The following is a 70095-nucleotide window of genomic DNA, read 5'->3' as shown; positions in this document are numbered from 1 at the left end:
ATTATAAGCTTTATATTAACAATTTATTTATTTTTAATTTCTACATGTACCTCTTTTTTACTAGGCTCACATTATTCTTTACTTTTTTAATTATATCATATTAAAAAAAATTAACAAATAATTTTAAAAGAAAAAAGAAAAAAATATACAGTACCCACTCGACTATAATTATATCATATTATAGATATAAATATAGATATAGATTATATATTAGTGTTTCATCTTAGAAGAATATTATGACCAAAAAATAATATTGTACTCATCTCGAGAGTAATTTTAAGCCCAGAAAAATTAAGAGTAAAAATAGAAAATTTATTTTGTAGAGCAAAATGGTACCATATAATCTATAGCTGATTTTACCTAGTGGACAGTCATTTATTATGGAGACAGTCATTAACTAACTCAAAAACACACTTAAATGAAAAGATATTTGAAACATGAAAACGTTTTAACTTTTATTATATATGTGCGCGCGCGCATATGCAGAGTTTCATTTTCAGATTCAATAGTGCATCAAGAAGTTTTACCTGATAATTTGCAGATACTTAATTCAGTAACTTGTAGTATCTTTCTTGATCACCGGTTTTATTTTCAAATTCAACTACACGTAGTTATTCACTTATATTTTCACGACCAACTGGCACATGAATATATGTATTCCATTTTCTTCCATCAAGTGACGCATGAAACAAGAATTCGACGTAACTCTCACTTTCAAATGGAGTTAGGAACAGGTCCCCCATGCATGTGAAAGTTAACCAATCAAATAAACCTTAATCTGGACTCATTCAAATGATAGCTAACCAACCAAATAAAAAGCCTTGAAAGTGATTAATTCTCTTTAAAGATAACCTCACGAATATTATATAAATTATTCAAACATTTTCAGTTATATCAAAATCAATTTTAAAAAAATAATATTCAAAATGATCACGTTATCATTAATATAATTAATTATATCTAATTAAAATTTAAATACATCCTAATATAATGTAATATTTGGGCCCGGAGTCTTAGTTGAATAACATCTCATATCCCCCAAAACCAAAAAGATTGTAAGTTCTATAAGGTGCTGAGGTTGTGTACATGAATGTGATGGGCTTGTGTTGTCCTTTTCAATGATAAATCGTGTATAGTTGATCTATTTTAAATATATCTAATATATCACAATTTAATACAAAACATAAAATTATGGCGGATTGTTAAATGACTACTAATTATTTGCCACCTTAATTTGGATTTTATCTTATAATTTTCAAATATATTTATTGAATTAAATGACTACAGTATTTGGAAGCCAGACATGACATGACCAATAATTCATTTTTTCCCCCAATCCTCTAGCCCCTTTAGGGATTATTACTACCTTACTAGCTCAATGCATGTACTTTTTACCTAGTTATGCTTATGCATTCATAGCGCACAAGTTGCGTTTTATATTAATTATCAACACATCACAAGATTCTTCGTGATCCGAGCTTTTGCTTATGGAGCTCTTCCCTTATTAGAGTTTATGATCCAAAACAGAATGAGTGGAATTTATTGGCAAGAATATTAGACCATAAAGAAGCTATTTTATCCGACTCAAGTTGGGTCAGTCTTTTTTTATGAGATTCTATAATTTGGGACTTTACGTACATAGTGGTGTCATGAATTGCTCCATAACCATAAGGCGATCAAAATGCAACAGCTACGCTGTTATAGTAGACAACGAACAATAATTCATTCATTGAAGAAAATGAGAAAATAAATGGATTTTTTTTTTTTTTGGTTAAAGAGATAAAAGGGTCGTGGGATGCTAATAGAAATTAAGAAGAGCTCATCTGATGGGCTGGTATTGATCAGATATTCTTTTCGGAGGCAGCTTTCTCAGAATGAAGAGCACCAAACCGGATGGAATAATTTCTACTGTCTGCAGCTCAGAAAAACAAAATAAAAATAAGAAACCACTGCAATGACTACGAAAAACCTGATCAAGTCTTGAGTTTTTCTTTTTTAAATTTTTTTTACATGGACATTTGAAATTTGAGGTTCAAAGCTAAAAAACAAAGAGGACGTTTAATGAGGCTGATTTATAAAGAAAGAGGCATTTTTCATCTTTGCAATATTTATCGTATATTTATAATTGATCTGTAATAGTTCTTAGTAGTTTTTGATCATGTAGAGATAGATAGCTTTTCGTTTGAAAATGATTTTTTTTTCATTGTTCATCAATTTTAATTGGATAACAAATATTCCCTCCAGTCTTATATACTCTATAAACAATAACTACCTAAATTTTTTGTCTTAAATATAAACAATATAAACAAATTCTACCCACATTTGGATGCATTTAAAAGATGTTTTGATTTCTACCTTTTAAATGAGAACGCACATACATTTAATGGTTCATTTAATCAATTGTATTAAATAAATATTAATAAAATGAGTATTTCAGGAAAAAAAATCAATCTCAAATATAATTAAGAGAAATAACTTCTTCCAAACATTGTGAAGTACATGAGACCAGTAAGTTCTAAGAACTTGAGTTGGATGGTTTGGGAGCAGGATAAAGTGAGATAAAATGAAGTGAGCACCTAACCATTGATTGAATGTTTAGAAACTGATGGGGGTAAATTAAGGACATTTTAGAATCAATGATTACCCATTTACACTCTCTTCAATAACAAACATTACATGATACATCCCAGAAATTTTAGGATGCAGGGGCAACAAACATATGCATATATTTTATGAAAGCAATAGAACTGATATTGTTAAATTTGGGAATTATATATTTACATTATACATTATACATATAGATTTGAGCAAAATGATTTTTTTTTTTTTTGTAGGGGCATTTGCCCCCTCTATGTTGTGTGTAGGTACGACCCTGATTACATCCATAAATTATAGTATTTTAGTTATAGTGTTTAAATTATTATATAATTAATAACTGTATCCATACTATTTTTTTTTCATGATAAATATATCCATACGATGATCGCATCTTTGTTTTAATCACATGATCAAGCTACTTGGATAAGAAAAAGAAATAGCTATAAGGTCAATTTAGAAGAAATGCTTACATATTTTCTTAACTTAGCTAGAGAAATACTATTCAAACAGACATTTTTCTCTATTTCAAGTTATAAATTTCTCTACTCCCTCTAAAAACTAAACTCCATTCACTAATTTTACAAAATCCCTTTTATGATACGGAACTGAAAAAAATACTCCCAATGTTTCTCAATCAAAATGTCCAATCAATAGAATAAATTGTTTCTCTCAGCCCCTCCTACCTCGTTTCATATACATTTATGACAACTCGCCTCATTCTCTTAAAAAAACTCTCAATAAATCCCTAGAAATTGACAAAAGTCACCCACAACTTCTTAAAAATTGATAAGCCTCGACAACTTGCCCCATGCAAGATTGTCTATAGAAAAAATGCCTTCACCAGACACGGATAAGCCAATAAGAAATGATATCTTCTTGACCAGCTTAGAAAGTAGGCTTATTTTTTATAATTACATAACCTCTACAGAAACTTCAGGGTGTACATGGCACAGTCCTATGCATGACGTAAGATTTAACATGTAACAACCTCTTGAGTAAATGGCTGATGAGTTTGCTTATGATTGTTTATTTTTTTTCCCCTAATATTAAATCAAACACATACATCTCATTCACGACTTAAGCCCAAAGAATTTTTATGCAAAAGATTGAGTTCAAGATTAAAAAAAAAAAACATTTGATAATCTTCATTAAAACAAGAACACTGAGTTTCCTTCACATTCGTCATTTTCACAGCCTATCAAATCAAAACTAAAGCAACGTTGACCAGTTCAAAGATGGTTGGCTACAACAACTAGCAAAAATATGTCACTCATTTCTTTTATTTTTTTAAGTTAATTCAATAATTCATTTTTGTAATTTTGAAAACTTGATAGTCTCTAGTGGACATCCTTCGTGGTCATTATCCTATCAGAACTTTTATGTTTATCCTTGCATTCAAAATTTCGGAGAAGTATATGTAGTTTACTCAAAGCAATAAATGAGAATATTGCAAGGTCTTATACCACACAGAAAAATTGGTCGTCTTCTTCGTAGTTGTTCTTTACTATTTTTTCTTGTCATGCCAAAACATGGCTTATAGGCGTAGTCATATCATTGCAGTAGTTGGAACTTGGAATATATCCAAATATGATCCCAATTCTAACCGAGGATGAGAAGAAACACATAAAAATAGCAATAGGATGACTTGCAATTATTCTATTGTTGGCCCACAATATCTTTCCATCATGGGGCTAAACTTTCAAGTATTCCATTTTACTTTTTCCAGTGACGTTTTATCTTATTACTTAACCACCATGTGATTCATTTGTTCCAAGTTTTAATGAAATGATCACACAAAAATAAAACAATTTACATTTTATTTTGAAGGCTATATATTTCACATGTCTTGGGTTAATTGTTCGATTAATTAATCAAACTAATAAATTCATTTATCAAATATTTATTCTAAGGTAATGATCATCATTTCTACATTAATGTAACTTAAAGCACTTGAGACTCTGTAACATAATTTAAAGCACAATAAGATAATGTAATATAAACAACAAAGTGTATCAGAGGTTTTAACTTACCAAGTAATACAGTAGGTTCAGAATGGGATGATCCAAAACATCAAGATCTGCTTTCTTATCAAATGCAGAGATTGCAAGCTACAATAAGGGCCAAGCATGTTCTTGTCAAGATAAAAAATAAAAAAAAAAAACCTCAAATGAGAATGTGCAATAAATCCAAACTTAAAGTAACCCACCAAAACACATCTGATCATGAAACAAGCACAGCATATACTTGTGACAGAGCTAACCTGCCAAGTAGAAAAGTTAGGCTTCAAAAACTTCTAGTAATATCAGATTTTCTCAAAACTGATAGCCTCGTGTCCAACTTCAGAGTTATTACCATTAGTAATTTCCAGACTTACTTTTTCTTCTTATTTATATTGCCTGCAGATCCTATTTTGTAGGTTTTGGGCATGCTATTTTAAAGCTATAATATTTCAGTAAGTGGATCAGAGACACAGAATGAAATTTCTTTCCAATGTATTTTAAAAATTAAATTTCAATAAAAAAAATTGACTGCTCAGTGCTCACCATTACATCTCCATCCGTATATTAATGTAATCATGCTTTACAGTTTACATATAACAGCAAACAAGACATAAAGGAGGAACAATAATGAGATTATAAACTTTGTCTCGCCCTATTTCAATAAATTTGCATATCATAGGAAGGATATACTTTTCTTCCAAGATTTGAAGTTATAATATGACCCATAGATACAAACCTCATAAAGCTTCTTCTGACGACCTCTGGATTCAATGGGGAAGCGTCTCAGCAAGAAAAACAGCCTACATAAGAAGTTTAAGTGTTTAGTGACCATGAACGACAATGGTGCTTTTCAGGTAGACAATAGCTTACCTCCCACCATACAACAAGAATCCAAAAGCAGCACAGAATGAAATAACTGCAAGATTAAAAAAAAAAAAAATCAGTTCAAGTTTGTACCATCATACAATTACACATTTGAAGTTTCTAAGAAGCACCTGACTATAAATTCATTCTAGTGTGCTTTTGAAAGAAATCAACGAGTTTATTGTCCTTTTTTTTTTTTTTTGAAAAGTTGTCATTAAATGAAATCAATATATAAGTAATCAACCAAAATGATGTTGACATAAATAACCTGAAAGGAAGAGCTGAGCAGCTTCCATTGAAGCAGAAGTTCTACTTATGCTAATGGAAATCCAGATGCAAACCTATAATTATCCGGATGAGAAGATAAAAAAGAAAAGCTCACGTTAATTCAAACAATAACAGTGCTAGTTCTTCCAAGACTTGGGAATTAGGATGACTAAAAAGGAAACAAAACATGTTTTCTTTTTTTTTTTTTTAACCTGCGTGAAGTAAATGATTCCATTTATAATAAAATAAGCAGGCCTAAGTCGATCAGCTGGCGTCCTTCTCGCCTGAAATAATTTTGAGACAAGTGAACCAAATATGACTTTCAGAAAAGTTATCAAAGATGACTTTCATTGCAGTGATTTTCCAAAAGATATACCTGATGATATATCTCTGCCCAGAACAAGACAAGCAATGTATAAGTAGAGAAAAACAGAACACCTGGAAGATCCATTAACACCTGTTCCAGTGCCTGACTCATGATATCATTGTATGAAATAGGTCAGAATATGATCATGAACTAAGAGATCCAGTAGCCTAATTGAGGTAGAATGAATTGCATCATCCAAGTTGAATGAAATAAGAGAAATGAAACAAAACCTGGTTTGGATGTTACGCTGCTACGCTTAAGTGAGAGGATTAGAGGAAAAGTACTCTCAAATGTAACTTTAATTTTGTATCTTTCTATATGAACTGCATAGATAAATAGAGTTGAGTATAGGAAGAAACCTTTGGTCTAATGAGGAGAACAGATTGGTACAGACCGAGAAGGAGAGCCCTTGCTGCAAATTCAATATGGTTTCAGCAAGCTAGGCAAATATATTCTAAGAGCCATTCATATATGATTGACGACTCTTACATCCATTGACTACAAAATTCATCAAGTGGAAAACCTTCTGTGTGGTCCATCCATATTCAGGTACTCTCAACTGAATGCGCACAAGTTGCACCTGAAGATAAACATGTTTAGCATCCAAAGAACCAAAAAGCACATAGTTCTCTAAACGTAGTTCATCAGAAAATTCACATCTCTGGCTGAGAAAACCAACGCATATCAAGAAAAAATTTTGTTTACTTCAGCTAATCAAACTCACATGGGTGAAAAGAATACAGTGTCCGGTTCAATGACAGTGGGATTTGAGGGTTATTCATTGTGTATCTCGATTTCAGATAGCAAAAAGATGTTTTTCTTGGCCCCGTGCAAACCCCCCCCCCCGGGGGGGGGGTGTGGGACCATAATGCAATCACTGAAAGTCAGTATCTCGCTCAATTTTCTCAATGCTATATTCTCAAATTAGTCTCCCGGAAAATGAGAGAAAATCACTTAACGGAGCAGCTAGGAAAAGCAAGGCAAAGTGCTGCAAGAGGAATGGTAAAATGACTCGGAATAATTTATCAGTAAACTCAAAAGTCATACAGCGCAATCGCTTTCAGCGGATACCCTGCTCAGTTCTCTTCAACCAAACATCAATACTTCAAAAGCATAGAGTTATCAACTTATCATGCCCAAGTTATCGGATACAGAATGACGCTACATATTAAATTTAAACAGTACATTTCTCAGTGCTATGGTATTTTGTCCTATATCATCTCAGTGCTTCCCAGATTTCGCAATTCTTGGCTCTTGGATGACTAGTAAGAAGTTGATATGAAACGGAATTTTTTTTCCCGGAGAAAGAAAGAAAAATCACTTGCCAGAGCAGCAACGGAGAGCAAGGCATAAGCGGCACAAAGGGCAAAGTAAATGCCTCCCTGCAATTGATCCGATTCATTAATGCTGTTCCACCAGTCCATTACGCCCTCAACCTGAACGATCCTTCCTCCTCCAAGATGAAAGATCTTTGTCCATAGCATTCGCGCCATTTGAGAGCTTTCCAAAACAAGAAGCCGAAAAAACTGAAGAAGACGATGATTGATGAAACACAGTCGAGAGGGCTCTCTCTCTCCCTCTCTGCGTTCAGCTAACAGAACAGAGAGAGATGGGAACACCTGGCGACACTCTACTCGTACACGTAGGCTGGCCAGATTCTACACATGCGATTCTGTAACGGCCGGATCGACTTCATGCGTTTACATTTTGCATATTAATTTATTTGGCAGTTATTTATTTCTCTTTTTTTTTACAACTAACATTTTAATTATAAAGGCCAAAGTAAAAGAAACAGAGCATCATTTACCATCGTCACTAAAAAAAATATTAAAAATCATCCGGTTATTGAATTAATCAAAGTACTTGTTTAAGAGTTAATTATTAAAATCATAGTTAAACTATAATCAAATCAATCATAAAGTATTTTATTAAACCAATTAAGATACTAGTTTAACATGTTAAAGTTCAACAGGGAGATTGACCCAAATTTTCATAATATGCCTAAAACTACTATCTTAATGTACTACTCAACTCTTTATTATTGGGCACTTCTATCTAACTCACTGAAATTAAGTAGAAATAGTTAAACAAGTAATTAATTTTGTATAGAAATAAAGTATTTATTTTGCCCATATCCAAATGAAATTTTTTATATATATTTATATTACATTATCTCTCACTATTAATGATTCTATGCTTTCTTGTAAATAAGAAGTTTTCTCTAGGTGAGAGAGTTTTCCATCTCTTTCATGACGGTGGTGATAGGATCCTCCGTCCTGAGGGTACTTTATCACCCACTATATTAGAGAGAGTAAAGTTTTCCTTAAGTCTTTAAAGTGCTTTTTTCTTCTTTCATAGTTTCTTTACTTTTTTCCTTTTGTGTTGGTTTTCTTATGTTTTATGAAGGTATTCTGGGGGTTTGGTGGAATAGGAATGAGCATGACGGAAGGTGAGGAAGAGGGCTCTAAGAGCTCTAACAGGCCGATGAATTTATTGGAATGTGGTCCTTGATATGATTAAGAATGCTTGGGGATTAAATGAGGGCCAAGATGTTGTTGCTATAGATTTTTTTTCCTCATCAATTAGGCTAGCTAATGCCAGAGGTAAAGACACCTAGTTCAAGTAAGTTAGATATCATCAAGACATATTGTAATATTTTAGATTTTAATTTTGGGAAGGTGTTTAGAAGGTATGATGGTAAAATTAAGTGATTTTTTTTATTAATAATGTTTTTAAAAAACTAATGTAGTTAATAGATTATTGAAGCCTCAAAAGAAGGCTAGATCAAAGTTTGAGCGGGTTGTAACACAGAGAGAGGCCCAAAACGTGTCTGAGCATCTTTGTCCTATGTGCCACGGCGGACGTATCAATGTGCTACCATGCCGCATATTAGAACCGAAAAAACGGGCCGAGCCCGTCGGGCTAGCCCATTTAAGCCCGTATAAGAGTAGGGCCAGGCTTGTAAATAGAACTGCAAAATGATAAATCGGGCTTAAACAGACAGGCCCGTTTAAGCCCGTTTAATCTAGGGCTTAAAAGAGCCGGTCCTACAGGGCCGAGAGCCAGCCTATTTAAGCCCGCATATGCATTTTTTTAATTAATTTTCATAATTTTCACTCTTTTTGAATTTGAAAAAAAAAATTAAACTAAATCTTACTCTACATCACATATTAGCCCATATTTACTGAGGATGGAAGGCAAAAAAAAAAAGAAGAAAAAATAGCAATGAAGAATCACTGATTAAAAATTATATCCATTAATGATCACTTGTTATTAAAATTCGAGTAGATACTTGTGAATTCGAGTTAGCCTTTATCAATAAATATTCATTTAAATTTTAATAATAACTCATTTTAAATTAACAATAGTTCATTGTAGCTTGTTTTTTATTCAGGTTTTGACAACAATTGATTCTTAATTGATATAAATTTCATATAGAAATCCTTGGCTACTATTTTCTAAAAAAAATACAACTTAAATCCCCTAATTCATCTAGATCCATGATAATGATTCATTTAGTTCAATATTTACTCTTCTAATTTTGATTGGGTGTTTGTCGGCTTAGCCGATCCATTGCTTATTACATTGCTATTATTTTATTTGTATTTTTAGTTCATTTAGATGTTATTTAGTTAGTTTTTTTGTACCTTTCTTTATTGAGTATTATATTAAAATGAAGTAATTTTTTATTTGATTAAAAAATTTTAAAAAAATAAAAATAATTAAAAGGGCCTAAAGCCCGCAGGGCCGGCCCTGAGCCGCTATGTTAAGGGTCGAGCTTCAAATATCAGGGTCCTAAAGGGAACTCGGCTTAAAAGGGCCAGTCCTTTTAAGCCCGAGCCTTTCAAGAGCCGGCCTTACAGGGCCGGGCCGGCCCTTTTTACCAGCTCTAGTGCATATACAAAATCTACACTTATCAATTTTGGGAATCAAACTAAAATTGAAAAGAGGGAAAGAGAGAATGCAAGAAGGCGACGAGCAACAATTGGTTGGTGTTAGGGCTCAACTTTAGGATCAATTTAGAAGCATTTAAAGCAATATTTATCTTTGGGTAACCTTCCTACTAATCTCTTTCCTCCCATATTCAAATTTTCTGAAAGTTTGGGGTATTATGGGACTTGATTTCGGTTGTTCTTAGGTAATGGCCGAACATATTGCCTTAGTTAAGGTTTTTGAGAATTAAATCAAGCCTCTAATCATAGGTTTATGAGTTTATGTGGATTTAGAATTGTTGGCTATGGGTTGGACGAAACCTAAGTAGAAATGGGAAGATTGAGAACAATGTGGGTAGAGATTTAAGGTTTTTAGTGTGTTTGGGTGTATTAATAGAGTGTGTTGGGAGAATTATTGAGGCTAAATTAAGGTTTTGGGTATAATGGGTACCTAAAATTGTGTTATAAATAGGATAATTAATGTGTGGATTGATGATTAAAAGTTTAATCTTGTAGATTAGCAATTGATCAAGCATCATGGTGACAGTGGATATATATGGAGTCGTTGTTTGACCACAGTAACCTTTTTAGTGACAAAAGGGTTGAGATAATATCTAAACCTTTTATTTGCATGTTTGAATGGTTATGTGATTACTTTTAAAGCTAATAATCTTGTTTTATACTAATATAGTGATATTACAAAATAATTATAGTTTAGAAACCCTATGTGAAGTGGAATGGAACGTTGTTCTTAATGTTGTAGTATTTGATAGCTAAATATTATTTTAAGTATAATTACTTAAGAAGTTCTATGGTTTTAGGAGAAATGAATACTTTAATAGAAATCATCTATTATGGCTATGTATTTAAAACATTGAGCATATATTTGGCATGATCATTATGAGAGGGTGGGAGGATATAATATGGTGTGTGGATCATGCATATCATACTATACCCTTATATGTGGATATATGACTTGTGATGTGTTTTAATACCACTTCACATACGCACTATTTGTTTTCACACACAAGTAGTTTGGTTGGACTATTTAGGTACTAAGTCATCGACTTACCCTATAGTTACATTTTACAAGTAAAGACTCCGATTAGGGTAAGGGGAAGGAAGGTGTGCTCGAGCATCAAAGGGACTAGGCAATAATTGTATAGTCCTTTTCATTTATTTTGATTTTGTAATGAATCATGCATGCATATGCCAACTTAGGAAATCACATGTTATTTTCAAAAGCACTTGCATGAATTCTGTGGTATTGTACAGTATCTCGGCCTAAGATATTGTATCGGTGTCGTAATGGCTTTAAGAGGTTAAGATACTAGTGGAAGTGTTAGTTTTGAGTTGATTTACATGTTAGATTGGCCATAGAATGATTATTGCATGTTTAGCACCCCTTGTGGAATTTATTCTAAATTTGGGGTTTTGGTAGTCAAATCTTGTCAAGAATGTTGTTTTGCAATTTGAATGCATGTATAGGTTGTTTGTGGTCCATTGGAGCTAGGCCAAGTAGTTCCACAATTATTGGCACTTAATATGTGAGTTTAGACACCTTGTTACTAGTTTTGAAAAGAAAATATACCATTTTGAGTTTAGGTATCCAAATCTCATTTGGCTTAGTGTTAGGTTGTGTAACCAATGCCAACAGCTAGGTGGATCTAAAAGCTACGTGTGGATAATTGAATCACTCGAAACAGACATCGAAAGGCAAAATGGCAGGCTTCAGAAGTTGGCTCGAAGTGTTACGCCATAGCGTGTGGCATAGAGAGGGACATTTCCCTCTATGCAACATGTCACGGCAGATGGAGCCTTGCGCTGCGGCGCACTATACCACTTTCTAGAAAATTTTCCAAAATTGTTCCTTTTGCATTTCTTGAAGGTTATTGATAAGTGCATATTTTATAATTACTCTTGTTTTTCATATTAATTTAATGACTGACCACCATTTAATCAAATTAAATCTATGGGTAATCTTGATGGACTGGGAGGTGAAGAGAGAACCTAGATCTAGAGAAATAAATATAAATAACTATGCTAGAGATAGTTTCAAAAATTTATGGTGACTTAAACTATAACTTCACAGTTTAATTAGTTGCTTGGGTATTGTGGGAACAAATTCAATACTAATTAAAAAGAATTATTAGGACACTTTTAGAATAGTTGTCACTATAATTGATCCGAGTCAATTCAAAAGGTAGAAGCTAATAACCTATAGGATAAATCCTAAATCCCAACTCTTCAAGTGATTGTATTTTCATCATCATTATTTTCTTTATTTAATTTTATTCTTTATATTTTCATCAAAATTATCCATTTTGTTTATTTTTCTTGAATTATTAATTATTTAAATTAGTAAAAGTGTAACTTTCTTATGGGTTTGACACTTAGAATACTCCAAGTAATTTATTACTGTGATCTCGTACACTTGCAAGAGCGATCAATTATAAGCTCTTATGCTTTTATTATTTTATTTAAATGGTCTTAAACTATAATTTAAGCTCAAACAAATTGTTAAAAGGGTTTTTTTAGGATCCCAATTTTTTATATTTTACTTAATCTTCTTTATAACTCTTGAGTAATGATAACCACTTTAAGGGATCTAAATATCCTGGTTATCATAATATTGTTCCGTGTCTAGTATTCTGTGTGTTTGATAAAGTTAGGGATTGTGTTACACATACTCCTACTATAGTTAGACAAAATAAGAGCATCACAACCTTTAGGAATATCCTTAAGGAAAATAAATTCCTTATTAGAGTCCTAGGCTATCTTAGCCAAAAAAAATCCACACAAGACACCTACTCACAAGGAGCATATAAGAGTTTATACCCTTTGTGAGAAAATAATGTCGTATGTACTTCAAGAATGCCCTCAAAGAACGAATGAGTTCGATTAATGCCTTTGTAAATGTAATTCACATCATCCATGGAATTTAAGAAAACATCTACCTTTTCTAAGTTTATATCCGCACAAAGTTTCAAGCCATATTTGATGGCTTTAATTTCAGCAATTGTGATTAGTTGATTGATGAAATTGCATGTAAAACTACCAAGCCACTCACCTTTGTGATTTCTAGCTAATCCCCCACATGCTACACTGCAAAATTGAGAGAGTGATGCCTCCACATCCACACAAGCTTTATCTTGTGTTGGAGCAGTCTAATGGTGGTCATAGTTGGTTCTATTATTGTGTTGAATTATAAGAGAACCCAAATCTCCTTCCTTAACTAGTCTCCTTATACACATGTTGAGACTGTCACTTGGAATGTTTTTTGTTCCTTTAAACACATCTTGACATCTTGCACCTACAATAACTAACATATGTTTTTCAAATACTTTGATCTAAGGCCAATTTTGAAACATGCCCCCACCAAGATAATGGGTTATACTCCACCTTATCCATTCCTACAAGCTGCATGAGAAAAAGTGGTTATAAGAAATAGGATTAATGATTTCCTTTCATGTATTTTTTTCTCTTAGGTATTCCCTCAATACATGAAGAGTATCTTCATCAAGGTCACATTGAAAAAGATATCAAGTGTTATTAGAAAAATCTATCCTCGCTCTCAATTAGTTACTAAGGATTCTCTCATATAGGACTTACCAAAAGAAGAATTTGATTTTCTCTGAGATAGGCCATTTCCACAAGCTTTTTCCATATCAAGTTCCTATCTGTAGGCACAATGTGAGTAAGAAACTTGCAAGCGAAATTGACCAAGAACCCTTCATCACTTCCCGCTATAAGGAATCCCTCTACTGGTTAATAGGGATTTGAACGTGGAGGATTCAATTAACAACATTCTAGAAAAAGTAGCATGACAACAACTCCCTATTCTAGACACTCAAAAGAAGAATAAAATCACAAACATTCGCTTGGGGATTTAAGGGGTGATTATAGTTGATCACGTGTTCAATCAAGGGCTATTCTAACGAAGCCTATCTATCCTACCAAAAACTAGTTGAGGCAACATTATTAACCTTTTTACTCACTCCCTGGTAGAACTCCTCCTAGATTTTAGATATACTATGCCAAACATGGGACATAGATCTCTTGGTGGCCACTAAGAGGAGATTTCCCTCACCACAATTATATTTGGTCCTTAAACACTAGACCCAAAAGCTATCAATTCTACTAATAAGACCCCAATAAAGTTTCATAATGAAAGCTTTGTTTTGCAATTCTAAATCTTTAATACCTAGGCCTCCTATTATTTAGCCTATTTAATTGTACTCTAAGAAATTAGATGAAGTTTTCTTTGGTTATCACTATTGTTCTGAAAAAACTTTCTACTATATTTGTCAATGTCCTTCACAATGCTCTTACGAAGAAGCATAATCAAAATTAGGTAGGAGGGTAGGGAGGAAATCACAAATTTTATCAAAATCATTCTACCTATCATAATAAGGAAGTTGCCTTTCCAAGAAGAAAGTCTTAGCTGTAGTTTTTGAATAAGGAGAGAAAGAGGCCTTTATGCACTCGTTTGTACAAGAAAGGCAGCCCTAAGTATTTACTAAAATTAGCAATCGACCCTAGTCCCATGTAATCACTTAATTGGGAGGCATATTGGAAGCAAACACTACTAGAACAAAAGAGATTAGTCTTTTGATTTAGAACAAATATGTTCACTTTTTGTTTTGCTTCATCTTCTTTTAGAGATAGAATCCTTCAAGGAAGACCCTAGATGGACACAACCACATTCTTAATCTACAAGTTTTTCATCTTATATCATTATGGATTCAATTTCATAATTTACCTAATATTGTTATATGTTGACAATGTAGTAAACATGTCTTCTCTGATTGATGATGTTCAAACATCTCAAGATAGATAGTGTAATATTCTCCTCCTTCTAATCCCATAATTAAAATCAAGTCCCAAGTAATTAGGGAATGAGATTGTAGTAATTAACAAATACTAACTTTTTAATGATTAGCAAAATGAGGACTCCAAGTTTACAAAACTAAAATCATTTTCAAAGTCTTGCAACTATACAAATCAGAGTTCATAAATATGCGGAAGCATGGGATCATTATATAAGTGAGTGCATTTGTTTAAAAATTTAAAACAAGAGAATTTTTGAAAAAATTTGAGGCGTGCGCCGCGACTTATTGAACAAGCATCACGGCATGTTCACCTCTGTGACACGCCCCGCAACTCGTGGCACCATGCACCGTGGCGCAATTGCACAAATTTTGACAGTAAATTCTGCTATCAATTTGACAGCATTAGGGCCAATTTTTGATGCATCTCAAATCTCCGCCCGACATCCAAATGACACGAACTAGGTGTCTACAGAAAGCTCTTTCCAAGCTCCGTTTAGGCCTATTTCTCTTTGTAATTTAGTTTTTAAAGTTAAATAAAAATACTTATAAGAATATTAGAACGGGTGCTTGATGACTATATCCCTCCTTTTTGGAGAGCTTTTGTTCATGGAAGCTTATACGTGATAACATTATAGTGAATCATAAGATTTTTTACTATCCAAAGTTAAAAACGTCAGGTTATAATAAAGAATTTTCTTTTAAAATAGAAATAAATAAGGCTTTTGATAGACTTGGATGGAATTTTATTAAGAAAGTGTTGAGAAAAATGGGTTTCTATGATTTGTAGATCTGTTGGACCGAAAATTAGTCATAAATCTGATCTGGTTATAGGTGAAAATTTCCTTGCCAAAGAACTAGTTAAACCAATCTCGAATTGGTCAAAACTAATAGAATCAATGAGTAAACTAGTTGAATTGGTTTTGTTCATTTTTTTTTAATTTTTAAATTTCAATTCATATTGATAAACTACAATATGTGCATACTTATGCCTATTAAGAATTAATAGATGTCAAAGATGAACAGATATGCAAGAAATATGTATAGAATATGTATATATATACATATTTTAAAGTTATAAATTATAAATTATAAAATAAGTATATATATATATTGGTTAGGAATGATAGAAAATTGATGAATATTACATTTTTTATTATATAGTATTTTGATTGAAATTTAGAAATTCATTTTTATTATTATATATAATTATTTCTTTTTATTTTAAATATATATTATTTAAAATACATTAATTTATTCATGACCTGTTGAATCACAATTCATTTTACAATTTTATTGTTGAATCCTAAACTAATATCTCTAACGATTCAATCTGTAGCAGAGCTAGAACCCTAAGTTAAAGGGTGCAAGACAATATAATCTTAAAATTAATAATTAAAAAATATTATAATTTTTTAAAAATAATTACATTACTCAAAAAAAAATATAATAGCATAAGAAAAATTATACATATTTTATCAAAGAAAAAATATATTGAGGTTTTTTTGGCCAAAAATATGTTAAAAAGGCTAATATAGAGTTTAAATTTAGACCCAAATATTTTTTTTATTAAATCTAAAGGGTTCAAAATACTAAAAATAAGAGGCATAAGGTTGTAATTTTGCATGCTATATATGTAATTTTCTCCATATGAGGGGGTGTATTTGCTTCCCTCACATGAACGTGACTCCACCACTAGATTCAATGATTAATCTAGTTTTTTTAATAATAGTTAAATGCTCCTTGTTTTAATATCAAAGTTGCTAGGAAAACTGTTACCAAAATTATTCAGAAAAGAGGAGTAAGACAAGGTGATCCCTTGTCACCTTGCCTTTCCATTATAGCTAATGAAGTTCTATCTTCCAAACTTAGTGCACATTGCTGAAAATTACGATTTAGTGGGGATTAAGCTTGTGGTTGGATGTCTTATGCTTATTGAATGCCTTTTTGCTAAGAATAGAATATTGTTTTTGAATGCTAGTTGGAAGAATTGTAATGTGGTTAAGGAAATTCTTCGATTCTTTTGTAATGCCTCGAGACAAAGGATTAACTATGACAAGTCCTCCTTATTTTCCTTTGCTAATACCCCTCAACTGGTATAGGATGAAGTCGACTCTTTTTCTTGTAAATGTATCATGGATCTTGGTTTTTATTCAAGTCTTCCTATTCTTTGGAAATTATAAAAAATAATGGCTCTAGCATATGTTATAAATAAGGTTAGGAATTAACAAAAGTTAGCGTGAATGATTCAAGTTCTCCCCACTTAAGAAAGTAATTAGGGAATTCAAAACTCAACCCTTATGTATTTAACAACTTAATTGAGAGAAATTTACTTGTTATTCTCCTACCTCGAAGAAGATCTTACTTTTTGCTTGCAAGGATCATGATTTAGTCAATTATTAATGCTATTCTGATTTTTGGATAGGTTTTAAATTCCTAAAAAAAAATTGTTCAAAATTAGATAGAATGGTTTCTATTTTTAGTTTTGCATTTTGGTTTTCTTATGCATTTTTTTAAATACATTATTGCAACTTGAAAAATAGGAGCTCTATTCTCAAACGCGTTTGTTTGTGTGTAAATTAATTTTGAATTATAAAAGCTATATAATTAAATTTAAAGGCATAAAATTATTTCATAAAAATATACAAGTGCTTAAATTTAATGCAATGCATTATATATTATATTGATTTTAATTATATTAATAATAATTTAAAATGAAACATTTATAATTTATTGAATGTATATACTCCCTCCTTTTAAAAATGCAAGACATTTTAACTGAATATTACCTCTAAATAAAGTAGTTACTTGTCTTTAAACTAATTTTATATTTATATATGTATATCTATTTAATAGGGTATTTCATCCTAAAATAAATGCAAAGTGATATATTTAATAGGAACAATTTTTTTAAAAAAGGTAACAATTATATTTTAAAAAATTAAAGATATTTTATATTTTTTTACATTCAAGTCTTTAAAAAAATCTTATATTCAGTGATGAAGTCACATGTTGTGGGGAGGTAAATGCACTCTCTCACTTTAAAAAATATTATAAGTATGGTATAAAAATTTTATAACTTTGTACCCCTCACTTTTGATACTTTGCCCCTTCTAGACTTAATAAAAAAATCTTTGGATTCAAAAACTTATTGAATATAAAATAGTTTAATGATTTGCATAAGATATGAAAAATATATTTATATAAAAGATCATATCAACTTATTCATTATAATTTTTAAGAAGAAAAATGATACTTAATCTATTTATGTTACTATAATTTTAATCCTATATTATAATTATTATTTTTAATAAAATATTAATTTTTATTAAATTATCCCGCACCTTCTGACTTTGAATCCTGACTCTGTCACTATTTATATTAGCATAAAAAGGCTAAGTGTGGGATATTGATTGAGTAGAACTCTGAATCATTGACGATTTAGATTATGGCCTGACTCGTGGCAAAGTGATGAGTGATATGGAGTTCTACGAACCCCACGAAAGAGAAGAAAACAAGAGGAAAAATCAGGTTGAGGTTTTGCACGAAATTTCTCAAAAATTGGTCAGAGTCAGACTCCATCATTTCATTCTCCAACGAATTTAGCTTCATCCAATTCAATTCCAACACTCTGTTTAATTGCCCCTCGCATTTCTTGTTATTTTCCCCTTTCTTTTTTTTAATTTTTTGATAAAAATATATGTGAATTGAGTTTAAGACTTTATTCTTTTGATGTATTTAAAAGGCAGTTTCAGCATATTTTATTAAAATTAAAAAAATTAAAATTTATTAATTTTATTTAAAAATTTAATATTTTTTTAACTTTATCTTTATTAGATGTACATGTTTTAATGATATATTTTCTCTGTCTAACTTAATGGAATAATTTATAGATAAAATTAAAAAAAATTCTCAACTTTATAAATAGGATTAAAGAAAATACTAACTAAGGTTAAATAAAAAGAAGAAGACATGCCATGTTTCATAAAATTAAATAAGAAAATAGTAACTAATTCCTTCGTTTTAAATTATAAGATACTTTTAAGCAAAATCACGGATACCAATAAAGTTAATTAAATATACTTTGCAATATTATTTTTTAAGATAAAATTATAAACTTTTAAAAATATTCTTTATTTAATGTTTCATTTGTAAAAGAATATTAAAAAGAGAAAATACATGGAAATATTAATATTAGAAAAGTATCATTAATGAAACTTTATTTTTTTAAGTGTTTTATATTTTGACACATCAAATCTCTTTTAAAAGTATTTTATAATTTAAAATAAAAAAAAGTACTTTTTATAATAGCTAATACCTCTCAATTCTACATATAAGTATATCATTTTCAACATATTTCAACATTAATCATATTAAATATACATAGTTTAATAATGTATTTTCTCTTAACAACATTTACAAATGGTTTGGATGGACACAAAAGTGAGAAAATAAACTAAGAGATAAATAATTTGAAATCATAATTTTTCTTTTTAGAATTCTTTTCTCTTCCTTATTTTTCCTTCCCTTCAAACCAAGGGTTAATGCAAGTAAAATGCAAAATTTATTATAAAAAAATTTATAATTTGATTTATAAATATAATAAAAATTATTTTCTTTCTATCTCATAAATAAGAGAGAAGCGTCTTGATAAGGTTTTTACCTTTTAAGCTTCACATTCTTAATGACAAATATACTGATTTTTTTTTTGGCCCAAAAATAATAAATATGATTTGACTAAGCTCCAATGTTCTTGACATTAGCTTGAACGAAAATGAGATAGGCATAAGGAGAGATGGAGACTCAACTCTATGCAGTGTCATACGAGTTACATTTTCAACACACTCTTCGTTCCAAAACAAATGTCACATTGGAGATGTGCATATAAATTTTCAAAAGAAATAAGTAGTCCAAATTTTCATGAGAAAAAATTAATCTTTTAATTTTTTAATTTTTAACTCACTTGTAATTTAGTCCCTCAATTATAACTCGCCGCGGGTCAACTTTTGATTCACCTATAACTTGATCCTTATTTTTTAATTTTTTTAAAAAAATATTCTTATCAAATAAGAGGGATAAAAAATGCTCATATATTAATTTAAAATACCCTTCTCTTGCTCATTGGTGTGAAATATAAGCTAACATGAAAAAAAATTAACAAAAGTTAAGGAACTAATTTGTGAGTGATTCAAAAGTTGAGGAACTGAATCATAATTGAGGGACTGAGTTACAGCGAGTTATAGTTGAAGGATTGAATTATAAGTGACTTAAAAGTAAAAGGACTAAAAGATTAATTTTTCCTTTTCATAAAAACATAATGATATTTTTTTCAAAATACTCTTATATATCACTCCTTCTATTACCTAGCATAAGCAACGGATGATGTTAGACACATATATATAGAAATGATTTTATGTTTGAAAAAAAATTTTCTTTACTATTTTACCTCCCTACAAATACGTGTACTGTATGATGGTTGAGTAATAAATAGACAGTCACTTAGTTAGAATGGATAATTATGAATACTAATTTTATAAATTTAACATTAACTGTTCATTAAAATTTGTAATTAGTAATATTACTTATATTGGGTAACAAAGATTACTTAATATAAGTGACAAAAGTACTGTGTTTTTAATGTCTTGAATTTGAATCCATGTAAATGCAGAAAACGTTTTTGAAAAAATTATCCTTAATAACTGAGTTCACCAATACTTGAATCTAACTTAATCATATGCTCATATTAAAAAAGTAGTATGTCTTATAATAAATTTTGAACTACTTGATAAATAATTATTAAAAAATAATTAATGTTTTAAAAAAATAAAATAAATAAATGATAATTATTTTGAAGAAAACCAAACTTCAAACTATGGAGGAGGACAATAAGGTTTAAAAAAGAATTTATGATAGTTAGGTTTTAAATTTTTTTTAAAAAAAATAAGTTGTAAGTATGAATTAAAATTTTCATAAATAGAAGTTACAATTATAAATTAAGTGCTTTTTGCTCAAAGAAATACAAATTAAGTGCTATAATTAAAATTTGTAAGTGTTATTAATATTTAAAAAATATTTTTAAATTATCAAAAAATATGTTTTCAAAAAATTATCAAAAATATACTCCCTTCGTTTAAAAGTGTAAGATATTTTTAGTCTTTTAAGATATAATTATTATCTTTTTTTAAGCACTTCTATTAATAAATGACTTCATATTTATTGTAAGATATTTAATAAAGATAAATATAAAAAATATAATTAATTTAAAAATAAATAATTATTTTATTATGGGTGAGATTTAATTAAAAATATTTTATATTTTTTAATAAAAAGAGTAATTGTTATAATTTTTTTTCGAATTTAACCACCATTCTCATTTTAAAAATGCTAAATGAGATGGGAATGCAAGGAGGAGGAAACTCCCATGTCCCATCCCATCAGACTTTCATTTGGATCCTTTAAATAAGAATTTATTGTCTGCAACGAAAAAATCCAAAGATTATTATGAAACCCTTCACACTTTCTTGTCTTTACTGACAGATTTTGTATTCTTCTAATCAGAGAAGGGCGTGACAGTTAATGTCTTATCTGAACGATCTAACCCGCAGGGTTGACTTCTTGATTTCAGATCCAATATTAATTCCCTTTTTTAGCATATTAATTAATCAATAATCAATTACTACTAAGATAAGCTTTTCTATTTTTCATTTCCCCTTTTTATTTAATTGTTGTTTCTAGTCAGGTTTTCTTCCCATCCAAGTCTCCTACATTTAATTAGCGGGGACAAGGATTGGAAGGAAAACTAATCTAATTAGTTTATATAATAATGACTTAGCTTATGAAGTACTTTTCATATTTTTATTATAAAATATTTTTAATTACTTCATATATTTTAAAAAAATTTAATTTTTTTCTTGATATTATAAAAAAATGAAATATACTTTTATTTTTACTCTTAACTTAAAATAAGAATACAACTACATTAAATACTTTTAAATTAATCAAAAAAGGATACAATTAAAATGATGATTTAATTATTACAATGTGTCCTATATTTTAAATTAAAAATTACTTTTAAAAGATATTTTATAAATAAAATTAGAGAAAATATAGTAATAATTGGTTTAAGATAGGAAAAAGGATAATTAAATAATAAAAAATTAATGATAGTTAGGTTTTTCACAAAATTTTTTTGAAAATAAATTACAAATATAGATTCAGATAGCTATAAATAGAAATTTTAATTGTAAATTAATTGTTATATTAAGAATTTAAATATTTTATGTGTAATTGAAACTACTAAATTTGCATATGTTTAAATGGATATTTATAACTTATTGTTTTAAAAATTTGAAGGAGCTACTTGTCATTAATTTTTTTTTTTTGACTCAACTTTCACACCTCCTTTAAGAGATTCTTCAAGTTTTACTTACTCCATTTTATTCTTAATACAAGGCAAACTTAACTAACTTCATACTATAAGCCTTAAAATTGTTACACACACACACATAATATTAAATTGTTGCATAGAAATTTAAACAGTAATAAATAAACAAGCAGTAACATTGAAAAAAAGATATTAATTATTCTAACTTTGCCTTATATTAAGAATAAAAAACTTTTAAAATTTGCTTTATATTAATGATCATGGAGAGTATTTATAAATTATTCTTTACACTATTAAAAAATAAAAATTAAAAAAATATCTAGCATTTTCAAAACTGAGTTACGGTGAAATCATAAAATATGTTATCAAAAAATTCAAATTGTAAAAAATATTTACAATCAATATCATAATAGTAAATAAAGCACATAATTAACATATATTTTCTTTTCAAGACAATAAGGACAGAGTTGTCAATTATTTAAAATTATTTTGACACCCTTATATAGGAACGATGGAGTAAATTGGAACGAGTCGAAGTTTTATTGAATTATTAAGATTTCCTCAATAATAAACTGGGGGGTGTGAATCTTCTTACATTAGAAATTAAAAAAATTAGGAACTACTAGACATTTGAATCCATTGATTAGGAAATTAGTTTAGTTTAATCAAAGGTTTTAAGTTTGAGCCCAAAGTATGCAGCAATGATTAAATTAAATTGTCTCCAAATATAGGAGCAAAAGCAAAAGAAATTAAAAATAGGAGAACTGGGGTTTACAATATTTTATCTTTATTTTTCAACAATGTTATGAGAATGGAATTGACCATTGAATCGATTAAGATACTAGCTCACAATTTAAGACTAGACATGTTGTAATTAAATTAATACATTTAAATATTATAAAGAAGTTTAAATTAATTTTCTTTTTTTGCAGTTTCAAAATCATTATTGATTTTTTGGAGATGGTGATTACATTTTTTTAAAAGGAAACAAGAACTAAATTTATTTGAAAGGATATCTAAGTAAATATTTAGATAAATATAAATGAAAAATGTTTGCATATGAAAAACAAGTTCAAAGAATTAATTGAGAAAGAGATAAGAAGAGTGCTTGCTTATTATTGAGACATTTTTAGAGGCAAATTACAACTAAATTTAAATGATATTATGTGGAAAAAATATAGATAAATAGCTGTAATAACACAGATAAAAAAAAAAGATGTTCATACATGAAAATATAAGTCCAAAGAACTCACACAAAAAATGAACAAAGATGAGGAGGAAATAAAAAAAGAAAAAGCAGTTGGAAGTGCTGGCTGCACATGTTGTTATGGAAAAATCCCCACATATTCCAAGTGTAAGAGAGAGGAAGACGCTGGTGCCTGTGTAAAGGGAAGGATGTGCATTGCTTCAGTTATACAAGGCACATGGGCGACAACTTTTAAAGCTAAATGCCTATAGTAAAGTGTTTTAAGTTGGGCAACTTTTTTAGTTAATTTTAATTTTTTTTGAACGGTCTAGTTCAAAATTATGGTTTAGCCCTTCAGTCTTGGTCTAATTTTTGTCGGATTTAGTTGTTCTTGTGTTCTGGATCGGACTAGGTATTATTTTTTGGTTGAACCGGTTCGATCTCGATCAGCCAATCTAATCCAGTTTTGAAGCATTGTCTCTTATTTGTGTTTAGATATCTATTTTTTATTTATAAATGACTTGACAAGTTGAGTTTCAAATGTCATTTTATATATTAATGAAAGTATTGTATTGACAGTGGGACTTGAAACGATGCCATCTTAATATATGGGATTGATTTTCATCGGTGGAAGCAATATTTGCTGCAAATATTGCACTCTAACTTGTAACATTGGAAATTAGCATTACTATATTTCATCTATTGTAACCGCATTACCTTTTCCATTTAAAAAGTTAAATTCCATTTAATAGAAATCAATCAATAATAAACAAATATAGTATTATTATACAAAAAATCATCAATTGCAATCCATTATTGTTTATTGAAGTTGACCATAAATTTTATAATGTCTTGCCAAACTCAACCATACTTTCAAATTTAATTAGATATTTTTTATAACAAAATTGAGCACACCCGCATATTCATATTTCTTTCGATATTTTTTATAAGTTAATTTTAACATGTTTCAGTAAAAATAAAAAAAATTTAAAATTCATTAGTTTTGTTTAAAAAATTAATATATTTTTAACTTAATCGGATTAAATATTTATATTTTAATAGCATACATTCTCTTATAACATTTAATAAAAAGTAAAAAAAAAAAGAAATTGCGCCAAAAAATTAATAAAGCAAGACCAAAATTTTTCTCTCTCTCCACCTAAGGAGACCAGATGGAGTGCTATAAACTAAACACTTGCAACAATGGTCATCATTATTCACATCTTAATATTAATAATATAACTTCTTATAACAAAATAATTTCAAGGGAAACAAAATCTAAATTATACTGATACTCTTTGAACACTCTAATGACAACTGGATGGGAATGAACTCCAAAGTGAAAACAAGATAAGATTTTTTTTTAACCTAAAAAGATGAATATATGAGCTTGAAGAATGAAGCATGCTGATAAAAATTAAAAACAGAAAAATGCTAATTGAGCAAACGCACAAGCGTAATGATTAATCCATGCTAAACACCATTACTGCGCTTAAAAGCAGAGCTTATTGCGGGTATTATTATTATTATTATTATTTTAATGGCTTGGGGCGAGAGCCCTGGGGCGATACGGAAGTCATCGAGTAATGAACAGAGTTTCCAAGGTAGAAAATTTGGCTGACTTTTGAGTGGTCCCCACCAAAAACTCGTTTTTATACACGAACAATGAACCTCAAAAACAGCTGTAATAATTAACCACAATAGTGTCAGCAATAAAGCAACAAACCCGAAACTGCAAAGTCAATAAGGGCAAGCTCTAGCCTTTTTGGCTGCCATTGCCATGAGAGAAGACTTTCTCATCAAGACCAGGCCGTTACACCCATCGTCCTATAATCCTCTCCTATTACAACTGTAAACCTCTTGCTCTTTGTTCTTGTATTAATTTCTGTGTGTTCTTGTGCTTGTGTCTATTGTCCTCTCATCTTCTCTGAGCTGGGACGGCAGAGTCGGTACCCAATTCCTCTGCGGAAAGCCTTTTTATTTTTCTTAAATAGTTTTGAGGTTTTTGGATCGGTGAGTAAATTTATGGGCTATCTTTTGATTGTTGTTTTGTGTCTGGACGCTTGTGGATGATATCATTTCTTGTTGGGTGATCGGAATTCTTATTTGAATTCAGAGTTATTTATTTATTTGAGTGATTAGGGTTGTTTGACACCCTGTTTTTGTGCAATTTTTTTGTTATGAAGATTAGCAGAGGAGTTACATGTTGACTAGTAGACTTGAAAGGTTGACAAAGGGCTGAAATTACATGGATAACCTTTGCTGCTTCAACTCTGTCACTCAGGTGAGAACTTCTGCTGATTGTTATCCATCCAATCTTGTCTTTCAAATGATGAATCTTTAGAATTTCCCAGGAGAGGATTCAGTTTCCGGCACAACCCCAGGATAATTCATGATAGTAATGTTAGGATCAAGTGCCTATCACTGCAGTAAAAGCTTGAGCTGTTGCTAATAAGGGTGAAACATATTTCCTTATAATTTTTGTTATAAGTCCCACTACGAGGAGCTTCACAAGAAAAGTGGGGTTTATAAGTTTAAAAAGACTCTTCTACCCAATGGGGCTAGTCTTTTGGGATGGATTCGCTCTTTAAACATGTGCTCATGATATTGGTGTTTTTATTGAGAGGTCAATGTCACATAAAAGGCTATCCACACTGGTAGGACTTCGAGTGAAATGCCATAGAGTGGAGTTGCCGTGCATGTCACCTCTCAAACAAAGGTGTATTGTTATGGCTCCCATGCTGGGGAGCCTCATAAGAAAAGTAGGGTTTATAAGTTTAAAATGTTTTTTCATTCAACAGATTAATCTTTTTTGATAGTTTCTTCCTTTGAACTTATGCTCACAACAACTTATGCTTACAACAGTTTCTTTTACCTTTGTCACCTGGCAAATTTGAACCTACAAACGTCACTTTGATGCCACTTGTTAGAATCAAAGGCTTCTTCGTAATTTCTCATATCCACATCTGGTGTGATGGTTGCACCCCTTTTGAATGTCATGGATTTGCACTCACAATTAAGTTCTAGTGATTGTGAATGGCTGAGGAGTATCTCAAATTTTATTCCAGGCATTTTGACCAGAAGGAAAATTGAAACATAAGGATTATTTCTGTTAACCTCAAAACAAGTGGTGATGACAGACAAAGGCAACATAGGTATATAAGGAATCAAATGATGACTAAACTTGAGCTTGTGTGATCAGTTTTAGAATTGGGTTTTGAAGGCTGGTTTCTTGTGATGATCATTTGTGGATTTTTCCTTCACTTCCTTTTTCTGCCTTTGACTATCAATCCCAGAATTAGTGGGAATTGGGAATTAACCAATTACAGAAAAAAAGAAAGGGATCTTTTCTCCCATTTGAGATTCTAGTTAAATAATTGTAGGTTCTTCTTCTTGATCCTTGTGCTGTTTAAGTAATGTTGATCCTGAAACAGGTGGAGGAAAAAGAGTAATTGCATGGGAAAGGGATCTTTTCTCCCATTTGAGACTCTAGTTAAATAATTGTAGGTTCTGCTTCTTGATCCTTGCACTGCTTAAGTAATGTTGATCCTGAAACAGGTGGAGGAAAAAGAGTAATTGCATGGGAAAGTGAGGGCAGGGGGAGATCCATCTGGAACTTTCTGCCAGACGTAGTTTGAGCAGTCAGCCATGAATTTTCTGCTGCATGTTATATTTTTAAGATATTATTGATATGAAACTGCTGCCCCAATTATGTGTGCTTGTGGCAACAAAACTATTTAATTAATCTTCTTTGGATAGCTGGTTTTGCTCTGATTTTCTTTTCTTTCTACATTTGACAATTTTTTTAACATGTCCAAATTTGTTGAATGATGCCTGCCTACTGTTGTTATTATTATTTTATCAAAATCTTGTATATTTTTAGGTTGTTGGAGGACGTTCGTCAAGTAGCTCTGGCAAGGGCAGAAGCCATCAGAGTCATGTCAAGTATGGCTTTAGTCTTGTCAAAGGGAAAGCGAACCACCCAATGGAGGACTATCATGTTGCAAAACTTGTCCAGGTCAGAGGGCAAGAGCTTGGACTGTTTGCTATATACGATGGGCATTTAGGAGACAGTGTGCCAGCCTATCTACAAAAGAATCTCTTCCCTAATATCTTAAAAGATGTGAGTTGTTGATTTGATTGTAAACTGTAGACATTATGTGTCTAGTTATTACAATGGATTGAGTATTGTCCCTTTTCTGATTTATGTTGCATGTAGTATTGTCCCTAAGGAGATTCTATATTTCTATTTCTACTTTTCAACTTCCCATCCTTTTTGGCTATCATTATCTACCATGCAAAGAATTTTTTTTTTTTAATTGATCTTTATGTGCAATTTCTAAAGCTTATTTTCTTTTGATAGCGGTATATTTGGTTAATCTGCTTGTTAAATAATGATGTTCTTCATAATTTAATTATATTCCAGGAGGACTTTTGGACTGATACAGCTAGATCCATTGTAAAAGCTTATGAGGCAACAGATAAAGCAATTCTTTCTCAGAGTCCTGATTTGGGACGAGGTGGATCAACTGCAGTGACTGCCATTGTTATAAATAATCAGAAGTTATGGATAGCTAATGTTGGAGATTCACGGGCAGTTCTGTCAAAGGATGGGCAGGCAATACAAATGAGTATAGATCATGAGCCCAATACTGAGAGGGACAGCATCGAGGACAGAGGTGGCTTTGTCTCTAACATGCCAGGTTTGCTCATAAACTTTGAGATGTATGACATGCTACTCACAAATTTGATGCGGGATTTATAAATCTCACTTATAAGTTGTCCTTAGTAAGGGTGTTATGTGCCTCATTCACAATTTCAAAATTCAAACCACAAGGAGAGAGTGTGATTTACTCTGATGGACATTACTCAATTGAAAAACTGAGCCAGTTGAGATTTTTCAAACTGAGCTGGCATAAGGCTGTAGGCTTATAAAGTCATACATTACTAGTCGTGTTCATGGTGAGGGTCAGGTTGGAAGCTCAAAATCAGTTGAAAATTCTTAGAAACTTAAATTACTAGTCTCAGTTTGCTTCAGTTCCAACCCATGGTTCATTGTTGTCAAATTTTGCCAATTTTTGTTAATCATAATGAATTTAGTCAAGACACTTGGTAATATATCAAAAACGAAAGTACTATGTAATTGTTGATAAAAAAAAAAAGGTACTATATAATTGACATTATTGATAGCCTTTGAATTTGCAATATATGCCTGGAGGAAAGGAGAAGCAGGAGAAAGAAATGAAAAGTATCTCTTACTATTTACTCTCATATGATATTCATGTCGCATCCCATTATCCCCTCTCTAGCTGCACACCACTCTGGTACACCCCATTGTTTCCATTTTACCCTCTTATTGCTACTTTCTCTTGCTTCTCACTTACCCTCTACTTGCCAGTCATTATTTTGAATTTCACCCTCCTTCTCGTTATCACTCCCACTTGCCTTCATTTCAAATCTTTCTAGAATATAGTGGGTATCTATCAGTGTCATGACTCTGAACATAAAAGAAACCTGTCTTGATTTGATAATGGACAGAAAAACATAGATGTCAAGGTTTTAAGTGAAATTAACATGAAAGCTAAGTGTAAAAGGCTAATATTCCTACGGAGAAAGAGAGGTTTACCCTTTAGATACCAAAGGTTCGAATGGCTTGGTAGTATATTTCTATCTAAGATTGTTAATACATGCTAAAATGGACAATTTTAAGTGCACATAAGTTATTATACTATGGATGAACTATTACAACAACGATGATGAGGACAATAAGTCTTATCCTACTAAGTGGGGTTTAGTTATGTGGATTGTATGGCATTATTGCACTCTATCATTTACCAAGTTTTTAGAAATGTTGTTCTTACTCAGTTGTAACTGCCTATATCTTTTATCAGCATCACTCATAATTCACGGTGGCACATGCAATCTCCAGTATTTGGTCTGACTGGTCATTTGGTCTTGTCTCCTAGAACAATAGAAGTGTTGGTGATTGGGATAACAGGGATGGTTAACCTGTAGAAATCTGATATTATTTTTATATTTCAAATGCTAGCATTTTCAAGACATGCCTTGTTGGAAAGTTCAATACGTCTGATGCAGAATGGGATGTGATAATTATGTTAAGTGTAGTAATTCTTGATGTGCACAATTAGAGCTCAGTTGTAACTTATGTTAGAATTTAGTATTTATCTCTTTTTGCATTATTATTTCGTATTCCTTGTTGGATTAGTCTGTTAAGAGTTAGGATTTTGCAAGTCTTAAGCTGACATTTTCAGGACATCCTTGTTCTATAATTAGCGTCTCTCTTTGTTTCAATGTTTTGTATTTGATAATTATTTGTCAACTTGTTGATGTTTCATTAGGAGATGTTGCCAGAGTGAACGGCCAGCTTGCCGTTTCTCGAGCATTTGGAGACAAAAATCTCAAATCACACTTGCGATCCGATCCTGACGTACAACAGGCTAACATTGACCCAGAGACAGAGCTTTTGATTCTTGCAAGTGATGGTCTATGGAAGGTCATACATCAAACCCTCTCTCTCTTATGAGTTAACGAAATCCAATTTAATTCAAAAGCTGAAGTTGTTAATTGAAGGTTCTCCATTTGTTTTCATTATGATTTCTAACATTCTCCGCTTATGGACCTTCATGTGTGGACAAAGATCAAACTCCTGAAGTCATAAAGGCTTCAAAATTATGTTAATGACCACTTTAATTTTAAAAAGCATAGAGTTTTCTTTAGGAGAATAGGATGGTTTTAAATTAGTGGATTAGTTTGAGTTGCTTATTTGGTTAATTTACTGATTTACACTTCACCATCCAATTTTACTCCCTGAACTTTCCTTTTACATATGGCCAATATAAAAATCTCACTTCAAGAATGATGGGAGTTACCATTCACATTTTCCTTAATCTTTCATTCAATGGAATGGAAATTGTCCCTCTTTAAACTTCGTTCTCTTAAAAACTCAGAATCAGGCTCTAAAAAGATTCTTCTTCTTTGCCCCTTTCTTTGTTACTAATGCTGATCTTCTTAACATGGTTTCTCTCACACATCCATATTGCGGAAAAAAAGAACTTGGCAAAAAAAAAAAAAAATCAAAATCTTGGCCATTACCCGGACAGGTCTGGGATTTGTTTTATTTATGATTTGGAGAAGCTTTTAAATTGATATTCTTGTTGATAATCTTCATTGAATCCAGGTGATGGCAAATCAAGAGGCAGTAGATATTGCAAGAAGGATAAAGGATCCACAAAGAGCAGCCAAACAGCTAGCAGCAGAAGCATTGAACAGAGACAGCAAGGATGATATTTCTTGCATTGTAGTTCGTTTCAAGTCATGAAACCGACGAACTTGATAAGATAAATCATTAAAGAGAGATGCAATGCATTGCCATTCAATACCCTTCAATTAGTTTTGGACGTTTCAGTCTCACCAAAGCCAACAAGAAAAAAGTTCATTATGAATTTGCAGTTTTCTGCAGATATTTTCTTCCCCTTTCCCCTACCCTCCTCCTCTTCTGTAAAATTAATTATAAGTCCTTGCAATTTAGGTTGTGCTTTTTGGTGGTTTTGTTAGTTTCTCTTTTGTGTAGATTCATACCATTATTTTTCTCTGTAATCTGGGTTATTAAATGGAGCAATGTGTGAAAATGGCCATAGTGTTTTCCCCCCCTTCATTGAACATGGGATGTATGCATTTGTATTAACTTTTAGTGCATGGTTATACTTGAATGCCCCTTAGCTCAAGCGGCTTAATTTAATCTCATGCTAAAATGCAAACGAGTATTGAGTCCTTTCTGCTCCTTTTTTAAATTTTCTTTTCTTTTTCTTTTCATTTGTTTTTTTCACCCTCCATGCATTGCAAAGTTCATGGCTATTTAAATGAATTCTATTTCCCTTTTTTCTCTTTTTCTTTTTCGAGGAACGTGGTGATTGTGTTTAAAGAATGTGCATTGTTATCAGTCTTTTCAATTATATGATGAACATAGCTTTTTATCAATAAAAATTATATAAAAAAATTCACTGCAAAGATTTTTTTTTTGGTTTTAAATTTTAAAATTATTTTGACGATTCAAAGTTTTGTCTTTAGAGTTTAAAATTTTAATCTTTATAATTAAAAATTAAAAAAATTAATTTTTTAATCTTTTAATTTTTAATTCATTTATAACTCAGTCTCTTAATTATGACTCACTGTGATTTAGTCTCTCAATTATAATTCGTTGTGATTCAGTCCCTTAATTTTCGATTCATTTATAATTCGGTTCTTATTTGTCAAATTTTTTAAAAAATTTCCTTATTAAATAAGGAGGATGAAAGAAATGTTTATATACTGTTCTAAAATATTTCCTTTTGCTCTACAATGTGAGATCTAAACTAACATAAAAAAAATTAATAAAAGTTGAGATACTAAATTATAAGTGAGTCAAAAGTTAAGGGACTGAGTCAGAAGCGAGTTATAATTGAATGATTAAGTCATAACAAGTCATAATTGAGGGATTGAGTTACAAGTAATTAAAAATTGAAGGACTAAAAGATTAATTTTTTTCTCAAAAATTTTGATCTCTCTCCTTTATCTGGTAGCATGGTAGAGGGATAGAAGATGTGAAAGGTATGTAAACTTAATTTAACTAGGTGGCTGCATAGTATTTCATCAGATAATAAACTAGAGTAGATTTGGGCATATAGATGAAGTTTAGTTACTAAAATAAAATGGATTGAAAAAATAAGATAAAAATAAATTAAATTATTATTCTCTTCTATAATAAGCATAATAAAACTTATTAATATATATTATAAATATGAAATTATAATATCCTTAAAAATTTCATGAATTATAATTCTCAATCTTATGAACTAAATTACCTCTTCTCTTTATGAATGTGTTCATCTATCCTTTTTAATATTATATATTTTATCTTTATTTTTTTCAATTAATTCCATTCCATTTCTTTCTAATAAGCAAACAACTTCTATTTTATATATTTAATGTACTTTTATTCTATCAAATTAACTTAAAAGAAGTTGTAAAACTTAATAATAATAGCTTGTGTTTCAAGTAATGGCACCGGTAGTCACTTGATTGGTTTGTTATGTTGGGTTAAAAATATTAGAATTGAAGTTCTTAAATAAGTGAATTTTAATGCATTAATAATATTAAGGAAAAATATAATTTTAAGTCCTTACACTTGCTTGAGTTTTGCTATATATTCTTAGACTTTTTTTTCAATGTTCTAGGAAAAAAGTGCAAGGATTTGGAACACTTAAAAAAAGTATAAAAAACTATAGCAAAATTTGAGCAAAATGTAAAGAACTAAAATTATACTTTCTCAAATATTAATAATAAGAGTTTATTATAGAAAAATAACATATAAAATTTTACATATCTTGATTTAATTGAAAATAAAAATTTTAAATACATAAAGTTAAGTATACACTCTCTTTGGGGCAGTGAAGAGATTTTTTGGTCTAATTTATACATCATCTCATTAAATTTTTATTACAAATTTTCTTATTTATCCTCTATTGAATATTAGAGAGAGAAAATTTGTAGTTAAAGTATGTATATTTATTAATGAGTTTTTAAGGTTTCTTTTAATTTTAGTAAAATATGTTAAAAATGATTTAACAAGATTAGGAAAGTAATTTTTTTTTAAAAGCAAAACCTTAAACTATTGCTGTGCTTGGCTCGCAAAGGTAAATATGAAAGAGAGAAAATGAATAAAAGAAAAAGTAAAGAGATATGATTTTCTCTTATTATGCTTGGCTGAGCGTGAGAAAATATGAGAAGAAGAATTGCTAATTTTATATGTTAATTATTAAATTATTTATAAAAATATTTATGATAAAATTTAATATTTTAACATATTATATATGTAATAATTTTTATCATATATCATTAACTGAAAAAAACATAATTAAAAATTGTTTTTATCCAATATTGATAAAAAATTATTTTATCCAATTTAAAATTTTATTTGTTAAATAATTAGATATATAATAATTTTAAAATTTAAAACTACAACCAAATGTAAGGTATTTAATTGAAAATTAACCTGAAAATTTAGAATTAACATTTTTTAATTAATCTAAAAATTAATATACTTCTTCATTAATACAAGTTCATGATTAAAATGTAACAACACTACAAATTCATGATAAAAATAGAGGAAAGCAAGATGCGACAATGAAAAAATTAGTGGGTAAATTTTGAAATGAAATTTTCTCTTCAAAATCTCCCCCCTATATTTAGAGAGAAAAGTTGAAAGTAAAAATATGTGGGTTTTACATGTTATTTTTCTCTGACTTTTCTCTCTCTTTATTTTTCTCTTCATAATCAAGTAGGAAAAAAATATTGTTTTTCACTGTTTTTTCCCTACCAAGCATAACATATACTCTGTCATTAATATAAGAGAAACTAGGAAACTCACTGTTTAAGAAAGTTGATTATTTGTTAATTATAATAATTATCTCTAAAAATAAAATAATTAGACTAATTTTTTCAATAATTAATGAAACAAATTTGTCTAATAAAAATAAATATTAACTTTATGTGAAACAATTTGGGAAGAATATGATAAATGCTTTTTAAAATTTATAATTTTATTTATAAATAAGAACAAAAAGAAATACGATAATTTCTTTTATATTTGAAAAATGAATAGTTTTATTCATGAATCATAACTGATATAATTTAATTTTTCTCCCCACTGACAAGATAACTTTACTTTTACACTTACAGTGTCAATGAAATACTACACAACTTATTAAAATTGTGATTGTAAAAATAACATCTTATAAAGTCTCACTTTTATGTTCTTATAGTTTTTTCTCAGCTATGTTTTCTTCCCATTTTAAAATTTAAACAAAGTATAAGGGAGATTATATATATATAATATATATATATATATTTTTGTTAATTTGTTAATGTATGCCAAAGAGAGAGAAGCAGATTCGCGGGCACATTCTATGGCCTTTTCTGACTGCCCCGTTTTTCCCTTTTCCTCATTTTTAATCATCAGTGAGTTTTCCTTTGAAAAGCTCGATTCACAGAAAGCGCACGATAGCGCATTTCCTTTGTTCGGCGGCGCACTTGCCACCTACTCCTCTTTCTAAAACCCTCCCAAAACCCTCTTCTTTGGAAACGCCCCGCCCCTCAACGTTTCATTTCTACACACACACACACACACACACTCTATCTCTGTGGTCGATCATGTCGAAATCATTGAAGTTTGTTAAGGAGAATGCTTCCAACCCGAAGCTGTGGTTAGTAATCGGACTCGGTGTTGCCGGGATCGTAGTTCTGGCCGAGACCCGGAGGAGACGACGAAAGGTGAAGACCGTCAAAGAGGGTTTTGGTGCTTTTATTCGGCGTTTTGAGCTTCTTCCTTTCCCTCAACCTCCTCCTCCTGCAGCTAAGCAAACGCTTTCTGGACTAACATTTGCCATAGCGGACATGTATGTTTCTGTTGTCTCAATATGCCTCTGCTACTTTTTTTTTCTTTTCCTTATTCATTTGGAAAATATTAAAAGGAATTTCGCTGACAGTAATAGAATTTGATCGTTTTGATGTCAGCTTGTGAGCGTATGTTGATTTTCGTTTAATTTCTTTCTAGTTCATCGTTCAATGCTTGTTGTGGGGATTGACAGATTTGATGTGAAGGACTACGTGACGGGGTTTGGTAATCCGGATTGGGAGAGGACACATGAGGTGGCGGGGAAGACTGCCATGGTAGTGACTGCGCTGTTGAAGAGCGGGGCGACTTGCGTTGGGAAGACTGTTATGGATGAATTGTCTTTTGGGTAGGAATCTTTATGTTCATTACTTCCATTAATAAACTAAAAAAAGAACCTTTAGAAGTGATTTGTTCAAGACATTGTCAGAATATCGGGTGAGAACAAGCACTATGGAACTCCAACGAATCCTCAGATGCCATCGTGTATCCCAGGAGGTTCTTCTAGTGGTTCAGCAGTTGCAGTTGCTGCAGGTCTTGTTGACTTTTCCATTGGTGAGTTTGTTTGGTCATGTATTGACGATTATTATTTGATTATTATTATTATTATTATTATTTAAAATATTGCCACTTTTGGGGCTGCCAATTTTCCAGGACATCCGTATTGTTTGGAGTTTTTTGATAAAACTGTGACTTATGATACCACATTTGAAATTGAAATGAGATGCTTGGAGAATTTGTCTTTTCAATTGATGTATAACATCTACATATATAGAGGAATTGTCTTACTTATCTTGTTCCTTATACCTAATTATAATGCTTCTTACTATTTGACTCGAGCACCATTTGCTGGCAGTAAATTTAGTTTCATAGTTGTTGATCTATTCCTGCTAGCAACATCAATTTCATGATTCCTAGTCTAGTATTTGTGATTTATTTAATTTGTATGTGTAGCATTGCTCCCTATGCATGGTTTTTTTCTTGTTTTATCCAGCGACTAATATTATGCTGATGAGAACCATCTGCTTTTGTTTTCCTAATTAATATATGTGAACATATGAGAGTGTTGTGTTTTTGTAGGCACTGATACTACTGGAGGTGTGCGAATACCAGCATCCTTTTGTAGTATTCTTGGATTTCGTCCATCTCATGGGGCTATATCCACAGTTGGGGTTCTTCCGCATGCACAAAGCTTAGACACTGTTGGTATGAAGCATTATTATATGTTGTTGGTGATTCGACTTGAAACTGGTTAATTGGAGCTATTAGATACAATGGTTAACAAATCTACAGATGAGTCTTATTCCTATAGCATGTCACAGTTTCAATTCTGTGGCATTTGCCAGGGGATGAAGTGGTGTTTATGGGTTTGCTTTGGTGTTATGTGTTCGGGTGTTTAAAAGTAGTTTTTCCTTTTCTGATTTTCAGGGAGATTAGTCTTCTATGTTGCATATTTACATTTCTGGAGCTTCATTTCATTGCCCTTTTCCTTCTCATTTTTATCATGTTATCCTTTAAAGCAGTACTCTTTCTTTTATCTATCACATTATTCCCAAAAATTCAGTATTGTGAACTGAGACATCATTCTCTCTCTCAACCAAAATCTTATTCCTCCAACTGCTTATTCCCTTGTTTTATAATGTTCCAGGATGGTTTGCCCGTGATCCATCTGTACTGTGTCAAGTTGGAGATGTTTTGCTTAAGTTGAACTCAGTGGAGCCCAGAAGAGCAAGGCGTATTATATTTGCTGATGATCTCTTTCAATTGTCTAAAGTTCCTATGCAGAAGACAGTATATGCAATTAGCAAAGCTGTTGAGAATCTGTCCGGGTGTAAGTTCTTGGACCTTTGAAGACTGGTTGGTTGTGCTTTCAGTCCTTCCATCCTTCCTGAGAATATGGCCTAATGTTAAACCACTGATTTTATAAAATACTTCTATTTCTTGTTTAAAAGAATTATTGATGTTCATTATGAAGTGTTTTGGTCCTTTTGATTTTACAGATCAGTCATCAAAGCACATGAATCTTTGTCAGTATATTGCTTCTAATGTACCCAGTCTAAGGGGGTATTGTGAACATCCAACCCACCCACAAAATGGAGCATTCTTATTGAAAGCTCTCTCTTCTGTCATGTTTTCCTTACAAGGGTAATCTACATGTTTTGAGGTTTCATCACCTAAACTCCACCAATAAATTATACTGTGTTTCATGTTGTATGTTATGGTTATTTATGTTTCTTTTTTATAAAAGAAAGTTATTAAGTGGAAAGGAAAGATGTTTTGCAAGAAAAGATAAAATACTGTTGGAAGTGGGCTTGCCACCCAACCCTAGTTTTCCTTATATATTCAGATTTGATCTGATTGTTAAGATCAGATCCTGAGTATTAAAATCAGACTTTATTCTTCTGTTATTATTGTCATATGTGTATTGAGATAATAGGAGATGTGGCCTTGGGTGATATGATTAGATTTTATCTCTCTTATCTTTCCTATATTTGTAATTGCACTCTGAATAAAATTCAGAGCTTTTTTATACAAAATATTTCATGGTATTAGAGCCAGGTGTGCGATCAATGGCATTTAAGTGAGCTCGGATGGCCCAGCTGTGAGTCTTCAATACAGGGGACAGCAGTAACTCCAAAACGCCGGACTGTTAGGTCTCAAAAGGTCTGGGTTTGAACTCTCCCTTCATGATGTTGAGTTTAGGGGGCAATTTGCTCTCACAAGCATGGTTGTTCATCGATTCAATGGCAACAGTTATCTTCACTGGTCATGAAATTTCTTGATGTTTGTTTGAGGAAGAAATTGAGAAAAATATCTCAGAGAATCCTCCCAACGTCACTGATGTCAAGTTTGAATTCTATTGGGTCGAGAACAATCTAGTTATAGCGTGACTAGTCAATTCCCTGACCATTGAAATTGGAGAAAATTATTTGCTGGGAACAACAGCAATAGAATTATGGGAATCGCAAAGAGGACTTACTCTACACGAGAGAAAATGACTGCATAACACACACTCCAATGGAACTAAATCAGAAGTTGACCATTAGGCTAGATGGCACAGTAGTGAACAAAGAAAGATGTGAGAAGTTGGTAGGAAAATTAATTTATTTGTCTCATACGAGACCTGACATGTTTTCCTGTGAGTGTGTAAGTCAATTTTCCAGCAATATTCAGAAAGAGAACATGACAGCGGTATATTGAATTCTCAGATATCTAAAGAATACCCTAGGACAGGGTCTTTTTTTGCCAAAAAAAATGATGCTAGAAGTGTTGAACTATTCACTGATGTTGATTGGGGAGGTTCAAAGAGTGATAGGAGGTCAATCACTAGATATTGCTCATATGTATGGGGAAATTTAGTGATGTGGAGGAGCAAGAAACCGCCAGTAGTGTCACAAAGTTCAGCAGAGTCTAAATACAAATCTGTCATTGGGAATATGCAGGGTGATGTGGATCATTTGACTCTAGAAGGAGTTAAAGATTGCCATTACTTGTCCTATTGAGCACAATTGCATGAAACATGTGGAGATTGATAGACACTTTATAAAAGAAAAGATAGAAGCTAAGGTGATTGATTTATCATACATTTTATGGCTGCACAAAAAGCCTGATGGTCTAGTAAACCCAGTTCAACCCAATGCAGGCCGGTCTTGAAAAATCTAGCTTGAAAAAGAGACCAAATTGTTAGGGCTAGACTAGACCACTGGGTGAGACCGGGTCTAGGACTAAGCTTCTAAACCAGCTGGTCTGGCCTAGTCTAGATAGGATTTTTTCTGGCAAAAAAAAATATTATAGGTATTAAATAAAAGAGAGCAAATAGGTTTTGTACGGTGACTCCCATCACTCTTGCTCCCTTCTAGCTGGCCCTCTTCTCTCCATTTGCTATCTCACTCACAGTCCCTATTTCTCCTTCTCTCCTTTGGAGTATAGGCTGGACACTTAAGCTTCTTTGCAGAAGCTTAAAGTAATATCGATTTCAACTCCTCCTCCATTTGTGGCTGTCGTTTTGTGCGGGCTCTTCTTTACAGCTCTGTCATTGCTCTCTTCGTTCTCCACTCCATCTACAGTGTCCTGCCATATATGTTGTTGCCTCTTCTCTATGGCTTAGAGTCTTCACTCTTTAGATCTTCATTGCCTCTCCTTCTCAGTCCTTGTGGTTTCGTCATTGATGTGATGATCTACAACTTTAGTAACATTTAGATCTGTTTAACCAATAGATTAAGACCCCATATACTAGATCTGTTGAATCCAAAGATGAAGACCCCAATTCCCTTTTCCCTCTAGTTGTGTGTGTGTGTGTGTGTTTTTTTTTTTTTCCTCTCTCACAGTGATGTTCAGGTGCTGGGAAAGGTGCAAAAATTTTTGTGGATCAGAGGTTGTAAAATTTTATTTTCAAGTTTGCTAGATTCTTGATTAAAATTTTGATTTGTGATTTTTTTTTAAATAGTGACAGTTGCTTTATCTTCATTCTGCTTCTTCTTTATCATTAAGTAATCTGGTTCCATGTTTCATCTGCATCTGGACCATTTTAGCAGGTTTTTTTTTCTTTTTAAAGAAAAAAAAAAGAGGCCAAATCTGGGAGACTGGTCTGGTAACTCGATAGACTAAGTCCAACCCAATTCTGGTCTTAGGTTCCACTAGATTGGACTAATCTTCAGACTAAAATATCTAACCCAGTGATCTTTTAGACTGGACTTTGGGTTTATATCTAACCCGGTTCAATCCAATCTTTGTGCAGCCCTAATATATTCCTTTAGGAAGTCAAATTGTAGTTGTAATGACCAAGTCCTTAACCCAAAGCAGGTTCGAAGTCTTTAGAAACAAGTTAGGAATGATTAACATCTATTTGTCAGCTTGAAGGGGAGTGTTGGAAGTGCGCTTGTTGCCCAACCCTTGTTTTCCTTATATATTCAGATCTGATCTGATTGTTAAGATCAGAGACTGAGTATTGAAATCAGATTTTACTCTTCTGTTATTGTTCTCATTTACGAACCAAGATTATGGGAGAGATATGGGTGATATGATTAGATTTTATCTCTCTTATCTTTCCTGTATATGTAATCACACTCTGAATAAAATTTAGAGCTGTTTTATACAAAATGTTTCAAATACTGATCTGAAATTAAAAAAGGAAAGAGTACAAAAATCAAGACAATAAAGCCTTACTGGGGCAGTCCTAAAATTGCCCCCCCCTCCGGGGGATTCATGAGAGATGCTTTGTGATGAGGATTTTTGTTTTTGTTGTTATTTTTTGTACTGTTCATGTTCATGATTTGGGTCTTTCATTAGAACTCCTTTGGGTGCATCTTTGCATTCTTTTCACTAAAGAAATCCATTTAAATTTTGATACCTGATTGTGAATTATGACTGTTTAAAAGGAAGTAATTTCATTGTCATATGGTATTCATTGTGTAGGAAGCCTATCATCTATATATATATATATATATATATATGCTTTTCCTTTTTTATATCATTCCTTCTTAGGTGCAACTGACCATGGCAGGAGGATTATGAAATGTTTATGTAATGGTCTATTAATCTGTTCTAAAGACATTGATTTTATCTTCAATGTATTGCTTAGAGTTAAAATAATTTTAGTGAGTGTTGCAACTAGCTCTGGAAAATCTGGAACTGGAAAAAAAAATGCAAAGGCTGAAGTGAAGTTTACTTGCTGTTTTCTGAGATATCAAGGCTAAACCCACTGTGGTTCTAGCTTTTATTATCATACTATAATATAATATGCTTAGAGTTTTATGCTTTAAACTGCATAGTTGATATTTTTATTTGTCCACTGTCTAGCTATGCTTTAATGAGAAAGTAACTATTTGGTTGGCAATAGGTAATAATTACTCTGGCACTTATTCTTTTTGGGATAAAAAGGAAAGTTCATTGAAGAGAAGAGGGAACAATACAAGAACAGGGAGCAATGCATCCTCTGGTTTATAAATTATTGTGACTGAATTTTTACCAATTCAGTGGGAACCACCCAAAAAGGGGGTCTGTAGAACCTATAATCCTTTCTGGTGTTGTACTTAAGTCTGAAAGAATATGCCATCTTTGAAATATTAGTGGCAAATTGACATTATGCTGTTGGAACACTTAGTTTTTGGGGGGAGGATATGGTCATTGCTGTGTAGCATTCTGGAGGCTTAAATCTTTCCATTATTTTTCTAATTTGAAACTCATATTTGGCAAAATATTAGTTTCATTTAAAGCATGTCTAGGTAGTGCACATTTGTAGTTGTTAGTGTTAACTGTTTTTGAGCAAAAAGAAAATGTAAATGTAAACGCTTGTCTTATAAAAAAAAAAAAAAGTAAATTTGTTTGGAAATGTTCCTTATCTCTCTTAAAAGTTTCCTATCAAATGTACTAGTTTCTGAAATTATTACCATGACAAGTTTAAAAGCTGGGAAACATGGATATCGACAAGGACATGAGACACAGCACTAACATGTGCATAGCAACATGACAAAATTTGAAGTATTTGATTGTGTTTTAAAGTAGCGTTGAGGCTAATGTGAGTGTTCTATGTGTCAGACATGGGCACAACCCTTTTTTGAAGCTTCTATATCATATTTGAAAGGCTTCTTATTTTTCTTTGCAGTTAATGGTGGATGCTCTTTAAAGTATGTGTCATGTAGTGTGCTCATATCTTTTTTTGTTAGACATACTGTATCGAAGTTTTCTGTTCAGAGCTTGATTCTTCTTGACAAGCTTAAGTGATGCTTGCATCTTCATTTCAGGTACGAGTTCAAAACAAATCACGAAGAATGGATTGAATCAGTCAAACCCCGGTTAGGTTGTAGTGTGTTTGATTGTGTTAGTGCAGCCACTGGTGCTGCATATGATAACATAAAAACCTTGTACAAAGTTAAGAATGAGATGCGAGGTGCTTTTCAAAGTTTGTTGAAGGTACCATAACATCTGTGGTTATTCCTCGGTAGTTTTAGTGTGTTTATCAATAATTCAAGATTTAAATGATTTTACACAAAAAATGAAATAGAAAGATATGTTGTTACTTTCCTTTCTCATGAAGATATCCTGATAATAGAATGACCAGTTATTTGTTTATTTGTTTTCTGTTCCTGTAGTTGATATCCTTGCTATTATTCTGTTTGCTTTCTAATTTGCCACTGAATTTCTTGAGACAAGTAATCATTATAGGATAGATGGAAATACAGGGTCAGAATAAAAGCCTAACGTCGTAATAAACCTATTATTAAAAAATTTAATGTCTTCAAGAATAAATAAAAGATTATATTAGAAAAGCTACCCCACCTAGTAGGATAAGGCTGCTTGTTGTAGAAAAGCTAAGAAATAATAAAAAGAGATATAATATTTATTCTGTGATATTCAAGGTTTACTGAAGAATTATAACAATATATTTTCAAATAAAAGTTGGGAAGACATTCTTGAGACAGAATTTTACTCACATTGGAAGATAACCAAGATTTTTGATTCTTTTTATGAAGTGGCAAAGTAATATGGAAGTTCTAGTGTCCACTCATGTTAAGTTCTTACCACCTTTGTTTTGATTGTACCAGGACGATGGAATACTAGTTATTCCCACTGTTGCAGACAGTCCTTTAAAGCTTAATACAAAGAAACGGTTTTCTTCTGAGTTTTATGACAGAACTTTTGCATTATCAAGCATTTCTAGTATGTCTGGATGTTGTCAGGTAATTTAAAATGTTTAGGATTTAGTTATGATCCTCTTTTCCCCCTTTCACAATTAGTTATTGATCTGACACTGACTGACTTATATAGTAGTTTTACATCATTTACAGGTTACAGTTCCCTTAGGATATTTCAATGATTGTCCTGTTTCTTTCTCATTCATCTCTTTCCATGGAGCTGATAAATTTCTTCTTGATACGGTCTTGGATATGCATACAACTCTTAAACAGCAAGTTAGTGATGTATCCTCCTGTGCTTTGTCATTCTCAGATGCGAATGGTAACTTAGAAACTTCAGAACTGTTGAAGGAGAAGGTTAGTTTTCTCCTAGCATTTTATTATCCTTGACATTATTGCCTAAAAAATTATTTCGTTGATTTAATTTAACCATCATAATGTGAAGTTTCATTTGAAAGCATAATTATCATGCCAAGAGCAGTTCAGATTTGAAAATTTTGAAGTCAATTATGTAAATATCACATTTTTTATGTTTTGGTTTAGCTAATGTAGACCTAATTGCCCCATCATCAACTTAAATGATAATAAATGGTTTATCATTTGAGGTTCGGAAATAATTCAGGCCAGAAAAAATGTTCAGAAATAAGTGGTTACTTTTGTGAAAGGGGGATGATGTTTATGAATCATTTAAGTTGCTAAATAAATCTTTACCTTAGACAATGAAAAATTGTGTTTTAGAAGTGTGATGTTTAAATGCAATGATAATTCATTTGTAATAATCCTATTCCGTTTGTTTGTGCACACAATCTACTGCATACGTATTTTGCAAAGATTATTATATGGGCTGAGTAAAGTTCCAATTATCTGCACTTTCTTTAGAGAGTTTTGATAGCAGCTTTTATAGCTGCAGGGCAAATTTTATCTAAGCTACTCAAGAAGATCCTGTTGTCGTATGTATGAGGTGCTGCAATAGGGAGTACGTTTGGCATCACATCGTTTCTAATAGATAAATCTTATTCAGGGAAATGCAGCATTTAAGGGAAGGCAGTGGAATAAGGCAGTTAATTACTATACTGAGGCTATCAAGCTGAATGGGATGAATGCAACTTACTATTCCAATCGAGCAGCTGCTTACTTAAAGTTGGGATGGTATGGAGTTTTGACCATTTGTCAATTTGCACTTCCATCTTCTATGTTCTCTTTTCTCTTTGTGATATGTGCTTCCATTGGTTGATCTGCAGCTTTCAGGAAGCAGAAGAAGACTGCAATAAAGCTACATTACATGATAAGAAGGTAAGATGGTCAGGTGGCAGTGACCACTTTTATGATATTATAATTTTTCAACTCTAATACACGTCAGTTGCATGATAGAATCTCCATAATATAATGATGAGTGTTGCAATATTTTAAAGTTCTATAGCCAGCTTTGCCCCAGGGGAAAAAAAAGTTCTATTGCCAAAAGGGGAATAAAGAAAAAAAAAATCATGATATGGTCACACCATGATTTGTGAAGGGGTATCTTTCTTAAGCTGTAGGAGATGAATTGATTGTTCGTATCACTGACTACCAGCCAAATCTGCCATCTGCAACTATTTACTTTATATTTCAATTTTGTTAAGAATAGCGTATTGTTATTTCCGTGCAGAATGTGAAGGCATATCTGAGACGTGGAACTGCTAGAGAATCACAACTACGTTATAAAGAGGCTCTAGAAGGTGTGTCCTGATCTCTAAAGAATCACCTGAAATTTCATTAAAAAACTGGTTGGGAAATGCGCCGAGAGTTCTTTACAATGGTCATTACCAGTCAATTTCCTATATTTTAGATTTAGATGTTGTCCGACACTGCCTAAACTTCTGCATTTCAATTTTTATCTTCCTGATTCTTGGAGCTGTAGGTTCTTCTATTACTGTAGCATGAAACTAAATTGCGCATGAGCATATGATATTAACCATGAGTAGTTTGGCACACTACACGTGAATTCTCGAATTTACAAAAAGGTGTTTGTTACTTCTGGTCCTATTTATGAAACAATTTTAATCAAATAACATAGATTAAGAAAAGTGATTACAATTAATTGATAATCTTGATTTTTCAAAAAATGTCACAACATTTTTCATAATTATCCTTAGTCAAAGTCAATAGGTGGTGTGGACTCCCCCCTCCCAGCCCCAAAGTCAAATATCCTACTTCAAATGAAGGACATATCCAGAAAAAGAAATTCATAAATGTTTCATACATTTTATAGTGGCTTATATTAAGGACTATGAAATGCTTTGAGAGACTGTCTTATGATCAAGACTAGGGTCACGTTTGGTTATTATAAATGAATAAAATGGAATGGATTGAAAAAAAACAACACAAAAATGAACTAAATTGCCTTTGCTCCTCATGATAAGCATGATAAAACTCATTAATATATATTCCAAATGTGGAAATCATTGCATCTTCCAAAAAATTCATGAATCATGATTTATAACCCTGTGAATTAAATTACCCCTCTTCTTTATGAGTGTGGTTCATTGTCTCTTTTGATCGTCTCATTTTTTTTCTTTACTTTTTCAATCCATTACATTCCATTCCTTTTTAGTAACCAAATGTAACTTAAGAGTATAACATCAAAATGCAGATACTGGGACATCTTATTAAACAATTTGTTTCTACTTGCTGTGATCCTTTTAGGTCTTACTTTCATAAGTAGAACACCGACAGATATCTTGGTGTAGACATAAAGAAGAAAATTTTGTCTTGACCACACTGGCTTTTAAGTTCTACTCTAATATCACCTTGCACTAACGTGAATTTTTTTTTTTTTTTTGGGGTGGGGGGATGTTTAGCCAATGATTAATGTGAGATGTATTCACTGTTGTATGGCTTTTGTCCACTGGTAGCTTCGTCTGTCAAACTCTTGGTACTCTCTCTCACCACTAGCAGAGGGTATATATTTATGTGTGTTGGTGTACCTACATACCTCCATGTGCATGGGACCCCATCTAGCTTTAGGTAGACCCTGTTCTATTATAGCACTCCTCTGTTTGGGTACCTCTATAGTTTGTGTCCATTTTTACCCTTTGGATAAAAAGGCAAAAATACTCGAGAAGTTGCTAGCTAGGAGTATTCAATAGCCTAAAGTGAAGAAAAGTACATGAATGACCATGAAGTTATTTTAATTGGTGTATCTATGGCCAAATTGTTAAATTTCAAAGACGTTGACCGTAATGCTGTGGATTTGAAATTTAACAGTTTGGTCATAAATGCATTGACTAAAATAACTTAATGGGTACTTGTGCACTTTTCCTCACTTCAGGCTATTGAATGCTCCTAGCCAAAGATTTCTTGGGTATTTTTACTCCTTTGCCCTAACTCTTTTGTCCTATTAAATGTTGTAAAGGTTATTAAACGATGGATTATTTTATTTTTAAAGTATGTATATTTAATATGAGTAAAGTTGAAAACTTGTTAAATTTTTAAATAGAATTGATAAGATTTAATGTTCTCTTTGATTCTAATAAAACATGTTAGAAGTGAGTGAGTGATTTATAAATAGAATTGGAGGGAATAAATACATAGGATAAATCAATACACAAATAGACAAGGATATCATAAGTAAGGGCTTGTTTGATAACCTATTAAAGGGTTTTAGAGGGGGAAAAAAACCAAATATTGCTCTGGAGAATAGAAAAACAGAAATACCTTTTGGGTCTTTTGGAGTTATTGTTTTAGAGAACAAAAGAGAATATGAAAAATATTTATTTATTTTTTTTTTGTTCTTGGACCATGTTCTACAAAATACAAGTTCTCAAAACAATTGAAAAGGCAGTTTCAAACAAGCTCTAAATCTGTATAAAATGTGAGTTTAACGTAGTTGTAGATTTTTCATGATTACTTTGATATATCAATCTTTTATATATGGGATCTATGAATTTTTTTTCCTTACTTTTAATAGTATATGCTACAAACATTTGTCTGCTTAGGTGGGTTTGTGAAAAGTATTTTGAAATTTCAAGGGCAAAAATTAAAACTGTATTTGTACTTCATATCTCATATCTTGAAAACTTTTCTTTTTACCTTTGTCAATTTCTCATGCTACGCAGATTTCAAGCATGCGCTGGTTCTTGAACCTCAGAACAAGACCGCTAGTGATGCTGAGAAAAGAATCAGAAAATTGATGACTTGAATTTATTTCTTCACTGTCTATCTTCGGAATGGACTTGAAGAGAAAGGAGATGACGTGCCTATATTCACGAGGTGCTGCAAATTTTGGTCCTTTTATGTGTATATTTTATTCTTTGGTGATATAATATTTTGTATATTTGCCACTTTTGATATAATTTTACTTGATGCCCTTGTGGAAATGAATTGCCTTGTACAATAATTTTAACCCAAAATTCGTTGACTACAAGAATTTTGTGGCCAACAGCCTAAGGTTAGAAAGTGAGAGCTATATGTAGCAACATTGGGAAGCAAAATAGCTTGTCAATCCCCTCCACACAGAGAGAGAGAGAGGGAGAGACTAGTGGACAAAACGGAATAGTTACTGTTTATATTTCCCCTCTTACTATGAGCCATTTCTTTTGCAGCTAAAAAATTTGTGAATGATGTATAATGTATTTTTGGAGAATGATATTTAAGGATCTTCTAAGAATATAAATTATAATTAAGGATATTAAAATTTTAAAATTTTAAAAAAGGACCGTAGTTTTTGACTGAAATTTTTGAGTTAATTTTTTGGAAAGATGTAATTTTTAGTCTCTAGTTTTATAAGGTTTTGTTTAGTCATTGAAATTATTTTTAGTGTTTTCAAGTTTTATAAGGATTAAAAATATTAAAAAATTAAAATTATAGGAATTTAAAAGACAAACATTATTTAATCTTTTTGAAAGTTACAGGAATTGAAAACATTGATGAAAAAAATATAAAGATTAAAAGTAAAATTTAATAAAATTATAGAGATTAATAATTATATTTTTTTTAACTTTTTTAATACTCATCTTCTAATGTTTTAGCATTTATTTTTTGAAAAAAATAATTATTAATTCTTATAATTTTATTGAATGTTGTTTTTTTGTAATTTTTTTAATTTTTATAAGGATTGAAATCATTGAAAATACTGAAATTATGAGATTTTGAGTAACAAATTTCATCTAATTTTCTTAAAATATGGGGATTACAAATATTAAAAAATTATATGAATTAAAAACAAAATTTAATAAAATTATTGGGATTGATAAATGTATTTTCCTTTTTTTTTAACATTTCAATACTTATCTTTTGTATTTTCAGTATTTAGTTTTTCAATTTTTAGTAATTATTTTAGATATTTTTAATATTCATCTTTCATATTTTCAATATTAAAAAACGTTCATTTTAATTTTTTTAATTTAAATATTATTATTTTTAATATTTAAATTTAGAAGATGGGTATTCAAAAAAATCTAAGGTGATTATTGAAAAGAAAAAGTAAGTATTGAATTGATTATTAAAAATATGGAAGATGGGTAATGAAAATATAAAATGAGTATTGTAAAAATCAAATCAGAAAAAAATTAATTCCAACTAAGGATTATGATTTTTTTTCCCTTGAAATTTCATAATTTTAAGGTCACCAATTATAGTTAATATGCTTAAAAGAAGGTCCTTGTATGCCATTTTCCCTTTATTTTTAAAGAAAAACGAAAATGTTGCTGCTAATCCTAACTGGATGTAACTTTCTTCTCAATGTGTTTACTCATGCAACTAAATGCTTTTTTTTTTTTTTTTAGTAACCTAGTAGTCTAATAACATCAATAGACACGAAAGTTTAAACTAAACATAAACTTTCTTAAAAATAAATAAACCTCTAAACTATTAGCTTTATTTATTTGCCACGATAACTTCCGAGGCTGCCAATATATCACCTATTTCTCAGGATGAAAGAAATATTCTCTTCATTTAAAAATGTAAAGCATTTTTTAAGAAGTTATATATTAAAAAATGTATGGTATTTCTAAGTATAATCATTACCTCTTTTAAAAAAAAGTGACCCTATTAATAATAACTTTATATTTATTGTAGGGTGTTTAATAAGGATAAATATGAAAAGATAAGAATAGTTAAAAAATAGGTAACTACTTTATTAAGAGGTGAGATTTGACTAAAAATGCTTTTTAAGGAGTACAATCTTAATATACTTGATTCCAAAAATCATTCTGGGAAATTTAATAAGATTATTATATGTAGAAATTGATTTTCAGTTAACAATAGTGAATTCTGTAAATTTTTTAAGAGAAAAAAATATTTTATATTTTATAAAAAAATATAAAATGAATATATATATATATATAATATTCAAACATCTCAATTTTGGAGGTTTGGATTTGTTTCTGTGATGCTTTTATTTTAGGTAATTAACTGTATTTCTCTTCATTTCTGGCGCCCTTGAAAACTCTCACGAATAACTTACTCACGCAACCAAACAAACAGAAAACCCGTTGCATGTATCAGTTTCCTGAATTGGCAATTCGCAATCCTTGCATGTCAATGCCTCCTTCAGCTTCAGCTTCTCTCGACACGTCCTGTTCCTCTTTCCTATGCCATAAATAAATCAATATATACGCTTCGCTCAACTCTTCGCCAGGAACAAGACAAGAAAGCAACAGAAAGTCCCCACCGATTCAAATTTCAGTAGAAGAGAAGAGAAAGGAAAAAACCCATTTGATTTTCGCAGTATTGATATTGAAATTTGAAGACCCATCATGTTTCCCAAAGCATTTAAATGCTTCAGCTTCACCGTGTATAGAGATTGGCTTTACCGTTATTCATTCACAAACGCCGGCCTCCGATCCGTTATTACCGACCTCGGTGATGGAACCACTATGCATTGCTGGGTTCCCAAATCCCTAAAACCGAACAAACCCTCGCTTATTCTCATCCATGGATTTGGGGCAAATGCAATGTGGCAATACGGCGAATACCTTCGGCACTTTGTCCCGCGCTTCAACGTGTTTGTGCCGGACCTCCTCTTCTTCGGCGAGTCATTCACGTCGCGACCCGAGCGGACGGAGTCGTTTCAGGCTCTGTGCGTGAAGAAGCTGATGGAAGCGCATGGGGTCTGGAGGATGAACGTGGTGGGAATTAGTTATGGTGGCTTTGTGGGGTACAGTGTGGCGGCGCAGTTCCCGGAGGCGGTGGATAAATTGGTGTTGTGTTGCTCTGGGGTTTGCTTGGAAGAACAGGACATGAAAAATGGATTGTTTAAGGTTTCGGATTTGGATGAGGCTACGAGCATTTTGGTGCCACAGACGCCTGAAAAGCTCAGGGAACTGATGCGGTTTTCGTTTGTGAGGCCTGCCAGAGGCGTGCCTTCTTGGTTCCTTACAGATTTCATTGATGTAAGTTTCTGATTTTTCTGTTTTGAAATTTGAATCTGTTTCTGTGTGGATGTTTCAAATTCAATGGAAGCATGGAGAAAGGAGATTTCTAATTAGCGTACTTTAGATATTTTTGGTGTTTCATGATGACTACCCTCCTACATCTGGATTTGGGGTGTTTGCTGCCTCTCTAATGTTCAAAATCCCAGCCTTTCATACAAAGGAATTAGATGAAATTTCTCTGATTTATTAGCTGAGATGAAATACTAAGATTTTGGGCATATTCAAAATCTCAGCCTTCCATTCGAAGGAATTAGATAAAATTTCTCTGACTACTAGCTGAGATGAAATGCTAAGATTTTGGGCATTAGACGGGTCTCCTCCCCCAAAGGTATGCTTTTGGTTTCTGCTTTTTGAATGCTCTAAAGAATTGTCTCCTAAGAAACAAGTTGATATGTGGGGATATATAATCTCTACTATTAATTACTCCTTTCGGTCCTATTTGTAAGACATTTTTTAAAAATAATTTTTAATCCAAAATGTAGAACACTTTGTAATATTTAAACAACTTTTTTCAATTTTATTCTTTTTTGATTAACATGAAGGTATTTGATATAGTAATATTATTATTTAAAACCAAAGATATAAATGAAAGTATATATCATTTTTTTTATATCAAGAAAAAAATTAACTTTCCTTAATATGTGTGAGATGATTATAAATGTCTTACAATAAGAATTGGAGAGAGTAATTCTTTGATAATAATATTAAGTAATGTTTATAATAAAATCTGTAGTAAATGTGTTTATCCCAAAAAAAAAAAAAATCTGTAGTAAATGTCATGAACATTTTTCAAATTCTGTAAGGCGTTGGTAAATGTTTTAGTTTAAGTTGATAAGAAGTTATGATATCCTCATTTATCAAACTTACAAGCCAGGGTATGTATTCTTTTGATATATGACATTAATGCTGCACTGTTTGGATTATCGCCTGCGTTTCATTTATGCGTGAATTAGAATATCTTCATTAATTTGGAGAGTCAGATATAATTAAAATTATTGAAGGCTATTGCAAATGAATTGAAGAGAATTATCATAGAGAAGTGTATGATTGAAACAAGCAATTTGCATCCAATTGCTCAGAAGTTGACGTCATTCGGCAATGCTTGAGAATTCTGTGCTTGAACATTCATTCAGAAAAACAAGCCAAAGATTAACCGATACAAGGCAGTTTTCTGTAATGCGACATTAATAAAATCAATCTCTTTATCTTCCCAGATTATTAACCATGTTCTCGTTGATTAATTTGAACAGGTTATGTGTATGGAACATGTTGAAGAGAAGAAAGAACTCCTTGCAGCAATACTTAAAGGTCGACAACTTTCCAACCTTCCCAAGATCACCCAGGTACATATTCCAGACTGTTTACAGGACAGCAATGTCAATTACTTGAAGGCATATGAAAGTATCTTAGCTGCAGATTCTTCAAATATGAAAGTGGAGGCACACAACCAATTCTTTCTACAAACTTTGTTCGTAATTCTATTTTATGTTTGCTGTCAAGATCTTTGGCGACACCTAACATCCTTGAACATTTATAACGACATACTGTCACATTATTGAATCTCCTTTGGAAAGTTCTTGCATTTCCTAATTTTATTTAAGATTTAGATATAGTATGTCAGTGCTATTTATTTCTTTTCTTTTTGGCTTTTAACATCTAATTTAGCTACCGTTTCTACTCTGTTTAATTTGTCATTTGTTTCCTATGGTACAATATTGGCACAGAGATTCAGAATCAGGAACTTCTGCAAACTAAACAGTCTTAGCACTAGTCATACCTGGTGGATTATTTGTCATAAGCTTTTCCCCCTCATTTTTGTTGTTGTTGCTTCAAGAATACAAACTATAAAGAAACAAGCATACTGTAATTATTAGAAACTTAGACTCAAATGCATATCTTACGGGTTACAACTTACTACAAAGCAAAACAACTGCTTTCTTCTCTTGATGCATTGACTCCTAGTTTTCTCTCTCAAAATAAGCCAGTGAATCAGAAAACTAGTTGATCATACATACAGTGTTATTATCATACTTGCCTTCTAGTAGTTGTTTCTTTGAATTTTAAAATATTGTGGTGATTCTATTGGAACAGACGACATTAATTTTATGGGGAGAACAAGATCAGGTGTTCCCTCTGGAATTAGCCCTCAGATTGAAGAGGTGAGGTTTCATTACTTATATAATTTGCATTCGTCTGATCTGACATCGTTTGAAAAAATTCATTGAAATGTGAATGTTTTGGGAACAGTCATATTGGAGAAACTGCTCAAATGGCAGTTATTAAGAATGCAGGGCATGCTTTGAATATAGAGAGGCCTAAAGAATTTGCCAAGCATCTAAAATCATTCCTTATTGGACCATGTAATCACTCACCTTCTTTCAAGGAGCAGATTCAGAAGACAATCTTTGATTTCCACAAGTCATGATTGAACTTCTCTTCCCCAAAATACAAAAGCATCCACAAGCTAGAACCAACTTTGCTAACAGTGCTTTCATCTTCAAAAGTGAGAGAAAGTCTTGGGAATCTGAGATTCATGTGCCAAATTATTATCCAGACACTATATGATACTTGAGAATTTTTCCAAAAATGAATATAGGAAAGATCAATTGCTTTATCTCTATGGGATTGTAAGTGGATCAATCAGTAGGACATGCAAACAAGTCTGAACGTGTGGAGGAACCTGTCTCTTTTTCAAGAAATTCCGGAAATGCATGTACAATGACGAATGGAATATCAGTTAAATCATTAATGTACATATTATGTATAATAATGCTGTTGTCTGTAATTTGTTTTTATACTTGTTCTGATTGTAACTTATGAAATAAGAAAAATCCAAAAACTGTTGTACAACTTGAACTCGCAAGCTTTCTTCGGAGTTGCCTACTATCTGATTTTCATCATGGTTTCTCATTTAAGCCAATTCAGGTTCAAATTGCCCATATTGTGCTTATTAAGCACACGTTGATACACACACACACACACATATAAATATCGTATATGTGAATGACAAGAGAAAAATAAGAATATAATGATAATATATAAGAATATATACAACTTAGAGAAAAATTAATCATTTGATCGTTATAGTTTTAAATAGGATGCGACTTAATCCTTGTTTTTATTTAATTCTTATAGTTTTTGTAATGTAAAATATTAATTCATAGATTTTAAAATAACTTTAGTCTTTATAATTTTATTTTCTATATGTAGATTAACATTTTAAATAGTTAAAATCATATATAAGGATTGAGTTGTATTGAATCAAAGTTTAATAATTAATAAGTTATAACAAGTCAATTGAGCTAGTTACAACCAAATCAAAATTAGATGGACCAGATGAACAATATTTTCTATAATTTATTTCACAGAAGCACAGAGTGCTTTGGTTACCTATATAAAACCTAGACTTAGCACATTTTTCTTTTCTGTGACCATAAGTCCATGACTATTATAAGGCGCATATTTTGTTCTCTTTCTTCCTCTGATTTCAGTACACTTATATTTGCTCCGTTATTATATATTTTGGAATGTTTCATATCACAACAGGCCTTGAATGAATGTCAAATTTCTCAGAAGATGAAAGCTGCGGCTCCTGCAAAATATATTATAAAGACTCATTCATTAGCATCAACTTCTTATATGGAACAATGAATAATCTCATAAAACTGAATAGAATCATAAAGCAGGTCAACAAATTTTAGATATACAAAATTTGAGGATTGTTACGTACATGGACATAATGCAGAGGATTGTTAACGTGGAAACGTTGCTGGTAAGCATCCAAGCCAATGAGCTTCTTGGCTTCAAGAACCATTGATCTCATTGAATGCAGCAAGTTGCCATAGCTCATTCCTCCGGGTTTGTTCTTCATGGCTTGGATGAAACTGTGAGTCAATGCTCCTCCATTCATTCCAAATGCCTTTCATCATCATCATCATCATCATCAACGTGCGCATGCATGCATGCAAAATACATCAATTCGTTATTCATGAATATGTAATCGGTCTCTCACTGTTAATTTTGCAAAGTTGGAGTCGTCCGATGTAATTTTCCCATTTGTTATCAATTTGCTTATACATTTCCGCATCTTAATTAAGATTCTCACTGTATTTGTTTAGTTTATATACAAGCTACAGAAAATTGAATTGTTTGTTCGACCAATCTAAATAATGATCCAAAGGTCAGTGATCCAACTCTAATTAAACTGAGATCAATCCAATCATAATTAAAATAATATAATTTAATTAAAATATATAAAATATTTATATATAACCTTGAAAAAAATGAAATATCCATGTCATGTATAAATCATGTATGATCTAACAAAACAGAGTTATTAACGCACAAATATGACATGTACTGTTATCATTTTTAACTCAAAATGATATCATTTCAGGCTCAATAAGGGGATAAAAATAAAATCCAACATAGTCAACCCATTCAAAACTCTTAACTAGACCGGTGAACTTCACCAATTCATTAATCTAACCGGGCAATTTAGGTTTTAATACCAAGGTTTATACGGAATCGATTTACCCATGCAGTATAAAACAAACAAATTGGGGGACATGTATTAATGAAGAAATGAAACTAACCGAAGTGTCTCCTGAGGTTCCATCGTCATCACAAGCCGATATGCATACAGCGACCCCTCCATTTGTCCCTTTATAATGTGGTTTCCCTATCATTTGATCATCCCACTTGTATTCACGAAACCTGTTTAAACCCACCATTAGTCTCTCTCTCTCTCTCTCTCTCTATATATATATATATAAATGAAATCCAAAGGAAACATGAGTGAACCTGTTCATCCTGCACATGAATGGCAAGTCAAGAACAGTACCGCTACTGCAAGTATCGATGATGGCATGGAGTTTGGTTCCACGAGGAAGAGGCTTGACAAGAACATCGTTAATGGTGTCGTCTCGTATTTTGCCAGCGTCCTCGTAATCCACAGGGCACAGTGCTTCATCGTACCCATCTACCTCGTCCATGTCGTTGTCCTCAATCCTGGATCCGTGCCCTGAGTAGTGAAACACCAGCGAGTCCCCTGCCTTGCATCCTCTCACAAGCGTCTTCATCGCTTCTATCATGTTCGCTTTTGTTGGCACTGTTTTCCAGTCATTATACTGATCGTCTGCACATGTATATGCATGCATGGCTTCCTTAAACCTCAGAATGAAATTATTAATGCGTCAACCATATACATACTAAACGCTATAACCTAGTTAACCTGTTGCATGCAAATGCATTTTTGTCTCCTCTCCTTAACGTTTCGCGTTCTTAATTATCTTAGTTCCGAAAGCTTCATGAATATATAATCCCTCCATCCTTAATCATATAAATTAATAAAAATTAGTTATCTAATTAAAAGTATAAAAATATTTCAATTTTATCCCTAATTATTACAAATAAAAAATAAAATTTTTTTAAATAAATTAATAAGACTACTTGTCTTTTTTTTTTCTTTTCAATTTAATAAGGGTATAATAGTTTATTCATAAAAAATATGTAAATAATATCTTATATTTAAAAATAAAAAAATTTTAAAAAATTTCTTATATAAAAAAGTGGATGGAGTATGTTTGTGTGTGGGGGCGTGCAGTTTTCATGTCCGACATAATGATTGTGTTCGTATATTTGAAATATAAGGGACACGATAACGGTGAGAAAGAAAAGAAATTATGAGCATGTGAGGCTTATTAATTGCATTACATGTGGTTGCTTCGTTATTAATTACCCTTCCCATAAAGATAAGTATGTTGAGTACCTCGGAGGACGACAATGGAATGAGGATGAAATCCGAGGTAGTCTATGAGGAAGGCTTTCATGCGAAGCACATCATTCACTGAACCCTTCAGCGCATGACGTCCCTTCCCGTAAGTGATTCCGCACAGCAGCGCCCTCTTGTTCCCGCTGCCGCTGCCATATAACGGCAACGGAGGTGGCGCTTGTGGATGTGGCCTCATCACCGGCCTTGGCGGCTGTCGGTAATACCCGCCACCGTTTGGAGCCCCGTAACCGACCCGACCATTGTACGGACCCGGAGCTCTGGCTCGATACCCGTTTCCCGCCAAGTTGTTAGCTTCGCAATAATGTGGTGGCACTCCCAGAGGCATTCCACAGTCGCAGAATCTCTCTCTTCTCACTTCCATTCTTGGAAGACTGAGAAAGAAAATGGATCAGAACGCAAAATTAGGAACAGATCTAGGTTGAAGAAACTGTGTGTGTGTGTGTGTCTCTCTCTCTCTCTCTCTCTCTATAATAATGGTGGCTCTGATTAGCTTGACAGTGTCTTGAGGTCGGGGGTCGAGTTTTGCGTCTTGTATTTATAAGCTGCATGATTTAGCAAGGATCAGATCCTCTGTATTATTTTAATTTGAAGTGGACAGAGAGAATACGTCAGGTTATTGGATTTCCATTTAGTTTATTATTTATTATTGTCATTTGATTGGCGAATTGGATTCGATATATATATATATAGCAGAGAAAATTGACCACTAGATGTGTCAATAATTTAATGTGCATATATTTGCCTTTTGGAGATTCAGAAGGAAATGATCGATGGGTGGAGACGAGACCTGTGTGTGTTCTTGTTCTGTGATTCTTTCATGATATCTTATAAAATTGATGTGTTTGTTCTTGTCTATCCAGGGGAACGTGGCCGTGAAAACCCTGTGCGTGCTAAGCTTTTAATCTCATAAAACTAAATAACTGACGATGAAGTTATCAGAAAGATTAGGTGCATGTTTGGTTTCATGTTTGATTAAACTATCACATCCATATAGTTTTTGAGAATAGTTACTTGCTTCCGCCAATTAAAACCATAATTAAACCATCACGTTACATTATAATGCTTTTGGGTTGATAGGAATTGGGACTGTGGAAAAGATTGTAGAAATTATCTGAGAGTGTGTAGAGTTTATGTTGGGAGATTATGTGTAGACCTTATGTGTGTGGTGGCTTTTCCATAAATACAAAATAATAGTTTTTTCATGATTTCATACTCCACTCTTTTAAAGCCCCTAGCTGTAGATTCTTTACTTTTGTCTTCTTGTTGAAATGATGCGTGTTTAATCAAGTCTTTCCATAACTTTTTTCCTTTCAGAAGACCTTGGTGAGCTTAGACTAAAGGCTTTTAGCCTAAATAATTGGGGTCAAATTAATATTTTAGCAATGTTTTGAAACCCGAACTGAACATCAAACCAGAAAGAGTAACGACTCACAATTTTCACAATCTAATCGGTTAGACCGGCGGTCGAACCGATGACATAAAAATTAAATAAAAATAAAATTTATATGTACAATTATATAAATAAAACATTAATTTGTTAATGGTGTTTGGGACCTCAACTCCAAAAGCTAGATACTTGAATCATTGGAGCTAGAAATAGAGATATGTCAGTACAAGCTTGTGATTTCAAAGGAAAATATTGGAGCTGGAGGCATACTATCATGTCATGACTCACAAGCTTTCGATCTCAATGCTAAAGGTTAGATCTTTAGAGCTGGAGGCAGATGTTAGAGGAGAAGTTAGAGATTGAGTTTGAGCCATGAAGGAGAGATTAGAGATTAGAGAAGAAAAGAAAAGAGAAAATTAGTGATTAAAGAAGAGTAATTGTGAATCTAAGCAACTTAGTCTAACTTTTTTTTAATTTTTTTGGCTTTAAACTGAGTTGACCCAGGTTCGGTTCTCGGGTCAAAGCCGGTTCTCTCAAAACCGACCGATTCAACCTGGGTCAAATGCCAGATTGGTTCAATTGGTTGAACCGGACTATTTTCTTTAGCAGGTGGCGGTTGGACCGGTCAGACTGTCCGGTCCAGTTCGGTTTTAACAATATTGTATTTTAGTACCAATAATAAATTAGTGTTATGTTTTTTTTTTTTATTGCTCTCAAGTATCTCATATTGAAAGCAATCTTTGTTTGGGACTCAATTAAGAATTAAATATAAATACCTCTCTTAATAAAGATTTTGAATACTAACTTATCAAATTATGAAGGATTAATCACTTCGACATAATTCAATCCCCGTTAGTCAATTTTACTCATTCTTGACACTAAATGCAATATTCCCAAGGCCTACATTCGTTAATTACATAAAATTTCAAAACATAAATTAAAAGTTATAGATCAGTACTTATTTAATTAATAGCACCCCAACAATCTCTGAAACGCAATCAAAAAAAAAAAAAAGATGAGCCACAGTCCACACGGACAGAAATCAATATATAAGATCGACGATTTTTGTACCCAAGGGATAAGCCTTATTGTTGTTGTATCCTTCTTGATTTGGTTATTCGATTCAAAATCATTGTTCATTCGCATTTGCCATCTTGCAACTTTGTTTCTTTTTCCGTTTTTGTTTATACTTTTTCTATCAATTTTTATTTTTTTTATAAGTAAAGAAAAAATTAGATAAGTTGAGGTTTAATTAAGAAACGACTGGGACTCCAATAAGCTTCATTATGTTAAGAATACCAACAGACTCATGACTTATTCACTATTCACTAATAAGATCATGACATTAATAACAGGATTTGAAAACACATCCTTCTGAGATTTGAGTTGCGTCATTATTAATTATATCGATCTTAAAGATCATTTTATTCGTTTACATTATTAATATATAACTCTCAAGATGCTACTAAATAACGCAAAGTATTGTTATACTTTGAATACTGTTTTCACAGGGCAGGGACGCACCTAGCTACTAGCTACTTGATATAGCTAATGGGAACAAGTGCCCCTACAAAGATGTCAAAGAAAGGAAAAAAACTGTATAAAATGACCCAAAATATTTTCTTTTTGCTTCCCAGAAAAAATTCCAACCAGCCCCTATTAAAAGAAAAATTCATTTACGTACTTTAAAAGTTTCACTTATCCCCTAAAAATTTATTTAACCCAAATGTAATCTATATGTTATAATTTCAAATAATTATAGTTCGAGAAGGGAAGGAATAATAATTTTAAAATTAATTTTATTTTTTAAAAGAAAAAATTTTCTCTGCGACACAAAAGTGGTTAAATTTTATTTTTATCAGACAGTGTTATTTAATACATCACTACAATTTTATGTTTTACAACTATTTACCTACAATTTAACAACTATTTACAACTATTAGTAATTATTTAAAAACGATTTACTTACAATTTAATTTAACAAATATTTAAAATTACATTTTTAAAAATAATTAATATTTTTCTTGAGTAAAAAATTTTCTCTCACTATCTAGTTTTTCTGGGTTCATCAGTACCACAAAATACTAGTATTTTGCTAACAAATAAAAACGAAAACAAAAAGGAGAGAAGAACAGGAAGGGAATTAATCACGTTTCCATATTAACCAAAAAAGTCTATTACAATGAGTCCCTAATCCCATCTATTTATAGTAATTAATTAGTTGCCAATGATCATATCTCCTAATAACCCCGGCTAATTAATCCCTAACTTTTTTTTATCAATAATTAACCGACTAACTAACTTATTATTTTTTATAACATATCAGACATTGAGCTCATAATTGCTTGATTAACAAGTCAATGATCCGAGGAAACAATAGTGTCATAACACAAAGCGCTGTGCATGAATGTCAAACTTCTCCGAAGAGGATAGTTGTGCATCCTGCAAAACCCAATTCAGAAACCTTCTGTCAGCATCAATTCAACAGATTGTGGTACATCATCCAATACTTTAACGTGTTATGTATTCATATACCTGTCTGATGCGATCCATGCCAAGCATTTTATTGAGCAGTGAAATGATTGGACCATTCAGGGCAACTATACCAACTTTAGCTCCTTTGATTGCAGCACGAATGGCACTTAGCAATCGACCATAGCTTAATCCTGGTTCATTTTCCACCGCTTGTATCAAACTATAAGTCAAAGCACCAGTAACAACCTTACTTCCGCCAAAGGCCTGACAAAATCAAGCAACCCCACAATGTAAGTGCATGTTTGGGAAAACGCCCCAACTATGGTTTGGGGGGTCCAAGCCTCAATTGGGCTGTCAAAAGCCCGTTAGAAAGTTAAAAGTTTTGTTTGAGAAAAAAAATTTGAAAGGAGCTTTGAGGAGGAAAAGTTAGTTCAACTTGAAGCAAGGAGCATGTATTTTTGCTAAAACGTGTTGGTAAATGAGTTAGGTTGGCATTTAATGTTTTTTAAATTTTGTTCAGATAGTCTCTGTCAAACTAAGTTTGAAGAAAAATATATCTAAATACAAATCGTATTACAATCAAAGACTTTTATCCTAACTTCAATATCTTTTTTTTTTTGGTCAAAAGTTAGTTTGTCAAAAGTTTATTTAATCAAAGTTAATTTAATAAAAATTAATTATTATAATAAAATTTATGTTTAGATATATCTTTTTAAAAGTCAGTTTTCTCTTACCCCAACTCCCGCTTTCAATTTTACTTTTAGTTTCAAAAGCTTCAAACTTCTCCATCCCCAAATCTATTTTCAAACCTTAGTTGAATATGCTTTCACAAAGTCCTTTTCAGTAAAACTCTACACCCAAATAACATTGGGCTTCTTGAAAGTGAAAAGTATCTTTCTAAAAGTGAGGTGTAAGGTTACCAAACAGGTTATATTAACTTCAATTTTATAACTTTTAATCCAAACACAACCTAAGCCCATGAATCTCCCAAACAGTTTTCATCAATTCACATGAAAATCCATCGACTAAGAAATGAATTATACTGACTGATGTATCTACTGAGGATCCTGCATCTTCACAAGCTGATATGCAAATTGCAAGCCCTCCTCTTGTACCTTTATAATCAGCTCTGGGCTGTGTCTGATCCTCCCATGTATGAAACCCTTCCCTTGTAATGTGTATTGACATATCAGTTTTTCATAAGGACAGCGCAAGAGGTTTCAGAAAACAAGACTTTCTAAAACTGACCTGCTCATTTTGCAGACAAAAGGTAGATCAAGAATGGTCCCACTGTGGCATGCATCAATAATGGCATGAAGTTTTGCACCATGAGGCAATGGCCTGACAATTCTTGCATTGATCTCATCATCAAGAATCATCCCATTGATCTCATAATCAACTGGTAATAGTGCTTCATCGTAGCCATCGATCTCATCCATGTTATTGTCCACTTCTTGTGTGCCATGTCCTGAGAAGTGAAACACCAATGAATCCCCTGGCCTGCAACCCTCAACCAGCCAACGCATGGCCGTTTGAATGTTCTTTTTGGTTGGGATTTTCAGTGGGTTTTTCTCCTCCTTATCATCTGCAGTTTTTTAAGTGTTCAAAATTAACATAGAATGAAACAAACTGATATCTTAAATGGTACCTTATTGCTTTTTTTTTTTTTCTTTCTTATCATTTCTAAACAGGTTTTCTCCCACAATTTTTCACTTGGCTAACCATAGATATGACCATGTACATGCATATTTGCTTCATACTTTCAAAAGAAGCACTGTCATAGTACTATGTCATCATAAAAGTATACTGTTCAAATAAAACCTTGTCTTAATTGTAGGATACTTTCAACTATTTCATGTATTTTAAGAAAATTCAGTTTTCTTTTTAATATCGTCAAAAAAATGAGATATACTTTTATTTTTATCTTTGACTTTACATAATAATACAACTAATAACTAGGCTTTAAATAACTTCTCTTGAATAGCCTACCATGAGGTCATTAATCTGTTACTCATAAGTTCCAATAATTGTAGTGGTGTGGATTTGGAAAGCCAATCAGCGACGATTCATGGAGAGAGAGATTCAATGATTCTGACTTTTGACACATGCACAAAGGTTAATTAAAAAAAAGCAGATTTTCAACAATTCGTAACTCATCCCACATTAATCAAGAAAGGGTGAAATTGAGAGAGAAGAAAAGTTTAAATATTACAAGGTATTGGACATTTTGGAGCATAAATTACTTTTAGAAGTTATTCTACAATTAATACCAGGGGGAATATGTCAATGAAGTTTATTTTTTGTGGTTTGGTGAGTTATCACTTATTAGTTTCATTCATATAACTCATAAATAATTTGAAAAAAAAAATGCAAATGTAAAATACATTATCAGCTATAGAATAATTAAATTGATTAAAACAAATTCATAGAACTAATTGAAGAGTATAGTAAACTAGCACCAAGTTAAACCTACTGTGACAGCTAGAAAATTGTTCACTGCACTGGAATTATTACCTGTGAGCATAAGAATGGAGTCGCCAGGAAACCCAAACTGGTTTATAAGAAAATATCTCATGAACTTAACATCATTCATAGAACCCTTAAGCCTGTAACTTCGTCGGTGGTAGCAAATTCCACATAGCAATGCTCTCTTTGAGCCATAAGCAGAAGCAGGCACCAGTGGAGCTTGTGGCCTTAATAGCTGAGGCTGAGGAGGATAATAGCCATAATGAGGTGTGCCATAACCTACATTGCTGTTAAATGAACCAGTAATCATAGTATTTATGAACCCTCTTAACCTGTTTGCAGCATGAGACAGAGAGTTATAGACCAGACTCGGTGTATTGCTGGCTTGACCAATCTGAGTGATGCCATGGCACACTGCACACTTGATGGTATGAGCCTCTGGTGGCACTAGCAGTAGTCTTCTGCAGTGACTGCACCTTTCTTTTCTCTCTGCCATGGTGGTCCGTCCTTCTTTTTTAAAAAGAAATAAAAAGCTTTTTGAAGAGTCGTGAGGCCAATAAAAGAAGGAAAGGTTTTAGAAATGAAAATGTGAAACCATAGGAGACTTAATTTTATCTTATTTGGTGTGGGGGATTGGAGAGCCATGCACAGAATCAGATTCCACTAGCTTTTTTTCAGTGGAGACTGAATCTCTTGACTTTCTTGTTGCTTCCATTTCTCAATGGATATAAAAGTAGACAAAGAATCCAAACCTAAACTGCAAAATAAGCAATCCCTGATTTCTAGCTTTCTGATATGACAATAAATTTAAAAACTTTTGACTCATTATAGATTTATCTAGACAAAAATCCTATTTCAATCCTCTTAAGATTGTGTCATTTTCGATTTGAGATTTTTGGCCTCACTTTAGTTCTCACAGAATATGATCTCATTCCAATATCATCCTTTCAGGTTAATGAAATGATATCAGCACAATCTTTTGAGAACTAGAACACCATCATGCTTTCATCTGCTAAAATGATACTTAAAAAAAAATCAGTGAAATATCAAACTGATGATAACACATTCTTTGAGAAAGGATTTTTGGTGATATTTGTGTTGTAAAGATTGAAACTAGGAACAAGTGCATGATATCTTGATAAAATTGTCAACTTTAACCCGTCTTCTCTGCATTCCGTTTTTCACCTTGAAGTCTAGAATCTAGATCATTTCTCAAATTGAATGCATTGGTCAGGGTAAACGCAGTGTTTTGAGGTTTCATCATTCATGCAAGTCCTTTTACAAAATCACTTGCTTTTGAACTAAATTCCTGATAAGCCATTGATTGTTAGGTTGAGGAAATCAAGGAAAAGATTACCATACTGATTATCTGCTGCTCTCTCTCAAGAATTATTCAAATGCTAATTGTTTGAGCTATTTGCTAGGTCAATGTCCAAAACAGAAAACATCTTGTTTGTGTGATTTTACATTTTAGAGTGACTATTAATTAGTAGCTGCTAGGCACAAGTTCACAATTTACGCAGGACAGTGTCCTAGGTTTAATAGATTCATCACAGTTCACGCTTCACAGAAATTGCGTCCTCATGGGGAGGAATATTGCGAGAAAAATTTAAAATTTATAGAGACCATTCATTGCATGCCAAATTCAACTAAAACAAGTGTTTCTGTTCTTGACTTGTTCTCTCATTGCAAAGGAAGCAGGAACCAGATTCTTGATTCTGGAAACCAAAAGATGCTTTGCTTGATGAAGGATATAACTTATTTACATTTTTAGGATGATTGCTACAGATAAAAACCCAACATAAAAATTTAAAAATATATTTCACAATTTACTTTAAATGATTAGATCTTCAGAAATTTTTTCTTTTAAAAAATGTTTTCTTCTTGTTTAAAATGAATATGATTTTTTTTTATCCAATTATTCAGTTAGGTTTATGACTGAAGCAAGATCACAAAATCATATGTAACATTCATGGCATGGGTGGTACAGATGAACGGGAGGAATATTGGGTCAAGAAGTAAAATGACAGAGATGTCCTGTCAAGTGTTGTGAAATTTTTTTTTTTCCAGTCATTTTCTCCATTTTTCCCTTGTGCTCCTGAAAGAGTTTACTTGAAAGTGTCACAGTAAGTATCTATTTTATGCTTTAACTTCTGGTATTCCCATTCAGGATCTGAAGATCCATTTTCAGAACTCTATGTTTGCAAAACCCTAAGAAACTCTCAAAAAAAAAAAAAAAATGGTCTCAGCGAGTCAAGAGAATGAAGGCAAAGGACGGAAAATTCATTTTCTGGATCAAGAATCAACGGTAACTCTAAGCTGTTTGTCTCATTTTGGAAAAGGTAGCATCAAATTTTTCAGTTTCAAAGTACATAGTATGTTTGAAGGCAGGGAATTTACATGCTGTATGGTTTGGTTAAGAAAGGATAGCTATATTTCGGAATGCATATTCTTGTTCTATATAAAATCATTTATCAAAAATGCCGGAAAAGTAATAATAAAGCTTTGGTTCCCTGTAGCATCCTCCTTTTACATGGAAACTTTTCCCCCAATATTATGTAATGCTTTTAAGCTGAGATCATATACTGATATTCTGACACTGATATAGAAATGAGAATTCCAGATTAATACAAAAAGGATTATGATCTTCTGCAATAATGCACCATACATTTAGGAGAGAGATTAACATCAAATAATGGAAGTGCCCAGTTTCTTCTCTTTACACGCACTCCCTATTCTCTCTCCATCTCCGTTTAAATACAAGTTGTACGGATAAGATTGTTCAGCTCACAATGTGAATGTCGTCTTGAAAACATCAAATTTTTCAGATGATGATAGAATAGGATCCTGAAAATTTCAATAAAAAATCAGTTCATGTTAATGTAAATCAGGACTCAGGACATTCTAATTATGATTTAGAGGGAAAAAGTTTAATAATAAAAAAAAAAAAAGGTTAAAGGATGTTCTTAATATTGTTTAGGAGGTAACGCATTGGTCCTTTCATTACCATTGATGAGCTATATAATCAGATTCTCTGCTTTAGAAATTGAAAAGAGAAACTTCTGACCGAAGAAAAACTTCATAAGTTACCACATTTATTCATCAATCATGCTTCATATTTGAGAGGACGAAGCTCTGCTAATGTGCAGAAAGCTCTCCCTTGCTTGAGAGTTGTACTATTAGTTATCCTATGCAAGGCGGAGATCTCACCATTGGGAATAATCATATCCTTTACACATCATGGGATCTTAAATATTATCTTTGATATTTATCAACCTACCCGGAAGCTTAAGCTAAGGGCCAAACGATGACATTTATATTTACAAAAGAGATGTTTTGCTGGTGAAGTAACCATTACATCCCCTACTAGTGAAGTAGTCAAGGGAATCGCCTGCTAAATAGCATCCTAGGATAAACTCTTCCTATAATACTAGCAATGAATGGGGAAAGGAGCCAACCTGTATAATATAATGCCGGCAAGAACGATGACATATTCTGGGATAACAGCTCTTTTGATTAATCGTTGCAATTCCCTCTTGGATCTTTTTTAGTATCCCTCCATATGTTATAACTGGGTTTTCTTTGATTGCTTTTATAAAAAGATAGGTCATAACACCATGCATTCCCCTTCTAAAAGCCTGCATAAGTAGGTCAAAACTCAGGTAGTGAATTAGCCTCCTCATTGCATGGTGAAGGAAAAATTAGAAAAACAATAAAAAAAAAAAGATTTATACTGTTGTATCAACAGCAATCTGATTATCTTCACAAGCGCTGAAACAAATGGCCAGACCACCGCTTGTATGTTTTCTCATAGGCACTTTTGCGGGGGGTTTGTTATCCTCCCACTCATGGCTGCAAGTAGTTAAGAAGCGTGATAGATTATAACAAATACAAGTTACGAGCCTTGATTTAGTGGCTTAAGCATTTGAATTGAAATGATCTAATATTAGAGCCTTTATAATGAAGTAGTTTAGAGTGAGATCCTTAACAGTGTTTCAAGCCCAAGGTATAACAAGCGTTTGATCTGAAAAAGTTATGGTGTAGAGATTAATCATTTTGAGTTCAAGAAAGGCAAAGAAGGATTCGTTAGGAAACAGAACAAATAGAGAAGATGCCCAAAATTCACTTACTTCTCTAGTTTATAGACATAAGCAAGATCAAGAATTGTGCCACTATGACAAGCATCAACAATAGCATGAAGTTTGACGCCCTTCTCTAGTGGCCAAACAAGGATAGAGTTTAAATCATTGTCAACGATCATGCCTTCTCGCAGAAAATCAACAGGACAAAGAGTTTCATCGAATCCATCAAGCTCATCTTCCTTCAAATCAGGCTGTTGCAGCCCATGTCCTGAGAAGTAAAAGACCAGTGAGTCTCCTGCCCGGCAGCCCTCCACGAGCCACTTTAAGGACTCTAATATGTTCTTCTTCGTTGGAACTAAATGTTGATCTTTCTCATCTTCTGCAATTTGGTTTAGTTAATTTTGGATAGAGATCCATCTGTATGTCAGTATTGACAATATTAAACAATGTAAACACTGGAAAAGCTGAGCATATACTTAAGGGACATACGAGATACCATACTACCTAGAAAATTGCTTCAATGATAATTAGACTTAGATGACTTCAGGGCTTCAAGAAACAAACTGATAAATAAACTCGTCATCTGCAAAATTTTATCAAGGATACCATATTGTGGAATGTCGAAGGTTGAGGATATAGTAAACTATTCATGAGGTTTACATAGTTTTTGGGCAGTAGATCTTGATATTATTTATCAGAGTCTTTTATAACCAAGTGATTGGGAGGTAAGCTCATATTGTCTTGCTCCCAATTAAAATTAAGTCTTAAGGGCACAAAAAAGGTTTCAAGCTATTCATGGACTTTTGCCCAAAAGGCGTGAACTTTTGAGGTGGACTGGTTCTTCACACAAAATACAGTGAGATTTTAACAAATCAAGGGCTCGGAAAAATTAAAGATACTCAATCAGAAAAATTAAATTTGATCATCAGCTAAAAGGTTTCAAGAGATACCCGTGAGAATACGGATGCTCTCTTTTGGAAAATCAAAGAATTTAACCAGCATCTCTCTCATGTTCATAACATCATTAATGGTTCCTTTGAGCTTGTATCTTTTTTTCTTGTAGGTAACTCCGCATAGCAACGCTCGCTTGTTACATCTGCTAGACAAGGCGAAGGGAGATTCTGTTGAAGACGACGATGACTGATGGCTCTGCACATTAGCATTTTTTTGTTAACCCAGAGAAGCAGAACCAAAATAAAATGCTGGAGAAGAACTTTCTGAAGACAATTCAATAATCCCGATACTCTCAATTAAAATACTGTTGTATAAAGAATTCAAGGCATCACCCTGTCAGACTGATTACGTTTGAACAATATAGAATCAAGTTTCAGCTTTTGGCCGGGAATTGGACTGTCTGAGCTCCGTTGCACAGGTCCTGAAATTGTAGTAACAGCTTGGCAGATAGAGCATCGGTATGCACCAGTCTTTATGGGAACTACAAACTCTCCTCCACAGCCTGAGCAGGTAATCTTTGCTTGCGCATTTGGACGTGAAAAAATAACTCTCTGGCAATTATAGCAATGATATACAATAGTGCTTGTGGGAAACAAAATTCCCCTTCTGCAGGTTCCACATTTTAGTTCAGCTTCCATAGTTTTCTGAATAAATTTCTATGAGCGAGTGAAGACTGAACTGAATGCGATCACATGAATGACTTTCACCTATGTGAATTCATTTGTTATGATGGTAGGCAGTAGCGTTTACAAAGGGTTGAAAGCTATGCTCAGACGTAAAAAGTGTCTTTTGGGGAACACCTTGGAAGCAAAATCCTAAATGCATCCTAGGGAATGAGATAGATCAACGAGAGGATTGTGATTATGTTTTAAACAAAACCTGAGAATACTCTAAAAGGCTTACAGTGATGCAGAGAAAAATGATCAATGGGATAAAAGAAATGATAGTGGATAGACAATCAAACCGCATTCTCGAGGCAAATGTGAGGTTCCGAAATTGATAGGACCAATGTTATGAAAAACTTGAACCGGTCAAGGTACTGGTTCACGATTCAATGGTCGGACCGCGGTTTGAACCGTGGTCCAACCAGTCATAAATAAATTGATATATTTTAAATATTATATATTTAAAATAGAAATAAATAATTATATATAGTAACAAAAATGAATGTTTAAATTTCAAACAAAATAATATACAATAAAAAATATAACATCCATCAATATTACATTATTTTTATCCAAAACATATGCAAGTGTTTCATAATTCATAATTTATAACTTTAAAATATATACACATATACATAATTTATACATATTTCATATTTTTTTATTTCATAATACTTATTAGGTATAAATATGTATAAATTATAATTTTAAAATTTGAATTAAAAATAAAAAAATTAAAAAATAATATAACCGGTTCTTGCCCAGTTTTGACCGGTTTTACCGGTTCGTGACCGGTTCCTAAAATTTTCAGTTTTTTGTGATGACTGGACCGGACTTGAGACTGATTTTCAGTTGAACCGGTTTGACCGGCCGGTCCAGTCCGGTTTTGTTAACACTGGATAGGACGGAAGGCAATGTTGGTCAAATTCTGCAGTGCAAAGTTGGCCCCAAACGCCGATATTCACTGCCCTAAAAAAAAACGTAAAGGCAAATCATTTGCGAATTCATTCGAAACAAGTGGAAAATTCGAAGTTGTGTTGATCAAAGGCGCATCTCATGTGCACGTTAAGCAAAGATATGCTTTTCTTGATTCGCAAAGCAAAGCAGCTAGAACCAGATGCCCTCAACTTTTGATTTCTTTGGCCTCTGAAAGTGTAATTTACTAATTTCTCATTGGCATTCCTTTTTAATTCTTGCTTCTTCCTCTTCTTCTAGCTTTTTCATCTTCTACCAATAGCATAGCTTGATTGGCGTCGTTTCGTTGGCTTCTTGAAATTAAAAACTAAAAAATCTTGAAGAAAGTCATCGGGATTGATCATGGTGATTCTCGATCAACAGAAACAAATGTCTGAAGCTGAGCTAATTTACTTGTGGTTCAGTTCAGTCATCATTTTGCGCATGGCAGTTCTCAGAACGCGTGGCCAAGGACGTGGATTCTTCCATGACGACATTTTGATGTTGATATTATATTGATTGATTATTTAATTAATTAGTGAATCTTATTTATAAAATTTCTCTTTAATACAAGAGACGTCAACAACCACAACACAACAACAATAAACTTTATCTCATTAGTTGTATGTCATTAATTAATTTTATAAAAATGTTATTAATCAAGAGTTATCATTCAACAATTTAATAAATATTTTTTTTGTTTTTCTTTATCTCTCTTATAAAGGTTTAAGATTATATTTTCACTCTCGTTATCATTACCGGTGGCTCCTACAACTTTTTTATAATGGTCAAATCAAACCATCTCAAATGATTGTTTTACAATGCCTTTATTACAAGAGACATTTTCTATAAATTAATTAAACTTTCATAATTGATTTTCAGAAATATGTTTTCTACCGCCCTTATCATATTTGATCAAGAGTAATTTTGCGAAATTATAAAAGAAAAATTACATTAAACTACTTTAAATTAATTTTCATAATTTATACTCCCTCCGTTCTAAATTATAAGACAATTTTAGATAAAATCTTACATACCAATAAACCTCATTAAATACACCTAATAATCTTATTTTTTCAAAACAAAAATATAAACTTTTTAAAATACTCATCATTTAATATATTAAAAGAAGAATGGATGACAATTAATTATAGAAAGAGAAATGATAATATTGAAATTGGTGCATTTAATGAAACATTAATCTACCCAAAGTGTCTTATATTTTAGGACGAAGAAACTCTTTCAAAAGTACCTTATAATTTAAAATGGGGGAATATAATGAAAAAAATGATAAAAATTAATTATAAAAAGAGAAAGAGTTTTTTTTTTTTTTTGGTTAAGAATAAGAGATCTTCGGAGATAAAAGTACACATTCGGTTGACATAATCTAACACAT

General features: G+C 32.1%; 7 protein-coding genes and 1 long non-coding RNA gene across 16 annotated transcripts; 3 read left to right on the top strand and 5 right to left on the bottom strand.

Moving 5' to 3' along the window:
- Positions 1-1630: 1630 nt before the first annotated feature.
- On the bottom strand, positions 1631-7668 carry LOC129284867 (tobamovirus multiplication protein 1-like). The gene is made up of 11 exons (XM_054920363.1): positions 7422-7668; positions 6586-6676; positions 6456-6508; positions 6106-6198; positions 5942-6013; positions 5731-5803; positions 5469-5514; positions 5335-5398; positions 4805-4858; positions 4629-4706; positions 1631-1912 (listed from the first exon to the last, which is right to left on the bottom strand). Exons 1-11 carry the CDS (start codon positions 7587-7589, stop codon positions 1820-1822), a joined length of 885 nt encoding a protein of 294 aa, XP_054776338.1. The 5' UTR covers positions 7590-7668; the 3' UTR covers positions 1631-1819.
- A 17451-nt stretch (positions 7669-25119) lies between these two features.
- Positions 25120-31172, top strand: LOC129285917 (probable protein phosphatase 2C 9). Of its 2 annotated transcripts, none has more exons than XM_054921895.1 (6): positions 25120-25278; positions 25614-25711; positions 27311-27550; positions 27854-28130; positions 29787-29941; positions 30626-31172. In XM_054921895.1, exons 2-6 carry the CDS (start codon positions 25676-25678, stop codon positions 30764-30766), a joined length of 849 nt encoding a protein of 282 aa, XP_054777870.1. In that variant the 5' UTR covers positions 25120-25278; positions 25614-25675; the 3' UTR covers positions 30767-31172. The 2 variants fall into 2 exon arrangements, with proteins under 2 accessions (XP_054777870.1, XP_054777871.1); XM_054921896.1 differs by lacking the exon at positions 25120-25278 and adding an exon at positions 25288-25440.
- Positions 31173-34458: 3286 nt separating this feature from the next.
- LOC129285869 (outer envelope protein 64, mitochondrial) lies at positions 34459-47066 on the top strand. Of its 3 annotated transcripts, none has more exons than XM_054921812.1 (13): positions 34466-34880; positions 35073-35225; positions 35307-35431; positions 35957-36082; positions 36525-36707; positions 36877-37021; positions 41620-41788; positions 42421-42555; positions 42664-42867; positions 43532-43659; positions 43752-43803; positions 44156-44225; positions 46605-47066. In XM_054921812.1, the coding sequence occupies exons 1-13, from the start codon at positions 34636-34638 to the stop codon at positions 46685-46687; spliced, it is 1818 nt and encodes a 605-aa protein (XP_054777787.1). In that variant the 5' UTR covers positions 34466-34635; the 3' UTR covers positions 46688-47066. The 3 variants fall into 3 exon arrangements, with proteins under 3 accessions (XP_054777789.1, XP_054777787.1, XP_054777788.1); XM_054921813.1 differs by having other exon boundaries at positions 34741-34880; positions 35039-35225; XM_054921814.1 differs by lacking the exons at positions 43752-43803; positions 44156-44225; positions 46605-47066 and having other exon boundaries at positions 34459-34880; positions 43421-43558.
- Positions 47067-48942: 1876 nt separating this feature from the next.
- Positions 48943-52347, top strand: LOC129284858 (uncharacterized). Its single transcript, XM_054920349.1, has 4 exons — positions 48943-49880; positions 51173-51265; positions 52014-52081; positions 52170-52347. Exons 1-4 carry the CDS (start codon positions 49245-49247, stop codon positions 52345-52347), a joined length of 975 nt encoding a protein of 324 aa, XP_054776324.1. The 5' UTR covers positions 48943-49244.
- Positions 50934-52369, bottom strand: LOC129284859 (uncharacterized). The gene is made up of 3 exons (XR_008586986.1): positions 52295-52369; positions 51700-51764; positions 50934-51279 (listed from the first exon to the last, which is right to left on the bottom strand). It is a non-coding gene; the product is annotated as an uncharacterized LOC129284859 (long non-coding RNA).
- Positions 52370-53225: 856 nt separating this feature from the next.
- Positions 53226-56206, bottom strand: LOC129284857 (metacaspase-3-like). The gene is made up of 5 exons (XM_054920348.1): positions 55693-56206; positions 54726-55059; positions 54518-54638; positions 53653-53841; positions 53226-53514 (listed from the first exon to the last, which is right to left on the bottom strand). Exons 1-5 carry the CDS (start codon positions 56075-56077, stop codon positions 53455-53457), a joined length of 1089 nt encoding a protein of 362 aa, XP_054776323.1. The 5' UTR covers positions 56078-56206; the 3' UTR covers positions 53226-53454.
- A 3020-nt stretch (positions 56207-59226) lies between these two features.
- On the bottom strand, positions 59227-62622 carry LOC129286771 (metacaspase-3-like). 6 transcript variants are annotated; one of them, XM_054922793.1, is made up of 6 exons: positions 62409-62599; positions 62093-62331; positions 60827-61163; positions 60626-60746; positions 59639-59842; positions 59227-59545 (listed from the first exon to the last, which is right to left on the bottom strand). In XM_054922793.1, the coding sequence occupies exons 1-6, from the start codon at positions 62450-62452 to the stop codon at positions 59486-59488; spliced, it is 1005 nt and encodes a 334-aa protein (XP_054778768.1). In that variant the 5' UTR covers positions 62453-62599; the 3' UTR covers positions 59227-59485. The 6 variants fall into 6 exon arrangements, 5 of the variants coding, with proteins under 5 accessions (XP_054778768.1, XP_054778767.1, XP_054778772.1 ...); XM_054922792.1 differs by having other exon boundaries at positions 62093-62620; XM_054922794.1 differs by lacking the exon at positions 59227-59545 and having other exon boundaries at positions 59690-59842; positions 60694-60746; positions 62093-62622.
- A 2029-nt stretch (positions 62623-64651) lies between these two features.
- Positions 64652-68012, bottom strand: LOC129285099 (metacaspase-3-like). The gene is made up of 6 exons (XM_054920650.1): positions 67413-68012; positions 67077-67275; positions 66175-66505; positions 65779-65896; positions 65503-65682; positions 64652-64891 (listed from the first exon to the last, which is right to left on the bottom strand). Exons 1-6 carry the CDS (start codon positions 67716-67718, stop codon positions 64832-64834), a joined length of 1194 nt encoding a protein of 397 aa, XP_054776625.1. The 5' UTR covers positions 67719-68012; the 3' UTR covers positions 64652-64831.
- Positions 68013-70095: the final 2083 nt, after the last annotated feature.

Source organism: Prosopis cineraria, unplaced genomic scaffold (assembly GCF_029017545.1).
Source record: "Prosopis cineraria cultivar Desert tree isolate PC_DT_omini unplaced genomic scaffold, ASM2901754v1 PC11, whole genome shotgun sequence".
Classification (NCBI taxonomy): domain Eukaryota; kingdom Viridiplantae; phylum Streptophyta; class Magnoliopsida; order Fabales; family Fabaceae; genus Prosopis; species Prosopis cineraria.
This window is presented reverse-complemented; position numbering and strand designations above follow the sequence as displayed.

Coding starts and splice junctions, on each gene's coding strand:
- LOC129284857 (XM_054920348.1), bottom strand. CDS start 56,077: ATGGAAGTGAGAAGAGAGAGATTCTGCGACTGTGGAATGCCTCTGGGA. Junction 55,060..55,692: donor TTCCATTGTCGTCCTCCGAG/GTACTCAACATA, acceptor ATACATGTGCAG/ACGATCAGTATAATGACTGG. Junction 53,842..54,517: donor GAACCTCAGGAGACACTTCG/GTTAGTTTCATT, acceptor TGATGATGAAAG/GCATTTGGAATGAATGGAGG.
- LOC129285917 (XM_054921895.1), top strand. CDS start 25,676: ATGGATAACCTTTGCTGCTTCAACTCTGTCACTCAG. Junction 25,712..27,310: donor GCTTCAACTCTGTCACTCAG/GTGAGAACTTCT, acceptor GTATATTTTTAG/GTTGTTGGAGGACGTTCGTC. Junction 27,551..27,853: donor TCCCTAATATCTTAAAAGAT/GTGAGTTGTTGA, acceptor ATTATATTCCAG/GAGGACTTTTGGACTGATAC.
- LOC129285869 (XM_054921812.1), top strand. CDS start 34,636: ATGTCGAAATCATTGAAGTTTGTTAAGGAGAATGCTTCCAACCCGAAG. Junction 37,022..41,619: donor GTCATGTTTTCCTTACAAGG/GTAATCTACATG, acceptor TCTTCATTTCAG/GTACGAGTTCAAAACAAATC. Junction 43,804..44,155: donor CTACATTACATGATAAGAAG/GTAAGATGGTCA, acceptor ATTTCCGTGCAG/AATGTGAAGGCATATCTGAG.
- LOC129286771 (XM_054922792.1), bottom strand. CDS start 62,540: ATGGCAGAGAGAAAAGAAAGGTGCAGTCACTGCAGAAGACTACTGCTA. Junction 59,843..60,625: donor GATCCTCAGTAGATACATCA/GTCAGTATAATT, acceptor TGATTTTGTCAG/GCCTTTGGCGGAAGTAAGGT. Junction 59,546..59,638: donor GCATGGATCGCATCAGACAG/GTATATGAATAC, acceptor TGGGTTTTGCAG/GATGCACAACTATCCTCTTC.
- LOC129284867 (XM_054920363.1), bottom strand. CDS start 7,589: ATGGCGCGAATGCTATGGACAAAGATCTTTCATCTTGGAGGAGGAAGG. Junction 6,677..7,421: donor TGCTCTCCGTTGCTGCTCTG/GCAAGTGATTTT, acceptor GTTTATCTTCAG/GTGCAACTTGTGCGCATTCA. Junction 1,913..4,628: donor TGAACCTACTGTATTACTTG/GTAAGTTAAAAC, acceptor TCTGAGCTGCAG/ACAGTAGAAATTATTCCATC.
- LOC129285099 (XM_054920650.1), bottom strand. CDS start 67,718: ATGGAAGCTGAACTAAAATGTGGAACCTGCAGAAGGGGAATTTTGTTT. Junction 67,276..67,412: donor AACGTAATCAGTCTGACAGG/GTGATGCCTTGA, acceptor GCTAATGTGCAG/AGCCATCAGTCATCGTCGTC. Junction 65,683..65,778: donor AGATTGCTGTTGATACAACA/GTATAAATCTTT, acceptor CTACTTATGCAG/GCTTTTAGAAGGGGAATGCA.
- LOC129284858 (XM_054920349.1), top strand. CDS start 49,245: ATGTTTCCCAAAGCATTTAAATGCTTCAGCTTCACCGTGTATAGAGAT. Junction 51,266..52,013: donor ACCTTCCCAAGATCACCCAG/GTACATATTCCA, acceptor CTATTGGAACAG/ACGACATTAATTTTATGGGG. Junction 52,082..52,169: donor TTAGCCCTCAGATTGAAGAG/GTGAGGTTTCAT, acceptor TTTTGGGAACAG/TCATATTGGAGAAACTGCTC.